Genomic DNA, 72,089 nt, shown 5'->3' on the forward strand with positions numbered 1-72,089 from the left:
CTTTCGGAAACAAAGCCTCTTTTTGTGATTTTTTTTTCTTTTTCTTCTTTCTTTTTGTTTGCAGGTAACACCCACACATATCCTTCACTGCTGGCAGAGATGCTAGCTAAGATAGCTGCTGGAGTTCATGCTACCCATTTTCATCTTTTTGTGTCATCGTCACCATGAAAAACCACAATGATAGGAAAACAAAGCTGTTTGTAGCCTTTCTGTTTCAACTGACATTTCCACACAACCCTCACAATTCAAGCAATGGAGGGAGTAGAGCCTTTGAACCTGTCACCTAGCTCTGCCTCCAGGGGCACAGGGAGAGGTAGATCTATCCCCACTCCCAACCCTCTGTAGAGCCTTTCAGAGAGATTTTGTCCCCAGTGCAAATACCTTCATATTGCAAGGTCATAACGATTGAACAGCATGAAGAGCTGAGCTTTTGAAAGGAGTCCTCTGGCCCCGATGAAGCTAGAGCAAAAAAGCCAGATCAGCTGGAAAGAGCTCATGAATTTGTGGGGCTATCCAAATAACATCTTGATAGCATCCAAAATTTCTGGACATTGTTAATGTGGTTGAGTAAGCGTTCCCAAAGTCAACAGTATGCCCTGGACAGTAGCCTGGGTTTCTGCATGCCAAGAAGGAGTGAGCCTTCTAAGTGAAGCAACTCATTTGTCTCAAAGGGCAAGGTTCATACTAAGGGGAAGGCTGTGAAATCCATAAATTCAGGGACTTTCCTCATCACTTCCCTAAAGAAGGGCTGCTCTGAATCTAATGGTCAGTACCGAAGCAAGGGCTGGACACTGGAGGCAGAACTAACTAGCAGGGGAACTTTATTTTGATTTGGAGGGGGGAACACCCCTTGAAGGAAGTTCAAGGAAGGCCAGCTTGATCCCAAACTGGCACTGTTAGAATGAGGAAGGCAGAGCCATAAGAACAATACAAAATCTAGGTCTGAATCCCATCTCAGATATTTATTAGTTACGTGATCCTGGGCAACTTACTTAAAACTCTCCATCTGTAAAAGAAAGGGTATGGACTCTGACTTCTAAGATCCTTTCCAACTCTAAATCTATGATGCTATGAAAGTCAAAAACGAAGAGGAAGCAAAACTCTGGTGAAATAAAATGCTTAATGTTAATAATATATTATCCAAGTCAAGAGACAGAACTCTGTTTACTATTAACAGCCTTTTAAACTAATCGCTTTGGAGGAATTACTTCATGGGGATGGGGCAGGGTGAAGCAGGGTATCATTTGGGTGTTTGTGCGTGTTGGTTCAAAACAAAATGTCTTCATAAATCATAAAACAACACACAAATTGAAATCGTTAGCAACTTTTAATGTGGTAGGACTGGTGCCTGCTGTGAATTTAACTGCTGCTCTGAGTTCTCTGACCCACCCTTCATTTCTGTTTCCCTTCCAGACTCATAAGCTGGGAAAGAAACCAAAGTTTAGAATAAAACAGTTTATTTTGCATCTCACATTTTCAAACTGCACTATCTTTGCTACATGCAAGAAAGGTGAAGGCCTTGCTGAGTGACAGTGAGTATATTACCACAGATGGATGAGAGTTGGTGGAGAGGGGGTACTTTAAAATAAGACAATTTGAAAGGCTTACACTGGATTTCACTTCTAGTTTGAGTTCAAAGGTAGCACCAACTCTTTTTTGTTAATTGATTTTTTTAATTGATTTAGCCGAGAGATATTCATAGATAATGTAAGGTAATATAGAGGACTGTTCAGATTCTGCTCAAGGTTTCCCTGTCTGTTTATAGCTGAGCATATGTGTGACTCAGGGCTGTGGGGGACTCCATGCTTTGAGATGCTATGATATACTACTTCCTACCCTGTGTAACAGCACTAAAGGGTTTGGGCTTTTGGAGTTGATGAAACAATCCCTTTATTAGCCACTAAGTAGTAGACAGAGCCAATAACCCAGTGGACCTTCAGGAAGAGAAGGTGATCAATAGTGTCAAGTGCCACAGAGATGTGCCATAGAGAAGGAAAAGGACTGAGAAGAGGCCATTAATTTTGGAAAATGGGAGGTCATCTGGGAAAGTAAAGATCCAATTTAATGATGAGGATAGACCAGGAACTCTGCCTCAGAGTTTTCATCTCCTAATGTCAATTCTTGATTATTCAAAGCTAAATTATCTGGTGTAGGGAGTATAAGGATATTTCTCTTCTTTATTCTATAACTACTCACCTTTTCAACCAGCTTACTTTTCATTTGCATATGTAAGGGGAAAGCAAAAAGGATCATCATAGGCCTTTCTTTCCTCCACTTGGAATCATAGCTTTGGAGCTAAAAGAGACCCAAGAAATCACCTGGGTCAATCCCTTGTTTTATAATGACAAATGACATATTACAATCTATTGTATAATAATGTGAGCATTACATTTCCTCTTTTACAAGCAATCCTGGACTTTCAAATATGCAACTTATAATCAACCCACACAGATCATTTACATGAAAAACTACACCTACCCCCATCATGCACCTCCATATCAATCAGTACCTCCTACACCACAGGGATTCCCCCTACCATAGGAACCATTGTGAAACAAATACTTTTATAAAGCCTGTGGGTTCAAAAGAGGGCAGCCTATTATGGGGGAAAGGGTCCTGGGTTTATTCTGATGGCCTGTGCTCAAATCCTGGTTCTACTTCTTACTGTTTGTGTGACCTTAGATAAGTTACAACCTCCCAGGGCCTGTTTTCTTATCTGTAAAATAAGGGGGTTAGCCTACATGATCTCTTAGGTCCCTAGTGGAGTAAAGAAAGAAACCATGAAAAGTAGGAAATGTTGAAGATTTCCTTCGAAGCAAGACTAGCCAGCTGACATCTGGTCTCCCTGAACAAAACACGTCTCGTCTTCCTCAGCATTGCCAGAAACTTTTTTCTTTATTTCACCACTCCTGGATTTCTACCAAATAGAAACTCATTTAGATGAGCCAACATCCTCTTTAAAAAAAAAAAAATTAAAACCTGTGTAACAGTTAAGGAGTTATCAAACAATCACATGTTACTGCCTGAAGGCCAGGTTTATTATATTCCACATCCCCCTCCCACCACCCCCAGAGTTGTCCAGTACCCTGAAAAAGTTGGGAAAGGCTTATCTTTCATTGGCTAGAACCCCCACTGTGTTCCCCCAAATATTGTAAGGTTCCAAGCACACCTCCCCATTCCATTTAACAATCAGGTTAACTTTCACAAAGGAAACTTTACTTCAAAGGCATAAAAAGAACAAATATAGAAATATTTTCCCAAATAGAGGATATAATATTCCCTACACCACTTCACTCTCTGGAAAGGGGAGGGAGATTATGCTCACATTTTAGCTCAGTTCCTACATAGTATTAATTACACTTCAAGTCTAAAGGTCTCCTCTCCCACCCCCCACCAGTACGCCAGGAACCTATATTGACTGCAACATCCAATCATGGTCCCGTGGCTCAAGGTTCCAGGTCTAGGACTTCATTCCATGCACCTAGAACTGAAAAAGACAAATGAAACAGACCCAAACCCAAAACTCATTTCTCAGAATCACAATATAAAGGAAGGAGAAGTAGCCCTCAGGCCCTTCCCATTTATTACCCGATGTCTCCAGTGTTTAATGAATGAGTCTTTTACTTCTGTATACAGTCAATGGGAAAGAAAGCCATCGTGCCTCAGTCAGGTAGATTTAAAGAACCTACAGCTCTGGCTAGTGGAAATAGGCTATGTGGGCCCAACCATGCAGGAGGCTAGTGCAATAGTGTTCATGCCTACACCTGTTCTCCTGTCTCCAGAAGCAAGTCCCTGGTATCTCCTACATGAAAGCCTCTGTCACAGGTGATTTGGCCATACTCCAAACCCATGACACCCAGATTAGTGTGAGTTAATTCAATCACTTTACTTTTCTCCTAACACTTAAGAAAAGTTGTTACAGTGAGTTTTGAGGTAAAAGAGAGGAAAATCAGGAAGGGAAGAAAGTGTGTAATTCAGGTTTCTGAATTACGAGATTTCTGCTGTTGAGTGGTTTCAATCATGTCTGACCCTCTGTGACCCCATTTGGAGTTTTCTTGCCAAAGATACTGGAGTGATTTGCCATTTCCTTCTCCAGTTCATTTTACAGATGAGGAAACTGAGGCAAAGTTAAGTGACTTGCCCAGGGTCACACATGTAGTAAGTATCTGAGATCAGACTTGAATTCATGAAGATGAGTCTTCCCATTCTAAACCCAGTGCTCGATACACCGCACTGCCTAGCTGCCCCAATTTCAGGGGTAAGAGAGGGCTAATCTGGGTGTTTCAATGAGCGACCTTGGGTAATACATATAATGGCACTAAGAGCTTGTAGAGAGAGCATTAGGAGTTTGGAGGGGGTTTACAAAAAAGGGAAGAAGTACTATGCCAACACAAGAAAGAAGGGGAAAGAAGAAGGAAACAAGCATCTATTAAGTATCTACAGTATGCTGGGCATTGTGCTAAGCACTTTATAGATATTATCTCATTTTTGTCATTTGATCTTCACAACCACCTATGTGCAGTGGGTGAGCTATAGCCCCATTTTACAGTTGAGAAAACTGAGCCAAATGACTTGCCCAGGAAAGAAGAAAGAATTTCTCTTCCTCTTTCTTCCTGTACTACTAGACTTCCTTATTCCAAGGAACCAGATGTTAGGTTATTATTTTTAGTGCCATAGTCTATCTATGTTACAGATTAAATAGACTTTTGTGGGCTGGCCCATGAACCTGAACCCTATTTATAATATAGTTTCTATGACGATTTATTAGGCATTGAGATGGCATTATGCACCTGGAGTCCAGAAGACCTGGGTTTGAATCCTGCTTCAGATCACCTGTGGCAGACTGACTCTGGGAAAATCACTTAATTTTTTTGCCTCATTTTCCTTATCGCTAAAAGGATTGGCGGGGGGGAGGGGAAGGTAATATTTGTTTGTTTGTTTGTTTGTTTGTTTTTTAGAAGTAATCAGGGTTAAGTGACTTGTGTAGGTATCTGAGGCTGGATTTGAACTCAGGTACTCCTGACTACTGGGCCAGTGTTCTAACCACTGCATTGCACCGACTAGCTGCCCCTTAAAAAGGGCTTTAATAATAGAACCTACCTCATGACACATCTCAGTTTCTTTATCTGCCAACTGAGAATAGTAATAGCATTTCCCTCAAAGGATCTTTAAGATCAAATGCAAGTGGGGTAGCTAGGTGGTACAGTGGTTAGAGTACTAGCCCTGAAGTCAGGAGCATCTGAGTTCAAATCCAGCCTCAGACACTCACTAGCTACATGACCTTAGGCAAGTCACTTAACCCCAATTGCCTCAAAAAAAAAAAATCAAATACACATCTGTATGAAGCAAGTCAGTGGGAAACTATGAATTATATAGACAGGTGTTAATTTTAGAAGCGAGAATATAGGATCATAGGTTTTGAGCTAAAAAGTAGCTTAGAGATCATCTACTCCAGATGAAGAAACTGAGGCCCAGAGAGGCAGAGATACTCTGCAAGTAGCAGAGACAGGATCTGAAACATGGTCATCCACCTCCAGATCCTGTTCTTTCTACTGATTCAGCAGTAAAAAGAAACAGATGGCCTCAGAATCCAGCCAACACGCCATATTTCTTTATCTCACTAGCTGAAGTTAATGTTTATAAAGTAGCCTTAGGCATTGGCCTAAGGTCTCCCATTCCCTACCCCCCTTTCAGACTGCCTCCATTTACCTCTGATCCTTATCTGTGCTGATGCTGTACTTATTTATGCCCACATCATCAAAATTCTGGGTTTGCAGGTGGCACCATCCCCAGCTTCTAGTAGACTGGTTGGCTTATCTGACCAGCGAGCATTGGACCCTACTCTTGAGTTCTTTTCAGCAGTCACAAGATCTGACAGAAGGAGTCTGACCTCCATCCTAATGGGCTTAAGTGACTAGCACCTTATAGTCCACCAGAACTGTCATGAAAATACTATTAGCAAGTAGCTTAGCAAGGTTATGGGCATTGACGCACTTAAGATCGCAGGCTTTATGCCACATGCTGGGTATGTCAGGCTCCACTGACCAAGTAGACATGGTATTCAAAGAGGAAGCCCGTGAACTGAGCTAGTATTCACCCATACAACACCCAGCTCCAACAAGCCATCACAAAACCAGATCCATTGGTTATATGGGGGAGGGGGGAGGGAATGAGGGGAGGGTATGTCAGAGATTATGGAAGGAGCAGAGCAAATTTCCAGACACAAGTGGTGAAACTCACCATAAGCATAATTAAGACATGAAAATCTAGTTTTAAAATGAACACACAAACACACACACACAATAAATTAGTGAATAATTTCCTTTTCAAGAGGACGGTTCATTTTTATAAAGGAATTGTCTGTTTCAATATAGCAATTCCTTCTCTTGAGAAAAAAGCTCAGTACCAATGCTCCATTCACCATCTGTCAGTAGCTTCATCTTTATATACAAAGGATCATAAAATGTCAGTGAAGAAGGTTATCTCGGAGCAAGGGTGTGCTGGAGCCGGCTCCTGCCAGCTCCTTAGAGGTAATGGTTAAAAAATTCAGTGTGAGTATTTGCCTATGGAAATTAGCAAGCGCTACAAATCAAGACTTGGTTGGGCTAGGTTTATTGTCCTGTTGAACCTCTAGACTTAAGAAAATAATGGAGAAAATGTTAACAGTGCAGACCAGTCATAAAAATATGTTTGTAACATTTTGTTTGACTCAGTTTCCTTGTCTATAAAATAAGTTAGAGAAGGAAATGGGAAAACTACTCCAGCGTCTTTGTCAAGAAAATCCCAAATGGGGTCATAAAAAGTTGGATATGACTTAAACAACTGAACACAATAAAAATATATTTTCCGAGAGCCAGTTGTTAAAGCTTTATCAGAGCCTGTTGTTAAACCTTTATCAGGTATATCTTTAATGATATCCTTAAAAAACTTCAAGATTGTATGACTGATATAGAACAAATCCAATCATTGCTCTAAATAATGGCACTTTAAACACTATCTTCTCTTTTCCATGGTAAACATACCAAGTTCTTTCAACCAATTTCCATATGGCATAAACTCAAGATCCTTCACCATGCTGAGAGTAGGGATTGTTTCTTTCTTTGTGTTTATGTCAGTTATCAGAGTATCTAGCACATAATAAAAGCTTAATAAACGCTAGGTAACTGATTAATCCTGGTTCTCTAACACTCTCCAGTTTATCAGTTTCTTCCTAAAAATGTGGCACTCAGAGCTGGTGACCAGAACAGAGTACAGTGAGACTTTTACATCTTTGCTAGTCCTTAACACTACAGAGCCACATTCTCATTCATTTTGTAATTGTGGAGTTGGTTTTTTTTAACCAAAGTGAAAGATTTGGCATTTATTCCTAGTAAATTTCCTCTCATTAGTTATGAGACCCTTATAGCCCCAAATGTTCAGAATATAATGAATTGTAACCTATTTATGATCAAAGTTAGCAGCTATTGGTATTTTTTTTTTGCCTTCATGATACCTAGGGCCTTAAAGCATGATTTAGATTACTGTTGTTTAATTTTTTTCTTTGTTAAAATTCATAATGAAAATGGACTTCTTCATGCAATATATCTGCTTTGGTCCTGTTTATAGTAAGTAAGAAAATCTCAAGCGTGAGTCATCTTTAGTAAACCTTTTCCAGGCATGAAAAAGTGGAAAGAATTGATCTTTGGTCATAAACAGTCTTATTTTTCTACCCTTGCCCTTTTGAAAATGACTCCACATGTGTGACTTACAAATGTAGCCTGGTAGCTTGGGCTGAAGAGCTCAGTATGCCAAACTGCTGGTAATGGGTCCTACTTGCCAGTACAAATTCAACTGTCCTTTGCAGTTCAAAGCTAATGGGTGTTGATCTACTTTAGTTTAATTAAATTAATGGAATAGAAACATTACAAGTTTCATTAAATTTTTTTTTAAATTTAGACCTAAATTTCCCTCCCCTCATCGCAAGTTTAAAATGAATACTCTCTGTGTATTGAGAAGCAAAAAAAATTCCCTGTGTTTTTATTAACACATAAGGGACTTCAAAAATGAGAACACAGTAAGAGCTCCTCACATTATTTTTTCTTGTATTTTAATGTGTACTATTCATTAATACACATTATATATTGGTACATCATCCTTTTAGGGTGTCATTCTCTTTCTCTTCCTCATTTCAGGATGTGTTAAGATAATCCTTGAGTTATTTCTCCCAGCTCATGTGTTTTATGAAGTCTATAATTTAGCAAAATGCATCACACTCATTAGTAGCTCATAACACTGATGAGGTCATGGAGTCCATTAGCAGTCAGAGAGCACATCACAGGTTCATCAGAGTTGGAGGCAGAAAAAATATCCGTTGTCATTCCAGAATTGTTTCTGTAACATCTCTTATTAGTCCAATCTCACTAGAGATGATAAATATCTGAAAACCTCCTCCTTCTGTTTCCACTGATCTCCAGGAACTGGTAATGGAGGTTAGACCAGCGCATCAGCTCTGAGCTTCAACCACACACAGGGATGAAGTCACTAAAACAGGTTGTGTTCCACTGGGGCATCATTTAATCCAAGTGGTAGCTGCTCTCTCCAGGATTGCGTTCTCAGGGCTGGGTAATGAGGCTCTGGGTTTTACATCATTGCCTTTGGTAACTCTCTCTACCCTCCAGAAGATGCATTTAAGCAGATTCCTCTCATCTTTATGGAATGATAACATAATTTTTCACAGTAGATTCATTTATCCTATGTATACTTCCCCAAGCAGTCCTTCATCCCTCAGATTTCCACAAACATATTACAAAACCAACTGTCTAAACCTGAAATCTATAATGAAATGAATTCAGACATTTTTTCCCCACCTTATTGACACACAGGTAAATATAGTGGCATTGTCCCATCTGGAACACCTGGTGCCTATTTCAAAGCCCTATCCATACCCAAATCCCACCGTATCATTTTCTTCTCATAGTCATATCCCATGACTGTTCGTAAAGTCCAACAAAACAAAATTCTTCCATACAATCTCACCCCCACATATAATTTGATTGGGAATGAATTTCTGAACAGATAGTCTTGATTTTGTTGTGATACACGATAAGTATCTTGAAATATGAAAGAAAAACCAGTCCAGCATTTCCTTAAGAAAAATCTACCAGTCCTCCTAAACTAAAATATTAACAATTACAATGTTAAATATAAAGAAAGTATGTGACTTCTATGTGGTCAGAGCACGGTTAAAACAAAAACTTTTTCAAACTATCAAATCCCTTCATTCAAAGGGGCCTTTTCTCTGACCTTTCCTATCTTGCACCTATACATTTGTTAGGTTGAGGCAGATTTTGAGGTTGAGGTGGGGCAAGGGGGAGGGAAATGGAGCTACACCAGTTGTTTCTTGACACATTGGACAGTTAGCCACATATGCCACACAAAAATCCAATTGACCTGGATTCCTCCAACACTACACTTTTCAGTCAAGTCAGCTAGTTCAGGTCAAGGTTGAGCCTGAGTGATAACCTTACAAAGTTGAACCTGCCTACCCCTGAAAAAAAAGTTTTAGAAGTCCCTATTTCAGAATATGATAAAATGATCTTAAATAACTTGGGGTATTATCTTCATGAAAGAGGCATGAGTGGCCTGTAAAAGGCCAAATATAACCGGCTAGAGATGGGAGATGGTTACTTCCTATCCAGACAAACAGGGTGGAGGAGATAGAGGTGTGTTAGCCGGCTCGCTTCTGGATAGGCGTCTGTGTCAGGATCGATAGGCGGCATAGTCCCTGGTTGGGGCATAAGGCTGATAATGTTTTTTAGTTGGTCCTGGTCTCCGAGGAGTCATGTTCATGTAGTCACTGTGAAGAATTCTGTTTTTTTTGCTTTTGACCTGTGGAGGAGAAAAGGAGAGTAGGAAGGTTTCTCAGTGTATGCAAAACATCAAAAACTTGTCTTTGTGAAAACTATCAGGGTATTACCTATAAGATAAAGATAGCTACCAACAGTCCTTGAGAGTGTTGCACACAGGGGAATTTTGAAAAGAAAGTAGGCAGAAGGCTGAAGTGTTTTGTCTCAACAACAAATATTGAAGGCTACGTCTAGCTATGTGAGTTTTTAGAATCCACCTCTCTGGTGCCCGCCGTGAGGCTATTTCCTCACAACAACGTCTACTGATGATTCATTTGTTTTTTATGGTACTTGCTACTCCTCCACTGAAATTCTGCTCTGATGCCTAGATGATGTGGTAGATGACTGGGTTCTTGGAGACTATGTTAGTCAAACTCAAGCTCTGGAAGGCTGAAAAGGCTGTGAATATGCCTGTATGCCTCCCGTTCATGAACAGGCTGCTCCAGTTCAGAAAGGCTTAAAAGCTAGTCTCAAAATATGAATCAATTTTTGTGGAGTATTAAAGTCTAGTGCCTGTCATAGCATATAGGCATCTTAGTCTTTAATGGCTCTCAATCATAATAAAGACCCTGTTAGTGGGATTTTGCCTTAGGCTGTAAGAGGTTACCACTCTAAACTTGGTTTGTTTGGAGGACCTGTTCTGTACAAAAAAATACAAATGGCTTCCACAATGTAAGCAATGTAGGAATATTATTCTTATTTCCTGCTTATAATAAACAATGACAAGCTGCATGGTGCAGTGGATAGGGAGTCGTCAGAGTCTCTTTCAAGTGTGTCTCTGACACAGACTAGCTGTGTGACCCTGGTGACCAGAACAGAGTACAGTGAGACTTTCACATCTCTGCTGTAAAGCAGGCACTGACTTGAGACTTTTAATGGTGCCTCATATCAGTTAATTCACAGGTCTAGTTTTAATTTAACTGTAATAACTCATAAGCTTTGAGATTTACAAAGCACTTTGCAGAGTGGTATAGGGAAGCTGGTCTCTGCTTCCTGCTTAGACGCACTAAAACTGAACTAATGGACTAAATGACTACTCTCCCACTGGGCAAGTAGATCCAGGATTTCACATGGAATCTTCTTTCTATGTTCTGTAGTATATACATAAATTCTCTTTCTTTTTGTACTTAAGCTAATTTTTTTTTTGCTGTTTTTAAGCTTTGTCATGATTATGTAGTCCAAAATGCCATCACCATCTAGGACTAGTACCTTGATACCTGGCATTATGGCCTTGCAATTGGCAAGGATAGAAATATTCAATATATTAGACCTCTAGCAAGTCTATAATATGATGTGGTCTGGGTGCAGACACATTGTGAACAAAAGATCTAGGCTTAGTTTGGCCTGTATAATTCCCGGGGTATGCTATTTGAGGTTGTGCCCCTATAATTTTTTAAAAGTTCATGAATCTAATATTTTAAGATCTATGGGGATAGGAATTGGTGATCGAACCATTACTTCAACAAGTATTTGTCTATCTCCATGATAGCCTCATATACAGCCAGAACCCTGCCCAGCAAGACAGATTGGTCTGAACTGTCCCTCAAAACTATACCAGAACTATTATAATAGTTCTGGAGAGCTAATAATAATAATTTCAGCAGGAAGATATTGAGTCTAAAAGCACGTAGAAGGTTCATATAGACCTATACAAACCAGAGGCTTTGCTAAATAGAAGAACCCTGCCTCAGCCAAAGACCAGCAGAGATTCCTCAGCTTTTCAGAATATTATCATGCCTTTATCCTCAGGCTTTTTATCCTTATGGCTCTTCTCACTGACTTGCTAAAATGAATGTATGCTTTTTAGTAGACACTCAAGGCCAGAGAGAAATCCAGTTATCTAAAGAACTCTCATTTTATCTACCATCCATTTTGCTCACCCTTGTTGCAATGGACTCACCTCAACCTCAGACTACAAGTCCCAAAATTTTGCACATAATTATTACTAGTAGAGGGACAAGTTGAGTACTTCATTCAAGAGATCCTGGTGAAGGTGGGGTTAAAAAGAAAGGAACCAATTTCTAATGAGAGACACTATTGAAGTAGAAATGAGAGAATTTGGCACCTGATCAGCCATCACAGGAGAAGACAGGAAAGAAATAAGGGTGACTGTGGAGTCTAGATCAGGAAGTTTGGAGAAAGAGATGGTTTGAGGGAGGAATGATGATTTCTGTTTTGGACATCTTGTACTTAAGCTGTGAATATTTGGTGAAGTATACAACAAGCAGTTAAAATTGAAGACTGAAGCTGAGGTGAAAGACTGAGGCAGAAGACAGCAGATTTAGAAGTCATCAGTGGAGCAACTGGAGCCGTAAGAGGAGATGTCACCACCAAATCAATAAGACAACAAGCATTTCTAAAGAAAAGTGAAGGCCAAGAACAGAGACTGGAACACTTTAAGGTGTTGGGACACAAAAGAGTAACCATCAAATGAGACTAAGAATGAGTGGTCAAAGAAGGATAAAGAGTGTCCAGTGTCCCAAAAGCTAAGAGAAAATAGAGTTTCAAGGACTGGCCAGGCAATTATGTGAAATGTTGTAAAGATATAAAGAAGAATAAGAATCAGGAATAAGTCATTGGATTTGGTGATTAGGAAGTCATAGATGACCTTCAAGAGAGCATTTTCAATAGAGTGAAGAGAGAATGAGATATTATAGTGGATTAAACAGTGAGTGGTTAATGAAAAAACAAAGGCTTCAATTCTCCTCCTTTGGATTCCATGACATTACTGTCCCCTGATTTTGCTCCTACCTGTTTAACTGTTATCATCATCCATCTCCCACCTGCTAAACATAGGTAGCCCCCAAAGTTTAGTCCTGGATCCTCTCATCAGAGAGAAGCATTCCCATGGTGATCTCATCAGCACCTACTGGATTAATTATCATCTCTGTGCAGATTAAACCTATATCTATACATCCAATCCTAATCTCTCTCCTATTACCTTCATTACCTGCTACCTGATAGACAGTTCCACTATCCACAGATGTCCTGTTGGCATCTCAAACTCAACATGTCAAACCAGAACTCATTGTTTCCCCCTCTAAATCCATCCCTCTTGCAAAATTCTCTGCTTTAAAAAATTATTACAGGTTTATATTTTTAGTTAACAGGAATTTATTTTCTCTCCCTCTAAATCCCTATATCTCCTCAAACCAGGAGCCTTAGGATCATCCTTGACACTTTTATCTCTCCCTCACTCTCCAATCAGTTCCCAAGTCTTCCCCAACAGAGAGATCTTAGATCTGTCCCCTTTCTCTGTTACACTACTAAAACCTTAAATAGTGCCCAGACTATTTTAATGACCTAATTTGTTGCTCTATTTTTAGGCTTCCTCCTTTCCAATCAACCCTCCACTAATACTCTTTCTAAGGTATAGTTCTGACCGTGTCACTCTACTGAAAAACCTTCATTGGCTCTAGGATAAGATGTAAACTCCTTAACCAGACCACCTCTAACCTATCTTGCTGTCTTTATTTCACACTTCGTTCTATGTTCTCTGTGTTCCTGTCAATTTGAACTACTAGCTATTTCTGCACCCAACATTCCATCTCTCTCTCTCCTCCATCCATTCACCCTAAGTTCAGAATACACTCTCTCCTCATCTCCTTATCATCCTTCAAGGCTTAGCTTAGGGTTACCTTTTCTCCTCCCCATAGTTGTTAGCATTCTCTCCTTCCTCAGACTGATTACCTTTTATTTATTTATCTGTGACCTCTAGTAGAATATAAGCTTCTTTTGGGTAGGGGCTCCATTTTGATATTATCTTTATATTTCATGAACCTGGAATAGTGCCTTCCACTTAATAAATGATTATTGAATCAATAAATGGATGAATGAATGAAATGTAAACTGCTCTTTGGAGAAGTTTGACTATGTGACTCTTTAATCCTTTAGAGATCTATAATTTCATTTTTATGGGTTCACTCTTTACCAACACAGAATGAAGCCCCCCTGTAATTTAATAAACAGTCTTTAAGAGTTGCGATGGACAAAATAATTCACCATCCTGTGGTTAACTTGGCAAGAGGCCTTTCTGAATTTAGTTATGCTGGTCCTTGGATAATAGACATAAAACCCATCTCAACTTCCTTACAGTGAACTTAGGAAGTGAGGCTATAGCCTCCTGAGACACTTCTTAGTTTCAGGCCAGCTTCCCATTTGTCCCATCTATTTTAGGGCTCCAGGGACAGGCCCATCTGTTGTCTTCTTGCTGTCAGAACTCATAATCCTCCTGGGGCCCACTTTGGAACAAACCTGGGATGAAGGGGAATTTTTCCCTACTTTTCTGTCCCATGAGGTTTTCTAAGGGTTTTTATTGTTAGAAACAACAGGAAAACTAGCATAAATTAAAATTTAAAAAAAAAACAGAAAGTTACCAAGTTACAGAAAGCCTTAGAAGTGATAATTATCCCAGGCATCAGTGGAAAGTAAAAGGAACTGGGCCTGATCCTTTTTAGCTTCTATCTTCTATTATCAACCCCTCTTTCTGTTCCAGTCTAAAAAATCATTCATGCCCAACCCCTCTGTATTCTTAATGGATTAGTGAATAAGATTGCACCTAACCTTTCAAATACTAAAAACCCTGAGATTAAAGCAGGTAAGTGTCAGTGCTGAATAATTTGCCCACAAAGGCTCAAATGAATAACACATCACAGAGGTGTACCCTAAAGAGGAAAATCTACATTAGTTGACCAGATTTTAATATCTTCCTGCTTCATTTAGGAAGGTCAGCTTGGGTTATTTGCTGACAGAGATAAGACAGTAAGCCATGGAAATAAGAGGGATGCAGGAAGGATTTTTTGAGGATGGGGCAGAGATTCTTAACCTGGGGTCCATGAATTTGTTTGTAAGAATATTTTAATAACTGCATTTCAATATAATTAGTTTCCTTTGTAATCCAATGTATTTCTTTGTAGACATTTCAAAATGTTATTCTGAGAAGGGTCCCTAGGCCTCATCAGACTGTCAAAGGGGCCTACGACATATAAAAAGAAAAAAGAACCCTGGTAGAGGATATTTGACCATGTTTACAGGTAGAAAGGAAGGAGTCAGGAAGAGTAAGGTGGAAGAGAGAATAGGTATAATTGGCATGGATTAAAGTTTCTGAGAAACGAAAGAAGATGAGAAAAAGAGCACTCATCTTGGAAAATAAAAGGGATATGTCTGAGAATCATGGCATCTCAGAATAGGAAAAAACTTCAGAAGTCAAGTCCAATCTATTCTTGAAACAAGACTGCCCCCTATCCCATCCCTTACATTCAGTCATACAGTTCTACTTGAAGACTTCCAAGGATGTCGTCCAAATTTGGCGGCCCATTCCACTTTGAGGCAGCTCTAATTATTCAGAAGATTTTCCTCATATTGACTCAGAATCTGCCTCTCTGTGACTTCTACCTATTATTGTTCATTATCCTGTCCAGTAGGGTCAACTCAAGGTCGTTAAATGTGAATTACTCTCCAACTCCATCTCAAAATTCTTCTGTATCCTCTGCTTCCATCTGCTTTGGATACCAAGGAGAATGATTTACAGACTAGGAAGTATAGAACAAAATTGATTACCAGGGAATTGAAACCCAAGAGAAGTAAAGAGATGGTAAGTGAGCATTGAGCTGGTTGGGGGGGAGGGGTCACCTGAATGGATCTATTGCATGTAATATGGATGCCCTCTGGATCTGTTCCCCAAAACTTTTTGCAGATCATCTACTCACCTTTGAGAGTTCAAGTACTCACTCACAGAAGGAGGAAGTGTAATCAGACTATGGGGTCATTAACTACCTTGGAACATGCACACAAGCTGGCATATGCAACTGCAGAGTTTATAGTCTTCCGTACAGCTCTCCATCGCCAAAAAACAGACGTAGATGCACATAAAGTGTGTGCCTATAGGCATACAGGAAGTCTTGACATTTTTTTATGACTTCACATTTCATAGTCTTGCTAATAAAAACCTACCCATTATGCTCTCTGCCTTTACCTGCTCATTCAGTGGTTTTCTTCAGTGCAAAGGCGAAAACATATGTGCCATCAGGATTTTGCATGATAGCTATCCTGCATCTTGTTCTTTCGGCAAGCCTGCATTAATCACCTGCATCTAAAGCACTATGGTGAACACTGAATATAGGACATAGTTGATTGAAGTTATATGACCACACATTTCAGTCAACAAAGTCTGCTTTTCCTAAGGTTTATTTACAAGAGAAAAGAATACATAAATTCAGAAAATATATATTTTTTCCAAGGCAAGCAAACGTGTATGAATAAGAATTCTGCCAACCTTGGACTGGATGTGCTCTAATATCTTGAATCTACTCTAATAAATTAAAAGTTCCCTGGAAAAACTCAACCCACCATAGTTCCTAAATTCTGGAACAGCCACAGGGTCCATCTCCCATGCAACCCCAAATAAGAATGTTCTCCCCTGTCCTCCACCCCATCTCCCTACCACATATCAAGCTTTCTTTTAAAATTTTGCTAAGCTGGCTCTCCCTCCCATCTCAACTTCTAGGAAAGTAACAATCTACCTCTACACTGTTATAACATAGAGTAAGAAGGGATTTCAGAGGCGATATGATGAAAACTACTCATTTTGCAGATGAGGAATGGTGGTCCCAGAAGGTTAAGTGGTAGCAAAATAAATATCAAAACCAAGATTCAAATCCATGTCAGCAGACTCCAAATCCAGTTCTCTTTCCATTGCTAGATAGCAAAATGCATAGAGTGCTAGACCTGGAATCTGGAAGACCTGAATTCAAACCTTAGATACTATCTGTGTGACCCTGGGCAATCATTTAATCTTTTATGCCTCAGTTTACTCATCTGTAAAATGAGGATTGATAACACCTATTCCTAGGATTGTTTTGAGGGTCAAATGAGATAATATATGAAAAGCACATTGCAAACTTTAAAGCGCTATGTAAATGCTGGCTATGATTGTTATCTAAAAAGGGGGACTTCAGCATAAACATCATCTACATTTTCTTTGTGTCATTTAATGTTGGGAGCACATCGATAATGGATTTCTTTAGATGGGGGAATGAGTTTGCATAGCTGAGTGATTGGAGGGGTGAGCAAAGATAACAGATGTGGGCCTATGACAGACTGGGGGAGGGCTATGTTGTATACACTCAAATGTCAGCCACAGGTCAACAACTAAGAATGAATCTGCAGCTGTCCTTAAGAGCTTGCTGAGCCTTTAGGGGCACTCTTGCTACTGAATTGCAGCTTTAGCCAGAACCCACTTCAGACCAAGTCACTAGCAATCATACCATAAGTTACCCTCATGAAGGAGTAGTAAGAAGTACATGACATGTGCTTTTTGGACATGGTCAATGAAGGAATTTGTTTTCTTTGATTCAACATATTTTTTCAAGAGTTTTTTGTTTGTTTGTTTTTCTTTTTTTTTAATGGGAGAAAGTGATGGGAGGGAGAGAAAATAAACTTTTGTTCACTGAAAAAATATCTATTTATTTTGAAGAGTATGATGCAACTTTGGTTGTGAGTAGGGGCTTCCTTGCAACAAGGAAAGGCTTCATCAAGAAACCTGGGCCTGGAGTCTGAGGAAGACTCACTGAATCTTACTCAGAGTAGGAGGACACCTCCAACAATTAGTTCAACTCCTAGTCGAACCAGGATGCCCCTTAATGGTCTCCCCCGAGAAGAGGCATATGCAGCCTCTGCTTGAAGTCGTCCTATGGAGGGAGCGCCATACCTCTCCTGAAAGCCCCTCCCACTTTTAGATCACTCTAACTTTTTAGGAAATTTGATTTTTGTTCTTGACAATCAGCTTGAATGTGGCATTGTTATTCTTTGAGACACGGAGAGCTTTCCATTCTGCCACATTTGTCAGTGGGTATCAGGGTTTAGGAATCAAATGCAAATAAGGGCACATTGACACTGGGAGACTGAATCACCTCCAAGGATTTTGGCAGCCCCTTCTCTAAGGCCAAGTGTCTGCACTTTCCAATCTTTGAGATCAGTGTGACACGGCTCCATTTTGCCATAGATTTTCCTCAGACTGAGCTGTAATCAGCTAGACTTCTTCCATGCCATTAACATGTGAGTTACAGAGCCAGATTCAAGTATTCTATAGCTGAAAGTGAGATCCTACTTAAGTAAGGGCTTTATAAACTTTAGGGTGCTATCTATATAACAGCTCATTACTATTTGCATGAATCTCTTTGAACCTTTAATTGAATTCAACAAGCATTTATTGAGTGCCTACTGTATGCTGAGAAGCAAAGTGGAATTGTGGCTAATGAGTCAGCCAGAAAGACCTAAGTTCAAGTCCCACCTTGCATATAGATGACCTAAATGATCACTTAACTTTTCAGTGCTCAAGGCAACACTCTAAGACTAAAAGTTGAAGAGGAAATGGTGGTGGGTATTGGTTCAGCCAGTTCCTCATCTGGGAGTTCCCTAGACCAATGAGATCTCAGGTCTAGTCCCTATTCCTTCTTGTGTACTAGACACTATGGTAAGTGTTGTATCTATACAAAAAATAAAGAATGAAATTAGTCCCTGCCCTTGGGTAGCTTACCTTCTACTGAATCCTTTAGCAAACTACTGTGCCATCCTATTAATTGGTGTGCTAACTCAGCCAGTTACTGTAATTCTATAAATACGCTCATTTATAACAACCCGATCAGTGGTCCCACTGGTCATGTAATCTCTAAATGCACCTGATAACCAGGATGTAGTTTCAACTTTGGATCAGTCAAAAATCCTGGAAGCATTTCCTAAAATATCATCTCCTTTGGGGTTGTGCCATGGATCCAGGCGAGTATTCCAACAACTGCTGTCACATCAATGGTGTGGTGGGAAAACATATAACAGAAACCCTAATCTGAAAAGTCAAAGCAGTGGCACAGTAGAAAGAATATTTGGAGTCAAAGGACCTGGGTTCACCTCCCTCCCTCTGCCACTTAGTTCTTGTGTGACTTCCATGAGGTCATTCATCTATCTCACTCTCAGTGGTTTCTTTTTTTTTTCATTTGTGAAAAGAAAGAGTCAAGGTAGATAACTTCTACCCCCAGCCTCTTCCCATCTCTATGTCTATGATTACATATGCTAAAAAGTATCTTCCAAAGGAAGCCTTTTCTTTCTTAAAATAATTGATCCAGCACATGGAGGCAGTAAAGCCCAGAGCTGCATTTTTGTTTTTGTTTTTTTCTTTTCCGTAGGCTACAATCTGGATTTAACCTGGAACATGCAGGTATATTCAGCTCTTCTACTAAGGGCAATTTGGAGATGGCAGTGAAGGCACTGAATTAGTTAATTCAGAGGCATTTATTTAGCACCTTCTGTATACTCAGCATTGTGTTAGGTTTGGAGAGCTGGAATACAAGAGTAGAAGGTATGTTCCTATTCTAGAAGGAGATCAGAACTTCCAGGTTAGTGGGGGGTGGGGAGGGATGGAAGAAGGTATGAATAAGTACCAGAGGATTCTAAAAACTACACAAGGGAATAGAAGCAATGCAGAGTTGGAAAAGCAAGACCATTATGAAGTGGTTCCTGATTGCTATTAGCTTGTCTATGCAAAGTTCTAGAGTGGTCTGTATGCTGGGGAGTAGAAAGTAAGACACTCCAGTTCTGTTGCATTGCCTGAAGGTTTGCTAGGGTTAGTAAAATCTGATCCAATGGTGAGGGGCATCTGTCAGTACAACCACTACAGTAGTTTCATAATGATAGCTCAAAGCTTGGCCTCTAACAATTAAACCTCATCAGAGGTAGAAAAAAAAAACATGACTCATATAAGACTCATGTCGTTTCTTTGCTAGATGTGAAGGCAAAGCAGCAATCTGAATGATAATTCACATGGTTCCTAGCCCAGTAACTGGTTACTCTTTGGGTGGACTGTAGGAAGGACATTCTCAGGATGCTCTGTATCTCTCCTTACTCCCTGGTCATCTATATCAGTATCTAGAGGCACAGAGAAATCTGATCAAGATATTGCTTCTCATCGGGAAGAACTTACTTCTCTCAAGCCTACTTGAAGCATTCAAAGATTGTAAGGGTCACCTACAAAGGCACATGCCCAATTGGGAACATGGGAAGGATCCAGGGCAAAAGCAGTAGTTGGGTGGTATCATTGACATTACTGAAGACAAGTACATAATTTCTTACCCAGCAGTTTAAAAAAGCCACTGTCATTAACAAGCTATAGAAAGCAAGGATACACAAAGCTGCAGTAACTGCCCAAAAGGGTCTGGGAAACTCAGAAGTTTCTTGGGCCGAACAGACCTCCTTCTCTGAAATAGAGAGAAAACAGTGGGTCAGAATCATCAAGGAGTGGCATTTGAATTCACTCTCTGCTTTCACAACATCACAGCAGGAAGGATGGAGAGAAATAGCAACACCCTGAAGCTCCCAGACAACTGCTACAGAGTGTGTGAGCATCCTCTTCGGTATCAGGTATTAGTCATTGCTGGAACTCAGGATGAAAATCTAAGGAAATTGGTTGTGCGACCTAAGATAAGAGCTCTCCACTAGTTAAATTATCTCAGAGCCTGCCAGAACCCCACACACCTCATTGTAATTTGGAGGCCTTCTTCTCCATAAACTCTATCCTGAGCAGCATTAATATTTTCAAGCTTTGCTTGTCAGGACACTACGTAATGGAAAGTGCTAACTCTACTATAAGTAAGCCAAGTGATATTCCTGGGCCTCAGTTTCCTCACCTGAAAAAATTGGGGAAGAAACTAGATAATTGTAAAGGTCCCTTGCAACCTGAACATTCTTTGATTCTGTGAAGAGAATTGCAGGTAATCTGAGAGAATGAATGCAATTTTGGTAGATCATAAAGTCACAGGATTACAGGATTGAAAGGGACCTCAGAGATCAGCTAGACCAATCTTTCCCTAAAGCATGAATGCTTCCTACACTATTCCAACAGGGACTGATTATCCAGATTTCACTGGAAGACCAGTAACAAGGAACTCATTTTGAGCTAAGCCTTGATGGGCCTAAAATGCTTCCCTGAAATGTTATTGTTTAGTTGTTCAGTCACATCCAGCTCTTTGTGAACCCATGGGCCATGTTGTCCATGGGGTTTTCTTAGCAAAGAAGCTGGAGTGTTCTGCCATTTCTTTCTCCAATTCTGAAATATCTCCATGGGAACAAGAGTACAAACCCTTGTTCTGTCACTTATTCACCATGTAACCTTGGACAAGTCATTTTATCTCTAATTAAGCCTTAGTTCCTCTCTTAAAACTGATTGAACTGGACTTGAAAGTCTCTAAAATGTTTAATTTAGAAATAAGATAAGGTGAACACAATGTATCTTATCCAGGTGGGATGAGTTCTTAAAATGTTAAGCTTCTGTCTGGTATTCCTCTTCATCTTTTAGTTTTAATTTTGTATTTTACTGTATCGCTGGTTTAGAGGCATATATTAAGAACTTCTGTATTAGTGGTAAAGGCACACCATCCAAAATGGTACCCATACCCATATTATTTTGCTATTATGTTATTAATACATCGTAATCAAATTCCAGAATAACATCATAAAACTCCTACTGAAATGCCATTTGATCAATTGGCCAAGATATTGTTTCCTAGGACACTAAGCACCCCATGTAATATTGTGTCATCTAATCCCATGCTTTCTCAGAACCAATTAATGGTGTTAGGGCATGATTTCATATGTAAAAGCCAAACAATTATTTTTTACTGTAACATTCCTTACGTATAACTAGGCAATAATAAGAAAATGATGTTTAAAACTTCAACAGGACTCAATAAATTAAATACTTGCATGTTATTTGATTGTATTTTGTTTGTTTTCAATCACCAAAATTACTCTACCAGACAAAGGCAATAAAGCCCCCTTGTCCAGGTTACTATCTGTTCCAACAACATCTCATCATTGATAGAGGAGAAAAATAAAGCTAAAATTGAAATAATGTCTACAGGCACAATACTGAGAAACAGCAAAATATGATATTGATTTTCCTTAATTAGAGTTCTGAAAAGAAGGGGTCTACATCTTTAAAATGCATGGCAAATAATCATAGCCCACATTTATACAGCATTAAAAGGTTCATAATCCTAATTCTATACAACCTTGAGTAGTAGGTAGTGCAAGTATTATTATTATCCCCACTTTAAAAATGGGAAAACTGAGGCTCAGTAGAATTAAATGATTTGCCCAATGATCATATAGTTAACAAATGTCAGAACTAGGATTTGAACCTGTCTCCTGATTCCAAGTCCAGCGTTCTTTCAGAATCTAAAGTCTCAGAAACTGATTTATTTTATTCCCATCAAGAAACCAACCCTAGCAATCATTCATTTCATTGGCTTCATTTATAGATGAAGCAACTGAGATGCAGAGAGATTAAGTGTCTCATCCAATATCACATGGCTAGTTATCACCCAAGCCAACGGTGGAATTTTAATGCATGCTCTTTCCATTACACTATACCATTCCTTTTGAGTAGACATTCCAGTTAAGCTCTGTACCATTCAAAATGTCATTGAAATTTGTAAGACAGAAGCCTTAGAGACCATCTAGGCTAATCCCTTTATTTAATAACCAAGGAAACTGAAGCCCAGAATGGCTATACATTACTTGCAGAAGTCACACAACTATTACCCACTAAAATAGAGGTGTTCTGATTCATAGACCAGAGTCTTTTTCCACATCTCAGTGGAAGGTATTTCTGCAAAGGAAGAGGCTGGTAGAGGAAGGTTAAGGGCCCAAGTCAGTGGAATAAACACAAATAGAGCTCATTCTTCTTTTTGCCCAATTCCTCAATCAAAAAGAGGCCAGCATTCTCCCTTTGAGGATACCTAGGCTGACATAAGAATATTGAATTACTCTTTCAGAGCTATGTTATACCTTTCACATAGATGATGGTTCCATTAGTCTTTTCATTGGAGAGATATGGAGGAGGATACATGAATTCTATTTTACAGAAGTAAATATCCGTTTGGTTGACACTCATATTCTGGAGTTGGAACTTCACTGTTTTGTTATTGAAATTCACGGAGCAGTTGAAGTCCTCAGCTGAGGAAAGCAAGGGTTTGTGGGTTCCATTTACGTACACAAAACAGACTTCAAGGGCACTGTTCGTTCCCTTTTGGAGCGAAGCTCGAAATTCAGTTGGTGTTTTATCATAGATGTAGTTACAGGCAAGGGTTGCCACTCCATGATTATCAGATATAAGCCAAGGTGACTGTTTGACCAAGATCTTGTCTGAGAAGGAAAGACAGCATTTATTTAGAACAGGATGGGTAAACTTTCAGTCCGAGCTTCTGAACTAAAATTTATTGCCCACAAAATAAATAGACCTTCAATACGGATGACCCTCTTATTTTGGTTGGGGTAAATCTAGAATGCTTGGTCATTGGTAAGAACGGGGAGGTCATGGTTTATAAGATGAACAGTCTAACAAACTTGAAGAGTCACTTTCTGCTTTTGAGTTGAATATGAGTGGGATTGAGTGGCATGGAATGGAAATGGAATGGAATGGAATGGAATGGAATGGAATGGAATGGAATGGAATGGAATGGAATGGAATGCAATTGAGTGGAATAATGAGTGAATATTAACTGGAATACCTCCACTCTAAATCCAAGATCTGACCTGCATTAAGCTGTATTTGATCAGTATGGTCCTGAATGCTAAGGTTTCAAATCTGGTTAGGATTCCTGTTATGTTTATGTGAAGCTGAAAACTGCTAAAGGGGTGGGTTGGGAGCTAATTGTTTTGACCCAACTTTTAAGTCCAATCTTCAACTGGAAACCTGACAGATAGACATGAGGGAATTAAAATATATTTTTAAGACATTTGGTATTTTATTCATTGGCTATCCTTAAATTAGGGTAGGGGGGTTAAAAAAAAGCAAAAAATAGGTCGCTAGTTTTAATATTTTTTTTGCACTGTCACTGCTGCTGAGACTAGCCTCCCTGAAAGAGATACCACATTTGTCACCTCAGGATTAACTAGTTTATTTGTTTCTTTTTCATCTGCACCTGTGATGTCAACTAACTGGTGTAGGGGATAGAGAGAATGCTGGATATGGAGTCAGGAAGACTTGAGTTCAAATCCTGACTGAAACACATGCTAGCTATGTAACCCTGGGAAAGTCACTTAATCCCTCTTAGCCTCAGTTTCCTAATCTAAAAAAAAGGGGGTAATAATAGCATCTATCTCACAGGGTTGGTGTGATGATCAAAAATCTGAAAAGTGGTTTTCAATCCTTAAAGTGCTACATAAATGCTACATATTATTATTCATTGGTATATAAAAATGCTAGTGAAAAAAAAATTGCCTGCCAAGGCAGATCAGAACCTATCTGCTCTTCAACTTACAGTATCAGAGTTACCAGGAATTGAGAGATCAAGTGACTTGCCCAGGGTCACATAGCTAGAGGTGGACCTGAACTCAGATCTTCCTGATTCTGAGGGCTGGAACTATAAAAGCAAAAGTATCATATTCTGTGGCAGAACTTCCTCTCCCTAAGGAGATGCACTTTCTAACTCCAGAGTTTTCCTTTTTTGCTGCTTCCCTGTCTCTCTCTTCCTAAGATGCATAAAGATTCTATAAGTGTACATGCAAGCTGTGGTGACCTTACAGTACAGTATAGTAGGAAACAAAAATATGTAAGGTACTTCGTTGTGAAACATTGCACATAGATTATAGAACCTTGTAGATTTCTATCCTTAACAAAATACTATTTTAAGGTGGGGGGAGTGCAGCTAGGTGGCACAATGGCTAGTCAGGAAGACTCATCTTTCTAAGTTCAAATCTGGCCTTAGACACTTAGTAGCTGTGTGACCCTGGGCAAGTCACTTAACTCTGTTTGCCTCAGTTACCTCATCTGTAAAATGAGCCGCAGAAGGAAATGGCAAACCACTTCAGTATCTTGCCCCCCTCAAAAAAAAAAAGCCTAAATGAAGTCGTGAAGAGTTGGACATGATTGAAAAATGACTGAACAACAACATAGAAAAAATAAATGTTTTTTTAAAGTCTCTAGATCTCTATCTAGTATGTCACTTTGCCACTGAAACAGAGGATCTATAAAAGGACACTAAGAGCTCTCCTTTCAACTAGGCAACATAGAGAGCTGTTGGCCCCATCCTTTTTTTAAATAATTTTTTATTGATACTTTCTGTTTCTTATATCACCATGGTTATCACAAGGCTCTCTCTCACTCCCAGAGAGCCATTCTACATGACAAATAGTTTCTTTTTAGAAAGGAAAAAAACAATCTGCACAACTGATCAATATAGTGAAAAAGTCCAAAAACATGTGCAATGTGTAGCACCAGTGGACCTCCCACCTCCACAGAGGTTTGGAGTGTCTTCTCATATCTCTTCATTTTGAGTCCTGCTTGATCTTTATAATTTTGTTATATTTACTTGTGATTTTTTGGTGTGTAATTGTTCTTTCTTTTTACATTGTTATAGTCACTGTGTATGTTGTTTTCTTGGCTCTGCTTACTTCACTCTGCATCATTTCATATAGAGCTTTCCATGCTTCTCTGTATTCATCACAATACATCATTTCTTACAGCACAGTAATATTCCATTGCGTTCATGCACCACAATTTGTTTAGCCATTCCCCAACTGATGAGCATCTACTTTGCTTCCACTACTTAGCTATTGCCAAAAGTGCTAGTATAAATATTTTGGAGTATATGAGGGCTTTCTTCTAATCAATTACTTCCTTGAGGTATAAACCAAGTAATGAAGTCTGTGGTTCAAAAGGTATTGGCCCTATTCTTAATGAGATCTTGATGAGGAGATTCCTCAGTCTTTTCAGGGGTTTCATGACCATCACTATCAAGGAAACTTTTTGGATCATCCTTACAAAGTTAAGTTCTGGGAAGACCTGGATCTTTGTGCTCTTGAGGCTATATTTATATTGCATCAACATAACCACTGAGCCCACTGATCTGAGGGATGGTTAAATAAATTGTAGTACTGTGCCATAAGAAGTTACATACATGAAAAATACAAGGAGAAATGGGAATACTTTTTTGAACTGATGCAAAGCAATGCAAGAAGAACCAGGAGAATTATAAATGCAATAACTGCAATAAGGTAAAGGGAAAGAATAACAAACTGAAACTGAACATTATGTAATTATAATGGGGTAGTTAGGTGCTGGATTTGGAGTCATGAAGACATGAGTTCAAATTCTGTCTCATGTATTTATTAGTTGTGCTATACTGCATAGCCTCAGTTTCCTTGTTATTAAAATAAAGATAACAATAACATCTACTACTTCATTAGCCTGTTGTGAAGAGCAAAAGAGATAATGTAAACAAAATTCTTTGCAAACATTAAAGCATTGTATAAGTGCTAATTATTATCATTGTTATTTTTAATGGCTAAGTCTGACCCCCCGAAAAAGCTATGAGTACATCTCCCTCCCTTCTCTACAAAACTTGGGGGCAAGGAGTAAAATGGTGTATATAAGACTAAATGATTGCATTGATTAGTTTTGCTTGAATGCTTTTTTCCGCTCTTGGTGCAAAGGAAGGCAGGAATATATTAAGAAATCAAAGTGATATAAAAATTTTTTAAAATCATTAAAAATTAAAATTTTTAAAAAGTATTGAAACAGAGAGCAAGTCAGTAAAACTCCTGAGTTGGCTGGCACAAAGAGCTAATTTGACTAATGTCTTAATTTCTTACTTAACCTACCAGGTAGTCATTGTTTGTTTATTTGTCAAATTAAAAAATCATTGATCATCGCACAAAAACATTCTAAAAATCAGAAGAACCCTTAAGATAATAGGGTTGTTTTTTTTAAAGGATCTATTCTAAACATTCTGAAAGTGAGGCCAAAAGAATTGTTTTAAGGGTTTACAAATACATGAAACAATTTGACCATGTTAGCTTATCCAGGATTGGTTCAAATAGTGCTACAAGTAATTGGAACCAATCCTCCTAAAGGAAAGCCACAGTCACCTTGGGAGGCCAGAACAGAACAGGTTTAATTATTATAGATGAGTCTTGCAAAGCAATCCATAGCTCTGTAGGATCTAATAAAGAATCCTTGTTCATGACAGGTTTTTATAAACATCCAATAGCTTTGTGGGTTTAACTTGAATTTCAGAAAAAAAAAAACAAAAGGAAGAGTTTTGTTTTGTCATAATAGATATTTTTTGATACTTGCATAAAAATTACTTTTTCCTTTTGAAAAACCACTTTTACCACTGAAAAACCAGGTAAAATCCAAACTTTTCCAGAAGCTATCTTAGGCTCTGAAGATAAGTATTGGGAGTGGTGTTGTTTGGGTTTCTTTGGGCATGATGAAGTGGTGCCTAGGTAGGATGATTAGATGGAGTTAAAATATCAATGTCTACTCATTTCCTTTGGGATCAATTCCAAACTCCTGAACCTGACGCTCAAGAGTTTCCACAGTCTGGCTTTTCCAGCCTAGTCTTCCCCTACTTCCTTGCAGGTACTCCCCACTTTACCCAAAAATCTCTATGTAGCATAACACAAACATAATACTACATCTTTGTTTATGCTGTCTCTTTTCATCTCTGCCAATCCAAATTTAATCCATTTATTCATTCATTCATCCAACTGGTATGTATCTAGTACAGTATACACAAGGCACATTGCTAGTCTCTAGGGATACAAAAGCAAAAAGGAAAGTCCCTGACCTCGAGGTGCTTACATCCTATCACAGAAAACACCTGGTATGAAGTTAGGTAAATAAAAAATATGAAATAAAAAAAAGTAATTTGGGGGAAAGAGAGCACTAACAACTAGGGGAGATAAGGAAATACTTTGTACAGGAAGTGACACATTAGCTGAGCCTTAAAGGAAATTAGAGATTCTAAGAGATAGAGGTAGAGAATACATTCCAAGCATGAGAAACAACCTGTACTGAAACAGGAAGATGAGAGATGCCCTGTGGTGTCCACAGCAAAGAGAACACTTTGGCTAGAGCAAAGGGTGCATGAAGGAGAGTGATGTACAAGAAGCCTGGAAAGGTGAGCTGGAGCCGGATTGTACAATGGTTTTTTTAAATGCCAAAGAGAAGACCTTGCATATTTGTTTTCTCAGAGACAATAGGGAATTATTGGAGCTTTTTGAGCAGGCAACTAACATGATCAGACCTGTGCTTGAGAGGGGAGAAAATGGAGAGTGGAGATCAGTTAGGAGGCAATTACAATAGATTAAGTGAGAAGTGATAAGGGCCTGAACCAGCATGATGGCTATTTGAGTGGTGAGGAAGTGATGGATGAGGATAGGAGAAAAAAAGAAAAGAGAGGGGGAGAAGAGAGAAAGGAGGGAAGGAGGAGCAGGAGAGAGCACAAAACCACTCAATTTTTATTTTGCTTCTATTCTCTGTTTTTCCTGCCAAGAATGATCACTGGAAATGATAGTACACAAAAATGACTGACAGAGAATTGGAGTTATCTTGGTTACCAAAATAAGGAAGCAGGCAGTAAGAGAGCACTTAGCTGCTCCTGATGAAAGACACTTGGTCCAGATAAACTCCACAACACCCTTGAGTAGGCAAAGAAGGGGCAGGTGTGATTGTTGACCCACTCTCAGTGATATTTGAAAGATCACAAGAAATGGGAGACATACTATAAGACAAGAGAAGTGCCAGATCCCATTTTTTCAAAGAGGGAATAGAACAGAGTGTGCAAACTTTACACCAGAGAGAGTGACTCCTATTCTTGGAAAATCTCAAAATGGATCATTACAGAGAAGGTTGTTGAACAACTGGGAAGGGAAGTCATGATTCAAGAGAGCTGTACAGTTTCATCAAGAAGAGGTCATGCTAGACTAACCTTATTTCCTTTTCTTTTACAGGTATATAGTAGGTGCTCAATAAATGTTTATTATCCTTCTGCTCATGATTAGTACTGTCCAAAAGTACTGCCCCAGGAGGAGGTAGGTTCTCCCTTCTTGGTCTTTAAGCAGAAATTACACTACTTGTTGTACATCTTGTCCTGAAAGTTGTTTTCACATTGGATTAGATGGCCACTGACTTGTCTTCCAACTTTCAAAGTCTATGATTTTGTCATCATTTTTCATATGCTCTTTATTGCTTATTTGTAAATCTTAGATTGCATGAAGTTCCAGGAATTCATAATGCTTCAAAGAAAATAGAATTGTTTAGCTTTCAATTTCTCTCTGCTTCCCCCTTATTGCTGGAAATGGAAAGCATTACCTTTCAGATTAATCTGCTGGTGTCAGACCTACCCTCCTCCTCTTTAAGTGTCTTCTCTGCCTGATTCATCCTTTCCCAGAAGGGAAGGCAGGAGTAATTAAGCTTATGTCTCTATCATACTAAATCAACTTATTACAAAACGGAAGTTTCAATCAACCAACCAATTTTTAAAATCTAGCTGATGTCAAATGACTGGCTTGCCTGATGGTTTTTCTTTCTGACCTATTTCACAGATGGTCGGGGTGCCATGTTTAGTATTTTGCTTTAAAATGACCTCTGAACCAAGGCATGGAGAAAGGAAGAAGCAACTTCAAATCTCTTTTCCTTCGAATTTCTGTTTGGATGCAAAAGTAAGAAAGATGAAAAACTACTTATCAGCTTCTTACCAGTTAGCTAATGTAAGCTTAGATATTTGCCACAAATACTCAGCAAATCCATAGTCCTTCTCCAATAAAACTGAGGACAGACATGAGGATATTGCTCACTTGAGAACATGACAATTAATTTCCAATGGTCTAATCTCTGTGCCTTTTAGCAAGTCCAGCCACACTCATCAGTGGAATAAGACATCTCTTGTATGGTACAATTGCTTGAAATTCCTTTAAAGGGGGATGACTCTCTTTGTCTCTAGGGGACAAGGCTTAAATTGCAAATATCTCTTGCAATGGTAGTACATTACTTAAATTGGTAAAATGATGATACTTTACCTCTGTTCCTCATAAGGACACAGATCGAGAGCTGGAAGGGAACTCATAGGTCATCTAGTCCAATCCCTTCATTTTATATATGAAAAATCTGAGGCTCAGAGAATTTAAGTAACTTGCCCAGTCTCTCAAAATTATTAAGTAAAGGAGTCAGGATTTGAACTTAGGTCCAATGCATTGATATTCAGCACACTTCCCTCTGTGTCATGCTTAGAACAAGTAGTTTAACATTTTACAATCCACTTTCAGATCCATGATTTCATTTCATCTGTATCACAACCCTGTGAAGTAGGCAGGAAAGATGTTATTATCTTTGCTTTATAGGCAAGAAAACTGAAGCCTAGAGTGGTGACTGGACATGCCTAATGACACATGGCTAGTTAGTGGCAAGAAGAGATAGTAATAGAACCTTCAAAGTCACACTGAAGATCTAAGCAACTGACAAATAATTCCTTCCCGAAGATTGAGTAGTGGGACAAGAAGTACCTGAAAATAGAAAGAATGGAAGGATCCTCCAAAGAAACAAAGGGAAAAGAGAGTCTAGTATTGGGGGTTGGGTTTTAAATCACTATTTTGCCAAGACCAACCCTGCATAAACTCAAAGCATCAAACTATTTGAACTTAAGAGACTTTAGAGCTGGCTCATCTAGCCCACTCCCTCCTTTTACAAATAAGGAAACTGAGGTACAGAGAAACAAAGTACCTGGTCCAAGAATACAGATTTGGTTAGTAGCAGAGACAGAAGAGCTTCCTCCATTTTATTATTTTGCAATCTAGAGGAAATTAGTTTAAGTCATGCCTGAACAAGAAAGCTATTTCTAAATACAAGTTGCCCACAATGTGGTTTTGTATACTCAACAAGGTGAGCTCGTGTAGCAATCTTATTAGAAAAATCTGAGTTCCTTAATGTAGAGATTTATTTTTGACCCAAAAGATATTTCCCTTCTAGAAAGAGGTATCCACATGAATGACATATAAAAATTATTTCACTTGTAAAAGTAATTTGCCCTATCTTTCAACTTTAACTTGGTCAAGATAAGCAATATGATTGTGGGCTATTGAAATTGACTCCTCTTTCCAGTCTCTGCCATTACCAATCCCTCCTCCTCCAAAAGGCTACCAAATTGATATTCCTAAAGTATAGATCTGATGATGTCTCTCTCCTACTTAAGAAGCTTTGTGGTTCTCTGTTGCCTCTAGGTTAGTATTACAATGTCTCAGATTGGCATTGAAAGTCTTTCACAATCTAGTTTTAGGCCATCTTTCCAGATTTACTTCACATAACTCTCCCGCATGCATTCTACATCTTAATCAAACAGGCCTACTTATTGTTATCTGTACATGACATTATATCTCCCACCTTTGAGTTTGTGTATGTCTTGTCTCTCATGCTTGTAATATTCACCCTCCTCTTTCCTATTTCTTGGAATCTCTAACTCCTTTAAAAGCTCAGGTTCCTGATTCTTCTTCTTCCCATCCCCTTTCCTGTCCCCCCAGCCCAGTCATTTCTCTTTGGTTCCCAAGTCTTTTAAAAACCACTTTTGGAGATCTGCTTTCTCTTGCTTCCTCCTCTCCCTCCTGTCCCCACTTTACTCGAGTATCAGAGATGGAAATCAAACTTTCTCACTCAGTCTGGCAAGGTTCAAAGTCCTGCCCACCATACAGGTTACTCCCCTTCCAAATGTCTTTGTATTTGCTCATCTATGTACTCCTGTGTTCACAGAGAAGGAGGTAAACTCCTTGGCAACACGGACTGTGCACCTAATACAGGGTTTTTCAGATGTTAAATGCTTTTGAATTAAATTGAATTGAATTGTCAGCTTAACTATTAGTTATCCGTGTAAAGTTACTTTCCAATCTAAGCTTTACCTGACTGCCTCATGAAAGACTAAGGTAAGGAGTGGGGAAATCTAAGGAAATGCATTATATTTATTAATTTACAAAGAGGCTTTTCTCTTTTAAAATGTATATTATAATCTTCCCCTTTCTTCTGATAGTACCACAGAGAGAGAAAATAGCATAGCAAAGGGCGATGCTTGCATGCTTTCTACCAAGGATTACATACCCCAGAAGGCTTTGAAAGAACGAGCACAGGTCCACAACATAAATAATTCTGTGGTTTTGATTATGTAATATGAAATTAGGGATCATCGAGAAGAATCTAATAAATATGCAGAAAGGAAATCGATTCAACTTTAGAAATTGATAAGTACAAACTAGGTTCAGCCCATTTATACTGCTGTCACTTAATTCTCTGATTTTATAAATTAAAATTATTTTTGTCCAAAATTAAACATATGGCATGAAAATCAGAAGAAAAGAAAAGCTTTCTCTTCCCATAACTTTTCTCACACATGGTACAAAAGTGTTGCAGAGTCCATCACAGACATAAACCTCCCTCTTGACCCAAAGATAAGCTTAATCATGGTGTTGTGATCTCCTGGATTCATTTTTGCCTCTCTTCCATGATACTCTTTAACACTGCTTTTCAGCATCCGTGAAGTGTTCAGTCACTCCAGAGAGCAAATAGGCATTTTGCCCATTGACTTTTAGGAAGACTTACGTGTTCTGTGCCTTTAGGGGATGAAAAACAGAAGCACAAGTGCTTGTCCCATCCAGACACTTGCTCTAGGGATTTGCCCAGTTTGCTATGTAAAGCCCTGCCTTATTTATATTCATTAACAGCCACCAATAAAGCCTTTGGGTACACCTTCTGAGTTTTAGAGAGCAACAAAGAGTAATGTGTTTTGCCCATAATCTGAACTGCCATCCAGACCCATTTGGTTTTACTAAAGCCCTCTATCTTGAGATGCCTCCTTTTGCAAGAAACAGTTATCCTAAACACATTATATACGTGCCTAATGACCCAAGGTAACTAAGTAACCCTGCTTTCTTCTCCTTCCCTACACATATTTTTGGAGTGTTTCTTTTTCCACATTCTGCTGGAGGGCTCCCAAAGACTAAAATTTTTTTTCAGATTTACTTATCCTTAATTTTATATGTACCTAAAATATTATTTTGTTTCAAAAATCCATTATACCCATCAACAAAAACAACAAAAATAGCCATTTGTTGAAGACCTACTATGTGCAGGGTGCTAACAAGATTCCTTTAACTCAGATAGCTCCACCTGTAGGGCTGTCATCTGGTCTAACCTAAGCATACAATAAATGACATCTGACTTATTTTTACTTTCTGGTGTATATACCTTGGTAATAATAATAATAATTGTTGTTATTATAGCAGTAGTAGTAGCTAGCATTTTTAGAATATGTCATGGTTTGGTTTCCAAACTGCTATACATGTATTTTAATTATTTGAAATATGAAAAAAATGTCAAAGTACAAGACAGTATCAGCCCATATCTTTGACCAGTCCATTCTTGTGACTACCCACTATACATGTAAGTTAAAAGAGAAAGTTCTTATAGTATCTAAATCATTAAGGACCATAAATCTTAAATATAGCTAACATAATTTATATAAGTGCTTATGAAGTTTGCAGAGCATTTTATATACGTTAACTCATTTGATCTTCACAACACTTCTTTGATACAGTACTATAAGCATTATTACAAATAATGAAACTGAGGCTCAAATAGACTTAAACCTACAGATATCTTTCCAGAACCCATTAAAGCAATCTTTCCCTCATTTGGAATGTAAGCTCCTGGAGGGCAGGGCCTGTTTCTTTTTGTTTCCATGTTGCTTGGCACATGGAATGTTGACCATCCATATCCGTCCTATCCTATACTTGTGCAGTTAACTATTTTAACCTGTGTGAGAGAGTTCACACTTATGCCATTAACATGTTCACTGGCACACTAAGTGCTTTTTGACTTGACTTAATCTGACCCTCATTCAATTCAAGTCAACAAGCATCTATTAAGCACCTACAATGTGCAAAGCATTGAGCTGGCAATACAAAGATAAAACAAAAAGCAATATCCTCATGGATTCTACTAGCGAAATACATTCTATTAGCGAAATGCAATAATTACACAGATAAATGAGAACAATACAATTTGAGGAAGGAGAGGGCACATTCCATAACTAGATGTAAGAAAAGTACTTTGCAAACATCAAAGCCCAATCTGTATCACCTTGGGCAAATAATTTATCTGCTATGGACCTCAGTTTCCTCACCTATAAAATGGGGGGGGAGGCGTTGAATTGTATGATTTTTAAATTCTTTTCCATTTCTAAATCTATTTCTAAATCATGTGATCATGTGATACATGTGAGTTATTGATACCAACTTTCAGACAGAGCCTGAAAGTTCAGAGACACCAAAATATTCCTTTATCCTTGTACTTGTCAAGTCATTGAGAAAATACAACTATATTTTGAGCCAACTCAAAGGGTGAAGGGGGAAAAGGAATGTAGCTCCACTTAAATGGTCATGTGGTTTCAAGCAAAAAAAACTGAGGGGTACTGTGGCATGGTGGAAAGAGCACCTGATTTGGAGTCCAAGGACCTGGGTTAAAATCCTAGCTTTGCTGCTTGTTACCTGTGTGACTTTGGGCAAGTCACTCAGCCTCTATGAGTCTCTCTTTCCTTATCTGCTAAAAGATTGGGTAGGACTAGATGGCCTGTAAGGAATCTTCCAGCTCCAATTCCTTGATCCAGTGATTGCCTTAGCTGCCATGTCACTGTGCTGACTTAGACTTACAAGTCCACTAATTTTTCACGTAGAATGCTGATTAATCGTATCTGTCCCATCCTCTTCTTATGTAGTTGATTATTATAACCTGCATGTAAGAGTTTAGGGGCACCTCTATGGCTCAGTGGATAGAGTGCCAGACCTGGAGTAAAGAAGACCTGAGTTCAAATGAGGCCTTAGACACTTACTAGCTGTGTGACCCTGGGCAAGTCATTTAACCCTGTTTGCCCCAGTTTCATCACCTATAAAATGAGCTAGAGAAGGAAATGGCAAACCATTCCTGTATCTTTGCCAAGAAGGCCACAAATGGGGCAGCTAGGTGGCACAGTGGATAGAGCACTGGCCCTGAAGTCAGGAGGACCTGAGTTCAAATCCAGCCTCAGCCCAAACACTTGACACTTACTAGCTGTCTGACCCTGGGCAAGTCATTTAACCCCAATTGCCTTAAAAAAAAAAGAGAGAGAGAGAGACAAAAAAGAAAACCCCAAATGGGGTCATGAAAAGTCAGACACGACTGAAAAAAAGAATGACTAAACAACAACAAGAGTTTACACTTATCCCACACTGACATTGTCTGTCCACTGACATTCTTTATGACCAATAGTAAATTTCCTTGAGTTTCAGTTTCCTTATCTGTAAAAGAAGGGAGTTGAACTCTATGGTTTCTGGATTTCTAATCTTATTATCCTAAATGTTATCTCATTAGACTTGGCACATCTTTAAAGCTTGCCCCAATCTTTTTGGACCCTGGCAGCATCATGACTTTCATTTCTGTCCTTTTAAGTAGCTTATTGATTTAAGGACCATCTAGTCTCACCTTCTCAATTTATAAATGAGGCAACTGGGGCCCAGAGTCATACTGGTAGTAAGTAGCAGAACTGGAAAAGGATGGGGGAGACCTAGCTGGACAATAGTTTAAGTTAAAAAAAAAACCACACATACATACATACACACATGTGTGTATATATATATATATATATATATATATATATATATTATATACATATATATAATATATATATGTGTATATATATAATATATATATATTATATACATATATATATATATATATGTATATATATATATATATATATACACACATAGATACACACACATAGATACACACACATATCTATGTATATATTTATATAAAATATAGGTTTTAGTGGGCTGCAAAGTCAATGAATCAACAGTGTCTCATAGCAACCAAAAAAAAAACCTAAGCAAACTTAGCCTACATTAGTAGATGCATAATATCCAAAACAACAGAAGTGATCATTCCACCATACTCTGCCCTTGACATACCACATGTAAAGAACTGTATTCAGCTCTTCCTCTAAGTTCCTCCTCTCTTCAACACCCTGCCCTTTCCTCAGCTCCTTGTCAGCTCCCTTTTGTGTGCTGCCTTTCCCCTTTATAATGTAAGCTCCTTGAGGGCAGGGACCATCTTTCCTTTTGCTTACATTTGTGTCCCTAGAATTTAGCAACTACTTAATCTGTGCTTGTTGTCGTTCAGTCATGTCTGACTTTTCATGACCCCATTTGGGGTTTTCTTGGCAAAGATACTGGAGTGGTCTGCCATTTCCTTCTCTGGCTCATTTTACAAATGAGGAAACTGAGGCAAACAGGGTTAAGTGACTTGCCCAGGGTCATATAGCTAGTAAGTGTCCGAGGCCAGATTTGAACTCAGGAAGATGAGTCTTCCTGACTCCAGGCCCAGTGCTCCATCCACTGCACCATCTAACTACCTCAAAGAAATATAGAGGAAAGAGAAACACTGAGATGTGACGACTAATTGGATATATGGGATCAGGGAAAATGAGGAATAGAAGATAAGCTGCAATCACAGACTCAAGAGACAAAGAATGGTGGTGCCTCCAACAGAGTGGGTTTTGGGGATAAGACAATGACTTCAGCTTTGAATGTGTTGACTTTGACTTAAGCACCATAGCCAAGATTTGAACATCACCTCACAATATATCTAATATTATTCTAGTTATTGTAACTTAACTTGTGTCCTCTTAATAATTCTACCGTTAATAATTGTAAAAGCTAGTTATTTGTTACTTTAAATGAAGACTTCCATCAACATTATGATAAAGTGTTAAGTGAGACAAGGCAACTGCAACTTCAATCCAGGAGCAAGGCCCTGGGAAAACAGAAATGACCATTTTGTCTTTGGCCCTGGCTCCCTTCCCCATCTTCAATCCCTAGCTACCTATTCTATGTCCCATCACCCCTTACTCTCAGCTGGCTATTATAATATCTACTAAAACATAAACGGATAAAAAGCGTATGTTATCTTCCCAAGAACATTTACATATGAATAAGAGACTGTTGAAAGCTGAAAAGGCTTCCAGACTTGAACTAAATTGAATTCACACGTATTTATGATATTCAAGTACATGTTTTATTGATAATAAATAATAATGATAATAAAATTTAAAAGACCTCAGTTCAATCAATAAATTACTGTTGACAATAGAAAAACAAGAATATGTTTCATGAGCAAATTTGTTAACTGATGTCACCTATTTATGGATATTGGCCTGAGTGTTGGTCATGATTCCTCCAAGTACCTGGCATGCATAAACAGAAGTACTCCCATATAGGATAATGCACATCCTTATTTAAAAAAAAATGAATATGCCTATTCCAACTATCATAAGTAACTCAGAGGTTAAACATTTCAAGAAACAAAAGATTCATTTCCACATTCCACTTAGCATCTGCTGCCGTACTTGGTTTCAGTAGATGACTCTGATGCAGGTACTCCTCCCTTTTCCTGAGTCCTTTTTCATGTTGTCTACCCTCTTTAGACTGTAAGCTTCTTGAGGGCAGAGAATGACTTTCTTTTATTAGTTATATCCCTAGTACTTAGCACAATGTCTGATAAATGTTTATTGGATTGAATTTATTGGACCTACACAGCAAACATTAATTCAGGAGATTAAAAATAATTAATAGCTATTCAACCCTCAGCAGACTGTAAGCTCTTCGAGAGCAGGGACCATTTGATTTTTCTTTTTGTATCTTCAATACCTAGCACAGTGCCCTGCACATAGTAGATAATTAATAAATGCTTGTTGAATTCCATCAAACTTGGCAAGTCAAAGAAAAGAATCATTCCTTGATAGTCTATGACATCTATCCTAAATTCATTTATTCATTCAACAAGTCCACAGTGTACAGGTACTATGTGCAAGGCAATTTGCTAAGAGGTATGAAAATATAAATGGCACTGACTGTGCCTGCAAGAAATTCACAAGCTAGTAAGGGAGATAAGTACAAAGGACAGCACAAAGCATTATGGTAGTAGTTGTCATAAGAGTGGTACAAAGTAACATAGAAATCTAGAGAAAGAATGAATCTATCCTAGCTAGAGTATAAGGAAGGCTTCATGGAGGAAAGCGCATGAGATCTGAGCTTTAACAGGTAGAAACTACAGAGTAAAGGTGTTCTAAATGGAGGCAATAGCATGAACAAAGGCGTGAAGGGGAGAAAGTATAAAAAAAAATTTAAAGAATAGCAACTTTAAAGAATTTGTTTGTCTAGAGTGTAGGGAACCTATAGGTTGGTTTCAGAATATAGAGGATCCTGGAATGCTGGACAAAGCATTCTAGACTTTATTTAATAGGCTGTTACAAAACAAGGAAGCCTTTAAAAAGGGGGATGATCAAAATGATACTTTGGGAAGACTCATTTGCTAATAGTGTCCAGAATGAATTGAGGGGTGGTATGAGATAGCTGTAGACAAGGAGACCAATTGGGAAGCTATTACAATAAGCTAGTCATGAGGTAATAATGGCATGGGCATAGTAGGATGGGCATAGCAGAAATGAAAAGGAAGTAGTCATTGTGAGCAGCATTGAAGAGGTAGAATCAACAGAGCTTTGTGACCGAGTGAATAAGAGTGAGGAGGTTGAGGGAGGTGCCATAGACTCCAAGCCCAGATGATTGGAGGGATAGCAGTCATATCAAGAAAAAAATAAAGAAGTCAGAAGGAAGGGCAGATTTAGAGGGGGAAACAATAAGTTCGGTTTTGAACATAGACCCATAGAATTTCAGAGCATGAAGGGCACCCCTGTTGAGTTTCAGGTAGGGATGGGAGCTCAAGAAACAAATTGGAGTGGAATTAGAGCTTGGGGTTGGTATTTAAATAGTCAGAATGTGAAATACTACTGTTCTCATGACTTTAGATCTATGCTACACAAACACGATAGTGTAATGCAATGGTGTTGGCATTCTGACCAGTTAAACATCATTCAAAACATAAACAAATCAAATCCAAGTGAAATGTGAATCAATTCATTTAATTATCAGGTCTGCAATTTCCCTTAGGTCTCTTAAAGGACAGGCAGGCAAATAAAGCAGTCATATACAACAGAAATTATATTGATGTGTTGAAATATACTTTCTACCATGGATAAGTCATTTAACCCCCATGGGCCTCAGTTTCCTCATCTGTAAAATGAGGGGGTGGCACTAGATGGACTTACCTCCAGCTCCAGGACTATGATCAAATGATCCTGTGAAATAGCCTGCAAAAAGTACATATACCAAATTCCAAGGAACCCCTCCTAAAGAGTAAATTCTGTTTCTGATATAAGCTATTTACAATCCAAAGAGTGAGTTCCCAAGACTTAAACCCCAACACACACACACACACACACATAAAAGTGATAATGACAATTTATTCAACAGAGGGACTTCTGAGCCTTATTGTATGTTTTGATGAAGCATATTTTATGAACCTAATGCTCATAGCTTTTGATTTACTGTAAGTAAGTTCTGCAGATTGACCTGCTGTGACCTGTTTCCTCAGCCATAAAGCAGAGGATTTTTTTTCTCATACAACTCCTTTGCCCTCAGCTCAACCATAATAAGCTCCCTCAGCTCCCTTTGTCTCTATATATCTTCCTCTACAATTCTTCCTTTCTCTTTCCCATGAGTCTGGAAGGAAGAACTCTCTATCTTATTTAATGCTAATCACCACCTTCGGTGCCCTCCCTGACTACTCTCTCCTTTTTGAAACTTTCCTCTCTTGGCTTTGTTGATAATACCCCCACAATTATTCTCCTCTTCCCTTTCCATCATATCTTTTCTGTTTCCTTCACTGACTCCTTCTCCTCAGCCCCTTCCTGGATTATAGCTGCTTCTCAGAGTTTAGGCTTCAGACCTGGCTTATGTCTTCACATTCTCTCAAATTTTTAATCTGATCCCATGACTTCTGCAGTCACTTCTATATAGATGGCTGCCAAATCTGCAACTGGAGTTCAGACATCAGGCCTGGATACCCATATGTCAACATTTCCAATACGATGTCTTTTCATCCCTTCAGATTCTATATCTCCCTACCAATTGCTCCTCAAATCACTGCCAGTCAATAACGTCCCCTACTGAAAACCCTGAAACCATTTTTGATGCTTTCCTCTCCTTCCCCCTCAAGTCCTATTATATCTACCTTTGGAATAGCTCTCAAATCCATCCCTTTTCATTCCCATGTCCACCATATTAGCTCTAATCAACTAGAGGCAGCAATATTGTGAAGGACTAGGGATCAGCAGAATTAGGTTTGAGTCCCATCTCCTACACTTCCCGTGACTATGGCAAAATCACTTAATGTTTTTCAACCTAACTTTCCTCATCTGTAAATTTTTTTTGGTGAGGGAATTGGGGTGAAGTGACTTGCCCAGAGTCACACAGTTAGTGTTATGTGTCTGAGGTCATATTTGAACTCAGGTCCTTCTGACTCCAGGACTGGTGCTCTATCCACTGTGCCACCTAGCTGCCCCTCCTCATCTGTAAATTAAAGATAGTAATACTTGAGCTAAATCCTATACAGGTTTACTGTAAAGAAAGCACTTTGTGAACCTTAAAGCACAATATTCTTACAACTATTTGACATCTGGATTTCTACAGTAGTTGACTAATTGGTATCCCTGCATCTAATACCCTTCCCCAGGAGTCCATTCTGTATCATATTACCACAATTAATCTTCCTAAAGGACCAGTTCCAAAGTGGCACACCAATGCTCAGAAACTTTCAGTGGATTCTCATGGCTTACAGAATGAAGTCTGGCCTTCTCAAACTGGTATCCAAGGCCCTCCATAATTTGACTTTACAATCTATAGCCAACCACATCTCCAAATATTCACCAACATAAACTCATCATTCCAAAACACACCTTGTTCTTTACTCCAGCCATTCTGGCTCCTCACTATGTCAAGAGTACATTGGTCTCATTCTGCCCCTCATCTTTGTGCTCATGTTGTTTCTAGACATCCCTCCTTTATCACTACCTAAATCCTATGTCAAGATTCAGTTTGTCTGATCACATCCGGACCATAACACTCTGATTCATGTTCATCTCTCCTTTTTTTAAAAGAGTATTTGTGGTCTAAATCACTGACTTTTTGGTACTCAAGCATATACTACCTCGTAATATTACTCTGGCAGCTAGGTGGTATAATGGATAGAGTCCCAGGCCTGCAGTCAAGAAGACTCATCTTCCTGAGTTCAAATCCAGCTTTAGATACTTACTAGTCATGTGACCCTGGACAAGTAATTTAACCCTATTTGCCTCTGTTTCCTCAACTGAAAAATGAGCTGGAGAAGGAAATAGCAAACTACTCCAGTATCTTTGCCAAGAAAACATTTCAGCTGTTAACTGCATGCATGCCCTATATTAACAATTAAATTATAAGACCTTTGAGGGAAGCAGCTATCACTTTGAGACAACTTGGCACTGCAAATAGAATGCTGGACTCAGAGTCATGACCTGGATTTAGTCCTAGGCTTTGATACTTACTAGCTGTGTGTCTATGGGTGGGCAAACCACTTAGCCTCCCTAAGCCTCAGTTTTCTTATCTACAAAATGGGATAGTAAATAAAGTACTTCACAAGTCTGTTGTGAATCTTAAATGAGATCATTTATGTATAATGTTATTATTATTACATATACTATTCTCATACACCTTCCATAGTGCTTAGCAATATGCTGAGTAAGCAATATTATTATTGTGTATATAATAATAACTAATATTTATATAGTGATTACTATGTTCCAGGCACTGTGCTAAGAGCTTTGCAATTATTATCTCATTTGATCCTCACATCAACCTTGGGAGGTGGGTGCTATTATTACCCCCATTTACAGATGAGGAAACTTTGAAAATTTGAACTCCAAGTCCAACACTTCATCCACTGTGCCATGTAATGACACTAAATAGCTATAGCTCAATGAATACTTTGTTGAATGAAATACAATTTTTGTAAGGAACCACTTTTGTCAAACAAAGTATTAAACTGTGCAAATAAATCCGTTAGGAATTCAGAGAAAAGAAAAGTGCTGGGTGGTAGAGAAGATATGTGGGCCTTAACAGAACATATAGAAAGGAAAAGAGTAGTCAGTGAAAGGTAACAAGAGTTTGTCAAGAACAAGTGTGCCAGACCAACTTCATTTCCTTTTTTCCAACATTACCAGGCTGGTAGATAGGGGAAACATCCTAGATATTCTAAGCTTGAATTTTAGCAAAGTCTTTGACAACGTTTGCCATGATATCCTGTGGAAGGGCAGTCATATCAAGAATTCCATGGAATTATAGATTTAGAGCTGAAAATGACCTTGGAAGTCACTGATTCTAACATTTTCATTTTAATAAGATAAGATAAGAAATTTGAGTTAGAGAGGTTAAGGTTCTTGCACAGGGTTACATAGTTATTAAATGTGTGAGGTAGGTCTTAAACCCAGGTCTTCCTGACTCCAAGTGCAGCACTCTACTCACTGGGCCACCTAGCTTCCTTTCTTGGCCCCTCTTGTTGCTAGCCCTCTCTTTTTTCTCAAATTACCTTTTTATCTATTTATTTGTGTGTGTATTATATCCACACCATAGAATGTAAGCTCCCTGAAGGTAGGAGTAGTTTCTTTTTTCCTTATAACCTCATTACCTAGAACAGTGCCTTTTAAAGCTTAGGTACTTGGTAAATATTTGTTGTATCGTTCTTGTTGAGTTGGACAAAATGGAAAAATGTTTACTGGATGCTAAGTTGGATTCAGAACCAGTTAAATGAACATACCTAAAGACTGGTAATTAACAGATCAGTGTCAAGCAACCCTCTAATGGAATACTAGAGGTTCTGTTCTCATCCACATTCTATTCAATGTTTTATCACATTTTTTACAGAGTTTGAAAGAATTGATGAACTGCTTAACAAGTTTGATGATGACACAAAGCTAAGATATTAGTTGACAGAACCAGGATCCAAAAAACTCTCAGCAGGCTAAAGGGATGAGCCAAATCTAATCAACTTTTCAACTTTAAGTGTCAATTACTATACTTTTGTCAACAACAAAAAAAGACAACTTCATAAGCACAGGATGGAAGAGATATGACTAAATACTGTTTGTGTTTTTAAAAAAAAGTTGGAGGGAGGAGTTTTTAGCAGACTGTGAATTCAATATGAGTCAATAATGTGACATGGCATCTAAAAAAGTGTGATCATAAGGTGAATAACAAGAACATGGTGTCCAGAATAAGGAAGTCCTGCTACGATTTTCCACATCTGGAAAGTTGTTTTCATTTCTGAGTGCCAGGTATTAAGAAGGACTTGACAAACTGTAGGAGGTCCAGAAAAGGGTAAATAAGATGGTTAGGAGAAGTTAAATCCAAATCACAGAAGGATCAGTTGAAGGAACTGAGAATGTTTTGCCCAGAAAAGTTCTCCAGACCATACTTAAGAGTCTCATAATTATCTTCAGCTCTCTGAAGAGTTATCATGTGATGAACAGTTCTGTTTGGCCCCAGATGGCAGAACTTGGAGCAGTGAGTGAAAGAGGCAGAAAGATAGATTTTGACTCAATATAATGATTAAAAATATCCTGACAATTAGACCAATTACAGCTATTCACACATTAGAATTACTTGTCTTGGGTGCGAGGGTGTCAAACAGAATCTGAATGACCACTTGTTAGGAATCTTGTAGCAGGGATTGATGTGATATAGCATGTTATACTAACAGACCTCTAAGAGTTTTCCCAGATGGTAGATTCTATAAGTCTATGCCAGGGATTCTTAATCTGGAGTCTATGAATTTGTTTTATTTGACAGCTGTCTTTCAATATAATTGGCTCCCTCTGTACTCCTATGTATATAATTTTATGCATTTAAATCTGAGAAGGTTCCATAGTCTTTATCAAACTGCCAAAGGGGTCTGTGACACAAAACATGCTAAGAGCCCTTGGTCTCTATGAGCCTTGAAAATAAGCACAAATGAAAGTAGAGGGGATAACAAATGAAGGTCAATGCTAGAAACGATGATCATGGTTTCTTTGCAGGAGAGATTGGGGATTGGCACGCCTGGAGCAGAAGAATTTTGTAGGAGGGGGAAAAAGAGATATCATTGGATATGGAAGGGGAACTCAGTCATCAGGAGTAAGAGATTACAAGAAATCACTACAACATTAGCACTTTATGGCAACATCTTGAGGAAAATATTGAAATTACTTCCTAATTGCTAGAATAACGGAGGTGTACCACTGGACATATACCCCCAAAGAAGTCAATGACAGAAATAAAAGTCCATATATAATAAAATATGCATGATAATAATTTTTATGGTAACAAAAAGCTGAAAACAAAATGGTTGCCCATCACTGTGGAATGCCTAAGAAAAATGTAATGGAATCTTATTGAACCAAAAAAATGACAAAAATTAGGAACTCAGACAAACATAGGAAGGTGTGCATGAAGTGATGCAGAGTAACAAAAACAGAACCAAGAAAACAATAAAGTGACTACAACAGGGTAAATTAAAACAGTACTGAAAGGAAGCTAAACTCAGAGTAATTTTCTTAAGTGACCTTTGTTGCACAGAATCCCTGGATAGAGAGGTTAGAGACAAGTGAGAAATGCAGCATACATTTTTCAAGTTTCATTGTGTGTGCTGGACTGTTTTTCTTTGTTGGAGGTAGAGAGGGAGGAAAGGGCAGAATATATCAGAAAATTTCTGAGATGTAAAAATGACAGTGATGAAAAGTCATAGCAAAATAATCAAATAAAATAAGAAAGTTATACCAGATGATCTCTAGATTCTTTCCAGCCCCAAAACTCTGTGATTCTTTGGTCTTAAAATAAACATTTCTAGAAAAGATGAAGCATTCACTTCTTCTCCTTCTTCTTCTTCTTCTTCTTCTTCTTCTTCTTCTTCTTCTTCTTCTTCTTCTTCTTCTTCTTCCTTCTCCTCCTCCTCCTCTTTCTCCTCCTCCCCCTTCTCCTCCTCCCCCTCCTTCTCTTTTTCCTCTTCCTTCTTATTCTTTTTCTTTTTTGTCTTCATTTTCTCCTTGTTCCAATAAATGAGAAAACTGCAAGGGAATTTCCTTGAGGGCAAGGAACTTGGTGCCTTGTGTGCTTCAATACCCTTCACAATCCTTTCTCTTAATCTATGATCCAAAGGAAGACAGGAACTGAGTCCAGAACCTTGAAAAGAAGATCTCCAATAAGTCCAGCAGTGAAGCAAAGAGGCATTAGAAGCCAGGGGATCCTATTGGTCCTATAGCAGCCCTTCATCAACCTTATGCTAACTTTGGAGGGTGACCAAAGTAAGGAGTGACTGGGATCTTTGGAGTAACAGTAGCTTTCTCTGCTACCTTCCTTTCCTCTTCTATTATATGGAGTTAGACGCTTGGAATGGATCTCACAGGCATTTTATTTCCTCCTTGCCTAAGATTAGAAATGCTGGGATTGAATTAAATGCCTTTGCCCCTCACTAGCAACATTGAAATAAGCAAGAAAATTGTCATTCCACTCAGAATTGTCTAATTCAGTCACAGTGATGTTCCTTCACTTAATCAGGCAGGTATGACCCAACAATGAAAAAACATATTCTTCTACCTTCTGAACCAAAGGAAAACATTACTCATGCAGCCAAAGAGCTATACAAGGGAATCTACATCATAGTTAGGCAGTGGTTCATAAGGGAAATTCAATTCCTGTAATTATGTTAACCTTGCATATTGAACCGACCATGGCTGAATATAGCCCTACACTGTAGCTACTGATACCATCAGTATATTAGATGTTGTCCAAGCAAGCAGTGTAACTCTGGGTGACGTTAGTGCTCAAGACAGGGCACCTGTTTGTTCTACCATGATGAACAGACTCCAGGCAAGCACAAACAGTAAGTGGGTGGTTCTGACAAAGCCTATATCAAGAAGCCACTAACATTACTTGCCTGTAAGCTCATGAACCTGGGATGATGATCAAGATGATAATAACTGTGATGATGAAGTAGAAAAAAATTGTAAAGGTAAAGGAAGGAAGGAGGGGAGAAAGATAATCATTACCACCTTATAGCTGATCATTCAGCAGAGAAAAAGAAAATATATAAAATCCCATGGTACAATATGCAGACCCAATTAGGAAGTATATGTGATCTAAGCTATAGAATATCAAGGCCAAAGAAATAAAATCTAAGGTCATACAAAGCATAATCAATCTAGCCACCCTTACGTGGTTTCATCATACCAACCTCTGATGTAGTATCCTGATATTCACAACTTTACGAATGAGCAAAAGAGAATATTCCCTTCCCAGCCACTCTTATCTATACAGAGATTCAATTGCATTTACCTTAGTTCCAGGTACAACCTGTCCTATAGAGTATCTGAGATGAAAAATTGGGTTGACTCATAGAGTACATCATATGACTTACCAAGGTAAGATGAAGGTGAGAAAAAGGATTAATGGTGAATTGGCACCTTAGAGAGGAAGCATGATATTATAGGAAACATATTGAACTTGAAATCAGACACCTAGGGGTCAAGTCCTGTCTCTGTGCCTTATTAGCTGTGTGAATTCAGGCAAGTCCAAGCCTAGGTTTCCTTGCACCTTCCATACCTCTCACAAGGTGATTATGAGGATCTAATGAGATTATGGTAGGGAACAGTGCTTTGTAAACTGAAAAATACAACAGAAATACTTGTTATTGTAGCCAAGGGTCAGTCACATTGGGAGAAAAGAAACTCTAAAAGCCTACAATTCTGTGTTCCTAGAATGAAAGCCAAGTTTTGCACAAGTACCCACGAAATATTTATAGACCTAGAGGAAGGCTGCCAACACATAGGACAGATCCTCTATGGAAGATCTAAGGAAAGACAAAAGGATAAGTAGTAGCCATGGATGGGTCACAGTTTGGTTGGGTGCAACTGAGCCTTTACCTCAATGAGATCACAGATCTATCAAAGTATCAAAGTAGTATCACAAGAGACTTCAAACTAACTCATCATCAGCCTTTTCCAATAATAGGGGAGGAATGTATACCTTGTGTACCAAAGCAAAGAGATAGCTCTCTAAAAGAATCTCAAGAACAACGAAATTCTCCAAACAAGAAGCAAGAAGAGTTTAAAAAGTTGGAAGATGGAGAGAATATTGAATATATTTTTCTTAAATCCAGACACATGTGTAGAAACTGGTACAAGGGTGCCATACCCTTCTCTAAGAATAATGGCAACCCCTGAGTATAAACATTGCCAGCTACTTGCTCAGTTTGGTTTTTGTCCTAAGGAAGACTAAAATGGATTACTTAAGTCTTCTAACAATTTGGTGTCTCTCTTCTATCAAATCAATAACTTTTGTTTTATTCAGGCACATTGGAGATGATAGCCCTAAAATGAAATTTTTCTAAGGGATGATAATAACAAAAAATACTTTCAGTAATCTAATGTCATCACATATTCTTCTTGCCACTTTTGATCATTCACAAGTCACGTTAAGAAGAGATAAGCATGGCTCCAAAACATAACATGTCTTAGAGATTTAGGGCCAGCCTTAGGATCAGTAAGACTCACATATGAGAACTATCTGACTCACACTAACTCTATAGCCATAGGTAAGCTACTCAACCTGTTCAAATATATTGCTAATTTGTGTTAGTGGAAGGAGTTTCAACACTGGGAGGTCCCTACACCATTGAAATCGCAGGCTGACTCCTCCCTATATATTTACGAAGTAACTTGATCTATATATACAATAAAAAAATCAGACATGATATATCTCAATTACAGCTTCATGATGATAATAGTTCTATGCTCATGAAACCAACTAGAAATGCTAAAAAAGAAAGTGTATTGGTATACTAACAATAGATCAAGGGTGACATACTAGGGACTTTTTTTCTTCACATAAAGTGATTAAGTCACACAAATTGAAATCAGATCATAAATTCATTCCTAATGCTTATTTTAGAATAGGTCTATCCATAATGCTGATATTAATTCCATAATCCTTAACAATGAATGTTTTCAAAATTATTCTTTTAAATAGGAAATACATGCCTAGTGGTTTTATGATGTTACATTGCAAAAAAATTTAATTTCTTAGGCAGAATCTATAAAGTAGCAAAAAAAAATCTGGCTTGTTCACTCAATTTAATAAAAAATTCAATGTATTTGGTAAAAAAAATCAACCAAATTATATATATTATATATATATATATATATATATAAAATATGTATATAAAATTCAAACATCATATATTTATAATATATGTTTATATTTATACTTTATATATATAAATATAAATATTTACATAAATAATTATGTATACAAATGTTTATGTAAAATATTTGCAATTTATAATATATATTCAGACAGTATATATGTATATACATGCATGTGTGTGTGTATATATATATATTATATATATATATAATATATATATATGTATATATAAATAATTCAGACAAAGCATTGACTGCATTTTTCACTGTTCATCTTAACCTTTTGGCATCAAACTATAGCCTCATAGCCACTAGTCTGTGTCAGGAGAATTAGCTCTACATAGGGACTGCTACTGACTCGAAAGGGGCCATTGCTCAGTAGCAAAGCAAAAATAAAAGCCTTTAAGTCAGCTTGTTTCCCTGTTTGTATTAGCTTAAATGAAGATAGCTTTTTAATTTTTGTATCATTTAAAATAGAGAACCATTTAGAATAATATGGCTTCATGGAGGAAACAATGCCGTTCTGATTGTTTATTTGTTGAAGTTTGGAGAGAAAGTAAACACTTGAAGTGGAAAAAAAACCCAAGCAGTGTTTTTATTGCCTTATAAGCTAGAGAGTTGCATTACTGAAATATAGCCAACAATGGTCTCAAAGTACAGTCCTGTCACTTTACCACACATTATGTAAAGGCTCCTATAACCAATCAAATATAATTGCCTCTTTATTTATCTGCTGACTTGATACTTTTCTAAGTGTTAGTTCTCATATTCCAGGTTCTACAAAAACTCATCTGGTGGCCTCCCACTAGACAAGTTAAATAATTACCTGACTTTAATTGGTTCATAATTTTAGCAGTGGAATTTAGCAATTTGTGAAGAAGAAGTGCAAAACCGGAATTAAGCCAACCATCCTTTGCTAGAGAATACAAATTCTTTCATAGGATCTCAAGAAAAATGAAGAATCATAGGGATTGTTATTAAACCTTTGTGATATGCTTCAAAGACTTGAATTCATGCTGTAATAATCTAAAATGATGACGATAGGGGTGATAATGCTCACAATAACGATGACAACAATGACCATGACAAGAAGAACTCAAGGATCATTGGAAAGGTACGTGGTGGGAGATAGGAGGTTTCACAATATTACAAATAAGAAATGACTAAGAAGAACTAGAATAAAGAATGCCATTTATCAAAGAAATATCTGGTCATAAAAAAAAAGATTGGTCACATGGCAGGAGTGAGGAAATAACAACATACAGCCTATGTGCTTCACTAGTGTTCTTGCAACGTCAAGAGAAAGCAAGGAAGTCTAGAATGTTGTGTGGCCCCTCTATAGCAAACTGATAGAATCTGGACACGAGTCACACAGGATGGGCTAGCATGGATGTGTTTGCCATCTGAATCATTGAAGGGAACATCAACATTATTGATACCATAGATGCATTCAAGCTTTGGAGTAAAATGAATAACTGATATTTCCAAAGCACTCTAAGGTTTGTAAAAGTACCATATACACATACATGTTTATATGAAAATATCATACTCCTACAGAAATAGTCGTTCCCCTTCCTGCAAATATCATTTGCTGATAGTCCTGGAGAGTAAGTAAAGTCAGTTAAATCTTGTCCACAGAGAATGTCTTCAAAAATCTATCCATAGAAGATCACGAGAGAAGAGAGAAACTGATGATTGGCAACAGGCTTTGAACCACTGGGTTAGGATGAATTTGAGGTATGTTATTGACTGAGTAATATAGTTTGTTTCTCTTATTCTTCAAATTTCTGAGGTCACCTGTTCTTGCTATGCTAGATGGCCATCTTTGTAAAATTAAAACACTACATAAACATGGGTTGTCATTCCATATTAAGCAGCCATTCAATCACTAATAGTCACTTTTTTATTTTTAAGAGGGCCCTGTCAATATTTGGAAAAAATACCAATGTCCAAGAGATTTTGATTGTCCTGAGGTAGAAAACAAAGGCTTGTGACACAAATACTAGTTTTTGAACAATTGTCCCTAACATAAACTTTTAAAAGGAAGAAATAATAGTAACCACTCACATTTAGATAATGCTTTAAGAATTGCTATTCACTTCACATACATTATCTTATTTGATGTTCACAGCAACCTAATAAAGTAGACACAATTGTGCCCATTCCACATATGAGGACATTGAGGCTCAGAGGTATTAATTAACATTAATTTCTCAGGTTACGTAACTAGTAAGTATCAGAGGCCAGATTCAAATTCAGCTCTTCCCAACTCTAAATCATGAGTTCTAGACACTATCCTATGCTGGCAGTAATGAGAAAATGGACCCTTAAATTTAAATTATTTTTTCTAAGATTTTCCGGCAGCTATTTTTTAAGCAATGTTTCTGATATTTAAGTTGTGTCTAAAACCAATTTGAAACACTTCAAAGACTGGGTAAGACTCCTTTTCCATGCCTCACCATCTTTTTTTTTTCCTAAGGAAGAAAATTCCCATAGGAAGAAACAATTCTGAACACTAGAATTTTACAGCTATGATCAGAACGGTGAAAAGCGTATTGATCATTGTGAGGGCTCCATTAGCAATGTAAGATTCCCCCCCAAAAAATGACTTGGGATATAATCCAATGCTATCTACTCTGGCCAATTGGTTTTTTAGGGCTTTTTTGTTTTTGCTGGTTTCAGCAGGGGCTTTCCACAAGGTCGCAGAGTCTGTAGGATTAGGCCCATACCCTGACATTTTGGCATGCAATTTTTGTACATGTCTGTGCATCAAAAAGTGGTCATGTCTAAGAGTGCGAATACTAGAATTTGCCCATGCATGGGATAGAAAATTACAACCCCCTATTAACCAAAAAAAAATGCTATTTTAAGGGGGGGAAAAGAAGTCATGTCTCTGCATAGCAAATAAGTGGGTGAAGGGAAGGGGAGAGGAGAGGGAATAAAGATTTATAAAGTGCCTACTCTATGCTAGGCACTGGCTAAGAACTTTTTACAAATATTATCTCATTTGATATAAGTGCATATTTTTTTTAAAAGAGGCTGCTTAAGGAATTGGCATTTATATTCATGTTTAACTCCCAAAAAAAGTGATTATACTTTCAGTCAATGTTAGTCAGTCCAATTATTGAGTAGGGTAGAAAGGGAATTAAAAACCTATCATGTGCCCACTAAACACTTCTAACTTTGGCAATGGGGCGCAGAACCAACTGCTACCTTCTAAGGCTTTGTGAGACATTTGACTTGCGGTATATCTGAATCCATTAAATTATAAGCCATGATTCTAATGTATTTTCAAGGAGGTATTGGAGAAAAACAATACATATGAGGAATTTAAGTTGAAGAAAGCTACTTTGGGAGGGTAATAAAAGGAGACAAGTAGTTTTTGAAAAGGAGTTTAAACTGAAAGCATTTATACTTATATCAGATAACTTCATCACCTGGGGAATTTGCAGGATTTGTCTCAACACTAATGCAATTATGCTCCTTGAAGTATTTTCCTTGAATAAATTTCAATTCCAAATGTCAAGGGGAGAGAGGGAGTGGAAATCCTACAACACTAATTTTCTTTTAAAACGAAATTAAATTAGTTGAGAAAGTTATAACAAGAATATTTTGGTCAAAAATCATCACATAGTCCAAGGATCGAAAAGTTTTTCAACAACAATGTCCAATTAGGGGTCTAATTAGGCTGCATTACCTGAAACTTAATAGAAATCAAGCCTTGGAACAAGCAATCAGAAGAAAAATGCACAGGATTCAAATCAAAATGCTTTACCTGTTACTTGAACTGAAGGGAAGAAACTGAGGACAAGAAGCACCCTGGGGATCATGGTAGCGTTGAGCTGAAAGCCGTGGCCTTCTCTTCCTACAAAGAGCTAGGAGGAAGGCCAGCGAGCCGAGCAAGGCAACCTGGTGAAACCTCACTGGCTCTGTCACATTGTCTGCTTTTGTTTCCTCAGGGTACACAATATAAAAAGGCTCAACCACAGGCAGCTGCAGTAATATCTCAAAGAGGAAGCTGTATTATTTTGATGACTTTAGCCTTTTTTTGTCTTTACTCTTTAAAAAGAACAACAGCCATCACTAGAGGAAGATTCTTACCTGTCCTTAAAGTTATTTCTGGCAAACAATCATGAAAAGGGAGGTGCTAGACATCCAAAAAAAAGCCAAGGGATAGACACAGAAGAGTCTGCTAGAGCAGGTGTTCTTAACATTTCTAGTATCATGGTCCTCCTAAGGATAAGAACCCCTGTACTAGAGGAAGGAGAAAATAGTTGGTAAAAGCAAGGGAACATGACCTAGAAGGGAGAATTAGAGGGTTCTATAGTAGAGAGAATATTCTAAGCAAGGCACTGTGGTCCTGGAATACAAAGACAAAACTAAAAGCCAATATTTACCATCAAGAAACATATTCAACTGGAATCAAAGAATATATATATGTAGGTTGCCCAAGAATGGAGTAACTAAATAAGGTTTATAACAATGAAAAGGGATAAAAACAGACACTATGAGGAGCAGTTAAAGGGCATGGAGTTGGTTAGAAGACAAGGCTAAAGGGCAAACTGATGGGCAGGGTTAGTTTGAATGTGGGCTTGGAGTTTCAAAGTGGGTGTTGCCCCGATGACAATTTTAGTAACGGCGTACATTTCAGAACAAGAGAAGTAGCCGGTAGTGATGTAGCCCTCAACCTTCTAATGGAAGGACTAACTGGAAGGATGCAGACAAGAGAAGCCAAGGAAAAGCGAATTTCTGAGATCCCTAATTGCTACTCCATTGAAGGTGACTAAGCTATTGCAAAGAGATTTGGGCATTTCCCAATTTCTGAACCAAGTCAAGCATACCCAAATAGTAGCATCATCTTCCTTAGAAAGTCTTAAGAAAAAGATAAAAAAAAAAGTTTAGATAAATGGATAAAAGAATAAATAAATGGATAGACAGACAGACAGACAGACAGGTAGATAGATAGATAGATAGATAGATAGATAGATAGATAGATAGATAGATAGATAGATAGATAGACAAAGACAGGACAAAAAGTGCTGAGTGACAAGAAATCTCCCTTTTCCCACTCTGTCAAGAGATTAACAGGTTTATGTGAAAATAGCGACTGCCTAGTCTCCCCTTCCTACATGGATCTATAGGAGAGTTGGGGTGGGCAGAGAGCAGATCAAATTCATAACCTTCCACCCCTGGGTGTTTAGGAGGCTATAATATGGTTTACTTGAGGTCGCAGGTGTTCACAGAAGTGCTGATGGTATATTTCTTTGATATCACAATATTTTCAGTGTTAAATAAATTGTTCTTCTTTGCTACTGAAATAAAGTCTAAGTGATTTGCTAGCAGCAGCCAGATCAAAAATAGATCAGGAATTAGGATTAGAGTTGCTAGTGAATGGGGGTGGGGAGGGAGCAATTGAACCAATGAAAGTATCTAGGATTCTGGGAAAAGCAAGTCCTCAATAGCAACTACATAAATACATAAAGCACTAATGAAGTCACAAATTCCTCAAATTCCAAACCTAGAAGGGCTATCATTCTTCATCTAGAATATGGATCATACAAATGGTCAAAGGATATGAACAGGCAGTTCTCAGATGAAGAAATTAAAGCCATCTGTAGTCAAATGAAAAAATGTTCTAAATCACTATTGATAGAGAAATGCAAATCAGAACAACTCTGAGGTACCACATCATACCTAGCAGGTTGTCTAATATGGCAAAACAGGAAAATGATAAATGTTGGAGAAGATGTGGGAAAATTGGGACATTGATACATGGTTGGTGGAGTTGTGAAATGATCCAACCATTTTGGAGAGCAATTTGGAACTATGCCCAAAGGGCTATAAAAATGTGCATACCCTTTGACCCAGCAATAGCACTTCTAGGGTTCTATCCCAAAGAGATCATACAAATGGGAAAAGAACCCACATGTACAAAAATATTTATAGCAGCTTTTTTTGTGGCAGCAAAGAATTGGAAATTGAGAGGATGCCCATCAACTGGGGAATGGCTGAACAAGTTGTGGTATATGAATGTAATGAAATATTATTGTGCTATAAGAAATGATGAACAGGGTGACTTCAGAAAAACCTGGAAAGAATTGTATTGTCTGATGCTTAGTGCAGTGAGCAGAACCAGGAGAACGTTGTGCATAGTAACAGCTATGTTGTGCAATGACTAATATTTATAGACTTAACCCTTCTTAGAAATGCAAAGATCTAAGACATTTCCAAAGGCCTCATGATGGAAAATGCTATCCACATCCAAAGAAAGAACTATGGAGTTTGAATGCAGATCAAAGCATACTATTTGCTATTTTTTTTCTCTTCTGTTATGTTTTGTTTCCTCTTTCTGGTGGTTCCTCCTATTAGTTCTAATTCTTACTTGAATATGAATCATATATTTAAAGCTAGAGGGGGACCCCTGAGATCATCCAGTCCAGTGGAAATAGTGCTGGTTCTGGACTCAGATGAAATGAGTTCAAATCCCAACTCTGTTACTTACTGCCTGTATAATCTATCACAAGTCATTGACCCTCCTGAACCATAATTTCCTCAAATATAAATGTCCTCTGAAAGCCCTTCCTGTTCTACATCTATGACAGCTTACCCTAATTGCACTTGAGGGAACTTTACTGAGGTTAAGTGATTTATCTGACATTAAGTAAGTGGTGGAATCAGGAGTTGAAACTAGGTTATCACACTCGAAATCAAGTGCCCTTTCCATTGCACCATAGTTCAACTTCCTAATTTTTACAAATGAAGAAACTGAGGCCAAGAGAAATTAAGTGACTTGCCTAAGGTGATATAACTAGTTTGTGTCAGAACCAGGACACACCCAGATATGTTTTGTCCAAATGCAATACTTATGCACCCTTCTGCCTTCTATTTCCGTTACTTTCATTTTCCAATTCTTTTTACCTACCCAAAAATGCACACCAGGAATGATTAGGATCATCTTGCCTTCTACTGCTGCCACCTATCCTCTTTCTCTGTTTCCGTCTTTCATTTCAAATCTTATCATCCTCCAAGATCTAATATAAATTCTCCTTACTCAGGTAACCATGTTTGCTCTCCCTGATTATATGTCGATAATACTAATATGCTGCATTAATAACAATATGTTATTTATGCCAACCATGTATCAATCAATTGCCATTTGGGCTAGCTAGTCAGTCAGTTAGTACGTGTTTATTAGGGCCACCTAAAATTTGATTTCTTTGGATATTGTGGCATTTCGTGACTTGCAGTCCCTATGGTTCTACATTAATAAAACCACAAGCAACCACCCATTTCAAGGAGCTGGCTGACCAAGACCAAATGCAGCTGCCATATTGGACTTGAAGGTGGAGCCTATTGTTTTTTTTTAATTATTTATTTATTTATTTATTTATTTATTTATTTATTTATTTATTTATTTATTTATTTATTTATTTATTTATTTATTTTTAGTTTTCAACATTCACTTCCATAAGATTTTGATCTAAATTTTCTCCTCTTCCCTCCCCAAGACAGCATGCAATCTGATATAGGCTCTACATATGTGTTCATATTAATCATATTTCAACATTAGTCATGTTGTAAAGAAGGATTAGAACCAACGGGAGAAACCACAAGAAAGAAAAAAAAGAGAAAGAGAGGGAGAGAGCAAATAGTATGCTTTGATCTGCATTCAGACTCCATAGTTCTTTTTCTGGATATGTATGCATTTTCCAGCATCAGTCTTTTGGAGTTGTCTTAGATCCTTGCATTTCGGTGAAGAGCCAAGTCTTTCAAAGTCAGTCATCACACAGTGTGGATATTACTGTGTATAATATTCTCCTGGTTTTGCTCACTTCACTCAGCATCAGTTCATGTAAGTCTTTCCAGGTGTTTTTGAAGCCTGCTCATCATTTCTTATAGCACAGTAGTATTCCATTAAATTCACATACTACAACTTGCTCAGCCATTCCCCAACTGATGGGCATCCCCTCAATTTCCAATTCTTTGCCACCACAAAAAGAGCTGCTATAAATATTTTTGTACATGTGGGTCCTTTTCCCATTTGTATGATCTCTTTGGGATACAGACCTAGAAGTACTATTGCTGGGTCAAAGAGTATGCCCAGTTTTATAGCTCTTTGGGCATAATGTGGAGCCTTTTTCTTAAGTAGGAATAGATCCATAGCAGAGGCAGTGTAAATAGTGGAAGAGTACCATGTTCCTATTCAAAGGACTCAGGTTTGGGTCTTAGCTCTTCAGCTTACTAAAGCTGTATGACTTTAGGCAAGTCATTTAACTCAGATTCCTGAACTATAAGATGTAAAGTACGTATTAAGTGAGATATCAGTCCCCCTTCTAGCTCTGTCAGACATCCTATGATTCTAAGAATTAGCAGTCAGTGATTTACAAATGTATCTGATATTCAGCCTCCAACATGATAAACTAGAATCTCATAAATGCCTTTGCAAATTTCTCCCTTCTTCCTTCATGACAGTTCATCTGCATTTCTACACACACAATTAAGAGGAAACTACATCATCCTAGAGGAACAAATCTTGCTTAGTCAAGGATGCTTATGTCTTGTTAGCAAGAAAGATGTTTTCGTGATCAGAAATCTAGAGGTGGCTTCATGAAGATAGGTCGAGCCACCTGATATACTGGAAACATAAAGGAGAAGGTACCTGGGCACCACCCTCTAGGTTCTGACTAAGAACCTCCCATAGAACAATCTGTAAAGATGGTAGTATTCAGTTCCATTCCCAGGAAGAGACTGAAGAGGGATTGGGAGTAATGGCTAACATGCTACTCTATAACAGAAGGTTGTCTCAGCTAGGGAAAAAATTTGGATGAGCTTTCATCCAGCCAATGGTCACTACTTTCTGTTGCCCTGACCAGTCCAGATGCTTACTCCACAGCTTTGAAACTAACTACAAACTCTGTTTAAACATTCCCCTTTCCATCAAATCTGAAACTCCAATGAACTGTGGTTCAACTGGAAAAGACCTCTGGCATCCCCTCTCTGATCATGACTGTGCCACATTCTGTTTTCCCAGGCTAGCTCTTCCCTGAGACCCTGTTGATTGTTCTTAATCACTGACACACCTTCATGCCATTGCTGCGTAGGGGCAAAGCAGCTTGGTCTGGGCAAGGGCCACATGCAGCATAGAAAGCTTTGTCTGTCACTAGGAAGAAAACAGAGCCATGAGAGATCATTAAAATCCAGAAATACAGGTCAACAACCTGGGAGAATGGATTTCCAAAAAGAAAAATGAGCAAATGGGAGCCAAGATTAGACAAGATCTCAAAGAAGCAGGCATCTAGCACTTGAGTTGATACAAGTAGTATGAGGCCTAATGTTTGAGGACAGCTCTTCAATCTTTTCCTCAATATTCAGCTATAATCAGCTCCCTGGCGCCACCATTGCTCCCTACATTGGAAACACTGGAGATACTATGATGGTAGACAGTGTAAGGGGACAAAAAAATCACAGCACTGTAAGTACTCCCTGTGTCAGAAGTGCCATACGCATGGAGAGACCATGCTACTTTGCATGGGAGATGGATGTCACACTGCATTCAGCTAAAGCCCCCACAGTTGTAGAACTCATTAATCTACTAATGCCATGATTTTTAAAGTAGCTGCTTTGTAATTGCTATGACCCTTCTTATGATGTGTACAAAGATATGCTTGCTTCTTAGAATTTTTATCACTAAAAAGGTCATTCTTGAGCTTAGAATGCAAATAAATTGGTTTTACTTCCTAGAGACTGCTTTTTTTCTCAAATCTGATTAGCTTATTATTGTTTTTATCTCATAATATGAGTGATGAAGAACTTATACCAAGAATAAGAAAAGTGGCTACTCTGCCATTTTGTCATTTACTTCTGCTCCCGTCATTACTATTATCCTTAATCCGTAGCTGCTTTTCAAGAATCATTTAGAGCCACATGTCCCTCGTGTTTGAGTTAGTATAGCTAAAACTAACTAATATTATCTGTCAACCCACTTGACCAGGTTCACATAAACTGAAATGCATTGCAATGTGCTGCAAGTGAATAAACAAATGAGAGTGCCACCATTTACTCTCCCACACTGTGGAATGACTGACCTTTTAGGATACCCTGAGTAATACATAACATGTAAAAAGGTGGTATGCTGGTACACATTTCACAAACCAGTTCTGCAGAAGAAAAAAAAGTATGCCCAACACACTTTTAAGTTTAATCTGCATTAACATTTTCTCTATCACTTTCCTTTTGTTTTTGTTTTTGTTGTTTTAGGCAATGGAGATAAGTGACTTGCACAGGGTCACACAGCTAGTAAGTGTTATGTGTCTGAGGCCAGATTTGAACTCAGGTCCTCCTGAATCCAGAGCCGATGCTCTATCCACTGCGCCACCTAGCTGCCCCCCTATCACTTTCTTAAATCTAGACATTGAACAAAACAATGAACAAACACTGATTTCTAGCATTTACTGATATCTGAAATATAAATCCTGAGACTGAAAATTTAACAATCAGCTCTCCCCAGCCAGCTCCAGCACACCATGGCATGTAACCATCTGAGAGGCAGATTAAAGGAGGATACCAGTGCCATTGCACATACTAAATATTATTAAAGGTTAATTTCTTTCTTCCTTAGATAAAAGAAAGTTCTAATACTTTCCTATACCCCAATAGATTATCTTTGATGACCACTCTTCTAAAGCAGTACCATGTCAATTTTTCTTTTCATTTTAGCAGGGTAAATCTATAAGTTTCTCTCCTGATCTAGCCATTGGTCTCAGATCTTCCAACAAAATGCATAGTTCTAACAGTTACATACTAGAGCAAGAATTCCTTCTTATTGAGGCTTCTGTCCCCTATTCATGAAGCATTTGTCTCTAGCCACATAGACTTAGCCAGGAGGCAAGGTAAGAACAGCTTGTGTTTTTTTCTGTTCCTGACTGGGGCCAGGGCATCGAGGGCAACTGAAATCATGTCATGCAAGGATTGGTTAAAAGGGAACTGGGGAATGTGTCAACTAGAGAAGACTAAGAGAAGAAGAGGAGGATAACTGTTCCATGTATTTGAAAGACTATATCAGATGGAAGTAAGAGTGTAGTGGATATGAGCTCCAAAAGCCCAGTGTTAAAATTTCAGTGTAAATGTTTATACATCAGAAATCAGCAAATGCTACAAATCAGTGTTTGGTTTGTGGTTTAGCTGATTGTTTACCAGGGGTGGGAACCTGCTACCTTGAGGCCACATGTGGCCCTCTAGGTCCTCAATGCAGCCCTTTGACTGAATCCCTTGCCACACTTGAGAACCTAGAGGGCCATATGTGGCCTCAAAGCTATAGGTTTCCCACCCCTGGTTCAGACTTAAGAAAGTAATGGAGAAAATGTTAACAATGTAGGTTAAATTGGTTGTTAAACATTTACCAGCACACCATTGCTTAGAAGGCACATTAGACATCATAAGATCATAGGAAGTCTTTTCAGTTTTGTGTGACTATTTGTGAACCCATTTGATGTTTTCTGGGCAAAGATACTGGAGTAGTTTGGCATTTTCTTCTCCAGTTCATTTTAGAGATTAGAAAGCTGAAGCAAGCAGGATTAAGTGACTTGTCCAGGGTCCCACAGCTAGTAAGCGTCTGAGGCCAGATTTGAACTCAGGAAGATGAGTCTTCCCGACTCTAGGTCCAGCACTCAATCCACTGGGCCACCTCACTAACCCTTATAGGAACCAGATTTAAGGCTAGAAGGAACCTTAGAAATCATCACATTCCCCTCTCCTGTGCTGTCATCAGACTTTATTTGGAGAAGCAAGTTCTATTCTGGGTTCCATAGTTTAAAAAGGACATAGATTAAGCCAGAAAACAGCCAGAGGTGGGTGACTGGGATGGCAAAGGACTTTGAGTTCCACATCATATTAGAACTGACTGAAGAAACTGGCCATATTCAATCTGAAGAAGTCCAAGTCTTCTCAGGGGGAACATGATGGCTGTCAAATGTTTAAATGATTCTTGTGGAGAAGAGAAATTTGACTAATCTGTTTGGCCCCAAAGAACAGAACCAGAAGCAACAAGTGGAAGTTGAAAAGCAGCAAATTTAGTCTTGAAGTTAAGAAAAAACTTCCTGATACTTAGTAACTGGAATAGGCCTGTCTCTAGAGCTGGTGGGTTCCCTCTGCTTAGAGGTCGTTAAGCAGAGGCAGGATGACTGCTCATCAAGAATGTTACAGTGGGGGTTTTGTATGTGTATATAGATTATATGGCCGACAAGACCCTTTCCAACTTTCAACATAAACATCAGGAGGCCTGGTCATGACTGCCTTCTCTGAGCTTTCTACCGCACTCAGTAAATACCATGGCAGTTACTGGCGTCATAGATAGAGTGCTGGGCCTGAAGTCAGAAAGATCTGAGTTCAAATATTGCCTCAGATAACTTACTAGCTGACCCTTGGCAAGTCGCTTATCTGCCTCAGTTTCCTCATCTGTAAAATGGGGATAATAATAGCAGCTATTATTGTTGTTGTGAAGATAAGATGAAATGATATTTGTAAAGTACTTTATAAGCCTTAAAATGTTATACAAAGTCTAGCTATTATTATTAATATTAATATAATTTTAGGGCAGGCTAAGTGGTGCAGTGGATAGAGCACTGGCCCTGGAGTCAGGAGGATCTGAGTTTAAATCTGGCCTTGGATACTTACCGGCTTTGTGACCCTAGACAAGTCACTTAACCCTGACTGCTATGTGTGTGTGTATACATATATATGCATGCATACATACATGTATATGTATGTGTGTATATGTATATACATATAAAATATAAACAATACAGTTATCCCTTCCACATTGTGGGGATTAGGGACAGCACTCTGGAAAATCTGCATACAATTCTTTGACTCTCCCTTTGTACCAGAGAAAAACTCTGAATTATTATGGTATTAAAAGATAAAATATGTTGATATTATACAATACATTTTATGCATTTCTGAGTTTCCAAAGGTTTTTTTGTGTCTTCTGCTGGCCTTTGCATGTCATCTGTGGCTTCTGCAAAACTCCCAAAATAATCTCATTTAATTTCTTACACTGACTGGCAATATATCAAAACGGCAATGGGGAAAGTCACAATGGGGAAGGGATAACTGTAAGACTCTCTCTTTCTCTCTCTCTCTCTCTCTCTCTCTCTCTCTCTCTCTCTCTCTCTCTGTATGTGTGTGCATGTAGTATGCATAGTATGTGCTAAATACTATATCTAGCATATGCTCAATACTACATATAGTATATACTATATCATATATATACATATACATATATATACATATGTATATACACACATATATCTCATATGTCTCTGAAAACAGGGTTGGGATGGAGATAAAGGCAATGAACCCAGTACTGAACATCTTGAGAAAAGGGTGGGGGAGTCACTTGGAGGCCAGTAAGGAGGTTATGCCCACAAGGATCTCAACTTTACGATATTAATAAAGTAACTTAAAGGAGGAAGGATTGCTGAGTGATAGCAGAAAGTCTGGAAGTAGTGGTGTGGAACAAGGAGTATACCTACTCCTCTGGCTCAGTGTATCACAAGTCATAAGAGAATTGGCACCCAAGGAGATAATCAAAGATGAAGTATCTCCTGGAAGAAGCCAAAATTCTGTGAGCACCAAAAGATAGTAAAAGCGTGTGAGGAAGAGGTTTAGAATAAAGAGGAGTTTGTTCATGAAAGAAAAAGGGTCCCAAAGGATACAATGAAAGCTGACAGCAGAGGAAGATGGGGACTGGAGAAGGATGGAGCTGACCTGGATGGGGATGAGAGAGTGGGGAGCAGCAGCAAAGGGGCCAGTTTTTGCTTTACCATGCACGAATCACACGAAAGGCAGAAGGAGCTATCCAAAAGTGGAATAGGGGCTTTGCAAAGATGACTACCTAGATCCCAGCACTTTCCAGACTCATTCCACTCACATATCAAGCCCAAGGGCCATGTCATCTTCAAGCTTTTGGCTGAAAAGTTTCCAACAACAGCAGAAAACTATGCTCTGAGCACTGGAGGGGAGGATTTGACTCCGAGGGCTCCTGCTTTTGCAGAATCATTCCTGGATTCTTGGCCAGGGGAGTGATTTCATATGCCTTAGTGGCACTGATGGCAAGTTCACTGATAGGGAAAATATTGGTAACAAGCTCTTCATCATGAAGCAGAGTACAGCTTGTCCATGGCAAATGCTGGGTCAGATTCAAATATCTCCCAGTTGCTCATTTGTGCAGCTAAGACTGGTTGTTTGGATGGTAAGAATATGGTCTTTGACCAGGTGAAAGAAAGCATGAATATTTTGGAACCCTGAAGTACTTTGGCTCCTGGACAAGTAAAACCAACAGGAAGATCAGCATTGCTGACTGTGAACAACTCATATGTAATTTTTTTTGTTTGTTTTAACCACCAAACCTTTCCTTTTGTAGTTGGGGAGAACAACTTCCCTTCCTCTCACACTTGCTGCAATTGTCTTTGGGGTTTACTTCCCTTTTCCTCCCCAAGTGTAAGTAGATTGCAGAGTTAAGTTTATGATTACAAAATAAAAAATAAGAGAGAGAAAGACCTAGAGACCAACACGGAGAGACAGAGAGAGACAGAGAGACGGGGGGGGGAGAGAGAGAGAGAGAGAGAGAGAGAGAGAGAGAGAGAGAGAGAGAGGAAGAGGAAGAGGAAGGAGAGAGAGAAATGAGAGACAGAGAGAAAAGAGGTAGTGAATTCTCTATCACTAGAGGCATTCAAATCAAAGCTGACCATTTGTCAGGTATGGATTAGGCATCTGAAGTTCCCTTTATGTCTGAGGCCCCTCCCACCTCTGAGATTCTATAATTTTGTTTGTAAATAAAATAACTGAAATATTACCCCAAACCTAGTGTCCCACCTATGTTAAAAGTGGACATATTTCTCTTAAAAATAATTCTTTTGCAGACAAGTTGGCAATTGTTGCCCAGGTAACTATCTTTAGGCCATGGATGGGATTCATTTAATCGCAGAAGGCCCTCAGGGATCAGTCCTAGATATTATTTCTGTCCCCAACAATAGCTATGTTTTTAATACCACCCAAAACTCAGGTGCCTTGAGGGCCTGCCCCAAAGTCTCACAAGTCAGACTGGAAAAAATCTGAAAGTCCTTGCTTAATTTAATAGAGGCTGGCTTAAGAATTTTGAGCTAATGTGGTCCTAAGACCATCTGGATACTTGTCAATATAAAGTTAAAATATCCTCAGAACTGAGGTCAAGTTGTTTTCTACTTTCTTTAAAAAAAAATCCTAAAAATTGAATTTCCTAGCTGAACTATATCAATCACAGGTATTTTTTAAGTGCCTACTGTTTACCAGGCCCTGGGATACAAGTATGAAGGCTAAAACTATCTATTAATAACATATATAGTACCTATATATGCAAGTATACATACATGTATTGTGTCTCTAGATGTATGTATACATAAATATGTGTGTGGAGAGAGAGAGAGAGTTTCTCACACAAAATGAATTCTTGTTTGGTGAAACTCCCTGGGATATTTAGACTTTTTTTGGAGATAATGATGTTCTCTAGATATGATAAAAGCAAAGGAGAAAGCAGGAAGAAATATACTTCTTTTAAAGTTTTAATTTTAACATGATTTATCTCTAATAGAAAGCATCCTTTCTTTTATTCCCTTCTATACAATTAGTAAAATAATAAGGAAGGATTCCCTGACATTTTTAGGGACTTTAATCTCAGTCTTATCCCAGGAAAATATATTATTAGACTTGTCTCCTCCCTGAACATTTTGAAAAGGCCTCCATCCTCTAACATGTCATTCAGCTGCACCTACAGGAAGTAGAGCTGTTGAATCTCATGTTTTTTCCAATGTTCTGTCATGTCATTGGTCCCCCATGAGAACACCCTTAGTTCCCACAGTCACTGAATGAGGGAGGTCACTCTGGACACATCTCTCTATATCTCTGGAATGTTGCAGAAGAGTAACAGCTGCTGACACCCCACCACCACCCCTTCCTCATAGCATATCATCCTGTTTGTTGCATAAATTGTACCAGCTGAAGCCTCAGGTCTCGTAAACAGCTTTTGCCTTACACAGAGGTCCCCAAAGAACATCTAGGGCTCATGTACCACCCTGCCCACAGCAGCTCCAACTATTCAAAGAATCTTCTTTCTAGCTCTAGCTCCCAAGTTCTTTTAGTATTAATATTTTTTTGATGTGTTAAGAAAAATGAGCTCTTGTGATATAAGTGAAACAATATTCAATCCTTGGGTCTCAGGTCACAAAACAACAACAAAAACAAAAATTTACAATCTTTTCTCTAAATGTAGATGATTAGATGCCTACATTAAAGGATTTTGTTTTTATATGAGGGGTGTAAGAGGAAAAATAAAGCTCAACAAAGCTAAGGGTAGAGGCAAAATAATAGCAAAGTTGTTTGGAGTCAAAGGAAGGAGCAGTATTGGAGAGTTTATGTATTGAGCAAAGATACTGAAATTTCTACAGTCCAGCAACCCATCTGAAAAGCCCTAAGTTTAGAACCCTGGAGAACAATAAGGTTGTCTCTATCTGAGAAAGAAGATGAGATGCAGGACTCCAGAGAAAGAGGATTTCTCTGGGAAGAACAGTGCATCGCAGTCGATCACTTCACTGCTCTGGCGATCTGGATATCATTTGAGAGTGGTCAGCACGGTCTGGTCAGGATTCATGTTTTGGCCGTGGCATCTCAAGAGCACAGACCCCTGCTTCAGATCCAGCTTGGGCTTACATATATTTCCTGAACCTCATTGTTGTCGTTGTTGTTGTATGTCCTTCTTTCTTGAAGAGGACTGATGACATCACAATGGTGATGTCTTGACTTGCAAGTGAATTGGATTTAAGTGAGGCAGTCATTAGCCTCACTCTCTTCTCCAGAGTCATTGGAGCCCAGTGGCAATACATAAGTCAAGATGACTGGTGATGGCTCAGTCTGACATATACTGGCTGACGGAGCCACCTTTGTTATTGTGCCCGGTGTGATACCCATAGGAAGAAGGAAGGTTTCAGTGCCTCATGACTCACCCACCCACCCAATCCAGATTCCACTATTACAGTGAAAGTTTCAAGCTGAAGTAACCTGAAGGGTTAACCAATATCCTCTTTGCCAAGAGCCAGGCAGTTCTGGAGCTTTGCTTACGAGGGTGAATATTAGCAACAATACAGTAATAATAACTGACATTTGCATCATGCTTTAAGATTGCAAAACATTTCACACATATTTTCTTGTTTGCATTTCATGATGATATTATGAGGTATCTACTGCAGGCAATATTATCTCTATTTTATGGATTAGGAAAAAAGGAATCACCAAAATGTCAGGATGTTGACAGTCTAGCAGCCATAAGTACATGTCCCCTTCTAAGGAGAGTCCAAACTATATGTAATGCAATCAGTCTGGGGCATGGCATGAATTGATTTCTGTAAAAACTTGGACTTACTATAATATCAGGAGGCTACCTACTGGTCACTACAAGTCTCTAGAGGAGCACAAACTATTAGTCTGGAGAACTTTAGGACTGAAGAAAAGCGAGACTTGCTGGAGAAGTAGGTGCATTGTACTGGTTGTTTATGGGGCACTATGAGTCCTTTAAGTGTTTTCTATGTTTGTTTAGGGGCTTTTAGGAGTCCTTTGCATTTTCAGTTTTCCACAAGGTAGAATAAAAGAGTATCTTATACCCAACAAATGCACTGTTATCTTGAGTGCTTGTATGGGACCTGGTGACTTTGTTATTCATATTTGTAGAGACTTAAAGATTAGTTATATTCTGAGATTTTCCCAGAGTAAAATCAGAGCAAGGAGAACATAACAAGTCAAATATTTGGTAGTTTGAGAGCAGGCGGATCAGACCTGGTCTATTTGAGGTCTGGATTGGGATCCCGGACTAAGGTTCTATAGTCACCTAGCTCTTTCTGCATAATAACTATGTAGATCAAAAAGGTATGGGAATTGTTTAACTGGATTGTCAACAAAATAAACAACAGGGGGTGGAGGCTGTGAAAGACGGAGAAATGGAAATTTTAGTGTTGACTCAAAAATCTCAATTGAGAACTTCATCACTGTGTCATAACATAGGAAAATAGGAGTCACTCCATCTCTTCAGTCCCAGTTACAGCTAAACCATATTAACTGCAAGGAGGAGCAATAGTGTGTATGCCACCTTCTGCTGACAGGAGAAAAGGTAAAGTGTGAATGACCTGCTCTTTTTCAGTTTCTAAAAACCTTTGAGTAGGTGATCATTCTTCCACCCCTTCCCACACCCATCCTCTCCCTCAGCCCTCCAAGTTACAGAAATAGAAGCATTTGAATTTTCAGTAGGAGGAAGAGTGAGGCTCTGGCATTTCAAACTGTTAGGAATAGAGGCTGACTCCTCAGGACTTGCTGGGGGTGCTATGTCACTACTGAGAAACACACATGTTGATTAGACTTTCTCAAAATAGCAGCAACCTTGATCTGACTGAGCAACAGAAGGTGGCAGACGAGCTAGTGATTCCCGCAGTGTTTGAAAAAGCTGCTTGTGAGAACCCTGTGGCAGGAATCCTAAGGGAGTGGTTCAAGCTAAGCCTGGCCAAGGTTGGAGGCTCTCCAGGTCTTCACTGTAAAGCCTCCAAGAGCTAGCTGTTTGTTCTTTTCTTGGACCTATACTTATGGAACATTTGAAGAAGTGTACTCTTGTGGGGAAAACCATATCCTCACCAATCTGTCTGCAGCTTACCCTTCCCTGGTTTATTTGACAGAGGACATGAATAGGAAGTTTTGTCTCTGAAGTGGTCCAGCTGCTAGTAAAGTGTGTTTGTGTTTTTGTGAGGGCATGAATATGTGTACGTGTGTGGTGCATGTGCATGTGTGTGTGTTTGTTAGGCATGTCGTTAGGCACACACATCTGGATTTCTTCTAAGTAGAATGAATGGTTGCATTCTATGTACACAATTGTATCATACTCTAGTACCTTAATGTGTCACAGAAATGACCCTGACTTCTCAAAGGGTATGCCTTCGAGATGGCAGAGTCAAGCATTTATTTCCTTGACCATCTGTTCTCATCAGCAACTGCATTTGACCTCGACTGCCCTTGTAATGAATACATTATGTGACAAATTAGCAATGGCACTTACTAAAATGAAATCAGACCCGACAAAATTTATACAGAAGAAATTCATATTGGAAGAAGCACAATGATAATGGTACTTGGTGGGGCTTGGGGGGTGACGTTTTCAAGTTATCTCAAAGAGATTCCCAACAAATGGAAATGTTTGTGGGGATGAGTTTTCTTTGAACCAAATCTAGAATTTCATCAGTAAGGGGTACTCTTGGTCAATAAATTTTCCTTACTAATACCAATCAACAACTGATTTGTAATTTATAGTTGCTTGGAGGCACTGAGAGATACGTTAACTTCCCAGAGTCATGTAATAACTATGTTCGAGGTAAGACTTGAACCTGGTTTTTCCTGATTCCCAGGCCAGTTTTCTATATGCTCCCCCTTGCTGCTACTCACAGATGCTGTTATCCTCACCTCTTCAAAAGGTAGAAGATTACCAATCCTACTTTAATGCAGACTTGATCACCTCTCTAAAATCTCTATGAGAATGAGCTATGCATATACATAGAGCAAACCTAAGAGCAAAACATGCTAAACTTGGTGGACAATATTCTACAACTGACAGAAAAATAGAGCTAATATAAGTTCCCATTGTGTTTATTTTATGTTGATAACAAAAAGGGGGGGGAGACATTTGACTTTGTAGAAGATTCTATGTCAGATTTAATCACAGATATATTGAGTTTGTTCAATAACGTACTAAGTATTGACATCGTGAGGCATCAGAAAAGGAGCTATATGATCTCCAAAGGTCAGTGTCAAGGAGGACCTCTTCTACAAGTTCCAAATAGACAAGGGGCTCTACATTAGTGGAGGGGAAAGGGTTCCTACACATTGCTATTCATGGCTAACATTGTGCATGTTCGCTGTGAGTCCTGGTGTTCCACAGTGTCTTAATATGGTGCCACAGTAACTAGAAAGAAAACAGCCTTGCAATCTACACTAAATCAAAACAAAAAAAAAAACAGGTGAAGAATACGTATTGCCCAGAATGGGATCTGCAGTTGGACTGACGATCCATTGAAATATTACATCAGTTTATGACCTTGAAATGACACTTCCAAAGGACAATAACTTGGAACCAAGAACCGAATAGGAAGGATATAGACTGGATCCCATGTGGGAGATTAGACAATGCTTTCCATGATCCAAAGCTTTTCTCTGACACAAATGCCCAGCTTTTTAATGTCAGTATCCTAGGTAGCTGAATATGGTATAATTCCACTATCTCAATATAATCAAACTTTCAGATGACCTAGAAAAGCAATGGAAAGTTATATGTCAGGTATCAGTAGACTAGAATGATTCACATGCAATAAAGGAACTACATGATATCATCAAGGACACATGTCAGAGGAAAAGGAAGTAAGCCAAGCATATACAGAGAATAAGAGACAATTAGTGGACTGCCTAAGTGTGGTACTAGTCTCTAGGAAATATTAATAGAATATGAAGGTCTCCAGCAAACCAGGAAGATCTTCTCTGGAGGACTGATAGAAAGCTAAAGACAAGAATCATAGCATAGAAGAAGTTATAGATGGGTTGCGATCCATTCCAGTGGAGGAAACACACACACCAATGAAATCACAGAATCAATAAGGCTTGGAAATAAGTACCATGACTCCCATCTTTTTGGTGTGGAGCCTTTTTTTTTTGACATATACTTTATGTTACATAAACTGCATATTTAAGATACTTTGGGGAGATAAGCCTACCTCCTGGGACAGTGCACTCATGGCCCCAGGATGTTTCTATTATTCTCTATCATTAATCTAAGAGCTGGGATAGTCTGAGAAAGAATTCAGTGGAGATTCAAAAAGGGGGTGCAGGTATGAAATAGTTAACCTGGTGAAACTTCTTGGAAACAGCATGATGAAGACATATTTGGAAACAGGCCAAGTGGTAGCTTAGCCTTTATGTCTCTGGATGACAGAAAGAAGAGGGCTCAGATGTCCATCTGGCAGAGAACACAGAAAGGTCAATTCCACTATAATGTGCTTCAGGCAAGCCCACTAAGACAGTGTTGGTGGCTTCCCCCGGTCCTACTCTGATAGACATATCCTAAGGAGAAGATGGCCTCAGAGCTGGTAGCCCAGGCATGAGCAAGACTGAAACTACAGCACTTAGCTCATTGTCACCCAGATTTGGAGTCACAACAGCTAAGCTTGAATCCCCAGTTCTATCGCTTCATAGCTATGTGACCCTTAGGCAAGTCTTGTTACCTCTCCGAGGTCCCAATTTCCTCATCTACTAAATAAGGGACTTGGCCTAAATGAACTCTAATATCCCTTTGAGCTCTAAATCTATCATTTGACTATTCTATTGGTGTTACATATGCCAGGAAACACCTGCAATCTACAAATGCAGCTACAGACACACCAAAAATAAAAACAAAACATAGTATGGTGGAAAGAGCACAGGACTTAAAGCCTGACCTACATTCAATTCAATTTCATTTCACAAAGATTTCAAGCACCTATGACTTGCTAAAAACTGTGCTGGGCATTGGGGATACAAAGACAAAAAACAAACAAAAAAAACCCCATCCCTACCTCCAAGAATTTACATTCTACTAGGGATATACAACTTTACACATATAAATGAATAGAAAATAATTTGAAGACAGAAAATATACTCCATATAGGAAGTGGTCCTTTAGAGAGTTCTTTTGAATTTAGTTATGAAGGGAAAAATAAGTATGAAGGGAGGATGAGGTCAGGAGAAGGTTTTTAAGTATGGAGGAAAACTGGGCATAATTGTAGAAAGCAGGGAAGGACCCAGTGAGTAAGGAGAGACTGATGGTGAGAGAGAGAGTAAGAAAACAATAAAGGGTTAGAAAAAGGGAATGTCTGTTAGAAGTCATGAACTGAATAGAGTGAGAAAGAGAGGAGAAAAAGGGGATGAGATCAAAGGCACAAGTAGAGAGGTTCTTGTTGCCAAGGTGAAGGGTCAATTCTTCCTCCAAGACTGGAGTAAAGGAAAAAAGAACAGGAAATGATGCTAAGAGAGTTTGAGACAGGAAGTTAAGCTATACATGTTATGTATTACTTCACATGTATAATTGATATCATATTGCTTATTTTCTCAATAGGTTGGGGAGGAGTAGAAAGGAGGGAGAGAATTTAGAACTCTATTTTTATTTAAAAATGAATGTTAAGGGTACAGCTAGGTGGTGCAGTGGATAGAGCTCCGGCCTTGGAATCAGGAGGACCTGAGTTCACATCCAGCCTCAGACAGTTGACACTTACTAACTGTGTGACCCTAGGGAGGTCACTTAACCCCATTGCCTAGCCAAAAATAAAATAAAATTAAAATGAATGTTAAAAATTAAAAATAAATAATAAAAAGTAACAGAAGGAAAAATATTGTATTAAAGCAGAAAAAATGTGTATAGACTGATATATTAATTAATATTGATACAAAAATATTAAAATACTGACAAACATTAATAAAGTAACAACTATTTCCCCTCCCCCTCATAAAAAATCTTCCATTTTGATCAAATAAGATTTGTAGGAGGAACTCAGGGGTGGGTTAAAATTAGTCAAATAATCAGGATTTCCAGCCTGGTATATAATTCTCCCTGCTTCACTCTGCAGTCCAGCCAAAGTGGCCTTCTCTCTGTTCTTCACATACAACATTCCACTTCCCACCTCAATGATTTTGCACTGGCCATCCCCCTTCTCTATAATGCAATTTTTCCTTACTGTATTTCATAGAATATCTCTCTTCTCAAGACATAGTTCAAGTACAACCTTCTAAGCAAAACCTGTCCTGAAGTCTTCGTATTTTTTTAATATATTTATTCTATTAGAATGTAAGTTTCTTGTGGATAGAGATTGTCTCACATTTTATTTGTATCCCCAACACTTAGCACAGTGTATAAGATATCATATGTGCTTACTAAATACTTGTTAATTGATTGATTAAAGGTCTCTATTTTTCTGTAAAGTAGGAGGTAAGGTTATCTCCTGAGAGGAAAGGAAGAAAGACTGGTATAGAGAGCTCGAGGAGAAAAAAGAAATTTTGGAATTAGCACACTGGGGAGTGTGATAAAGAATCAAGGAAGAATAAAAGGATTACCATGCAGCAGTGAGGGCTCAGTTGATATTTGATAATATATAATTGTAGTGAATACATTTGGAAGTTGTATGACTTTTCCTTTTTTTGAGGGGAGGGAGTAGAAATAAATGTTAATATAATATTAATTATCACCCTCAGCATCAGGGAGAAGGAAAGGCTAAACTGCCACTTGGCCTATGTCTAAGTCTGTCTTCCTCATGCTGCTCCCAAGAAGTCTCAATAGGTTAATCTTTATATTGTACTCCTCTTTGACTTTTCACTGAGTTTTTCTTTCTCAGTCTATCCAGTTCAAGATGTCTAATAGGCATAATTCTAGATGTGAGACTGGAGATAGACAAAGAAATTAGGGCTGGAAAAGTAGATCTGTCTGATAACCACCTGCAAAGAGATGATAATTAAAAGCTTGGAAGCTAATAAGATCATAAAGTGAAATGATACAGAGGAAGAAGTAAAGAGGGACTAAAAAAGTGCCTTGGGGGAACCTTAATATTTAGTGGACATGGAGGCAGAAGGAGTATTCAGATGGTAGAAGGAGAGCCAGGAAAAAGAAATGTCACTAAAATTTAGAATCAAAGAGGAGGGAGTCATCAACAGTGTCAAAAGCTTCAGAGAAGTCAAAAAAGATGAGGAATTTTTTTAAAATGTCATTAGATTTGATCATCAAGAAATCACTGGTAATTATGGAGAAAGTAGTTTCAATCGAATGATGAGGTTAGAAGCCAGACCACAAAAAGTCAAAGTTTGGCACGTGCTAATATTTCCTAGGGTACCAGGCAGAGGGCCAGGGAACCATTACAAAAATCATAAGATTCTTATATTTTTTAAACTCCCAAGAAGCAATATTCTCCACATTTGCTAAGATAAATAAAATTATTTTTAAGTCGTAAAATAAAATTACTGCCAAGCTGGGAATCTACTTGGGGTTCTATCAGGAGAAGAGAACTTTATTAGTTTTCTATAGACAATCCTAAAGAAATGAGTTTGTTCTAAAGTT

The 72,089-nt window shown here is 38.4% G+C and overlaps 1 protein-coding gene across 1 annotated transcript; it reads right to left on the reverse strand.

Moving 5' to 3' along the window:
• Positions 1–8,069: 8,069 nt before the first annotated feature.
• On the reverse strand, positions 8,070–51,856 carry CD28 (CD28 molecule). Its single transcript, XM_020972845.2, has 4 exons — positions 51,675–51,856; positions 22,722–23,078; positions 20,007–20,131; positions 8,070–9,867 (listed from the first exon to the last, which is right to left on the reverse strand). Exons 1-4 carry the CDS (start codon positions 51,727–51,729, stop codon positions 9,739–9,741), a joined length of 666 nt encoding a protein of 221 aa, XP_020828504.1. The 5' UTR covers positions 51,730–51,856; the 3' UTR covers positions 8,070–9,738.
• Between the last annotated feature and the right edge of the window lie 20,233 nt (positions 51,857–72,089).

This window comes from Phascolarctos cinereus, unplaced genomic scaffold, assembly GCF_003287225.1.
Source record: "Phascolarctos cinereus isolate Bilbo 61053 unplaced genomic scaffold, phaCin_HiC Scaffold_7;HRSCAF=346, whole genome shotgun sequence".
NCBI classification, from domain to species: Eukaryota; Metazoa; Chordata; class Mammalia; order Diprotodontia; family Phascolarctidae; genus Phascolarctos; species Phascolarctos cinereus.

Excerpts from the sequence above, each read along its gene's own strand:
- CD28 (XM_020972845.2), bottom strand. The coding sequence starts at position 51,729 with ATGATCCCCAGGGTGCTTCTTGTCCTCAGTTTCTTCCCTTCAGTTCAA. Across the intron at positions 20,132-22,721 it reads AACCATCATCTATGTGAAAG|AGAAGGAGGTCTGTTCGGCC; the intron begins GTATAACATAGC and ends TCTCTATTTCAG. Across the intron at positions 9,868-20,006 it reads TGGCTTTTTTAAACTGCTGG|GTCAAAAGCAAAAAAAACAG; the intron begins GTAAGAAATTAT and ends TCTCCTCCACAG.